Source organism: Cheilinus undulatus, linkage group 10 (assembly GCF_018320785.1).
Source record: "Cheilinus undulatus linkage group 10, ASM1832078v1, whole genome shotgun sequence".
NCBI classification, from domain to species: Eukaryota; Metazoa; Chordata; class Actinopteri; order Labriformes; family Labridae; genus Cheilinus; species Cheilinus undulatus.
In genome coordinates, this window is record NC_054874.1 from 19,910,904 (window position 1) to 19,982,992 (window position 72,089).

General features: G+C 39.1%; 2 protein-coding genes across 2 annotated transcripts; both read left to right on the forward strand.

Moving 5' to 3' along the window:
- The first annotated feature begins 1,232 nt into the window (after positions 1-1,232).
- On the forward strand, positions 1,233-25,381 carry neurl1b (neuralized E3 ubiquitin protein ligase 1B). Its single transcript, XM_041797933.1, has 6 exons — positions 1,233-1,578; positions 10,191-10,435; positions 11,522-11,855; positions 14,399-15,142; positions 18,217-18,342; positions 23,479-25,381. The coding sequence occupies exons 1-6, from the start codon at positions 1,548-1,550 to the stop codon at positions 23,724-23,726; spliced, it is 1,728 nt and encodes a 575-aa protein (XP_041653867.1). The 5' UTR covers positions 1,233-1,547; the 3' UTR covers positions 23,727-25,381.
- An 11,588-nt stretch (positions 25,382-36,969) lies between these two features.
- On the forward strand, positions 36,970-55,239 carry mtnr1c (melatonin receptor 1C). Its single transcript, XM_041797598.1, has 2 exons — positions 36,970-37,477; positions 52,864-55,239. The coding sequence occupies exons 1-2, from the start codon at positions 37,282-37,284 to the stop codon at positions 53,727-53,729; spliced, it is 1,062 nt and encodes a 353-aa protein (XP_041653532.1). The 5' UTR covers positions 36,970-37,281; the 3' UTR covers positions 53,730-55,239.
- Positions 55,240-72,089: the final 16,850 nt, after the last annotated feature.

Genomic DNA, 72,089 nt, shown 5'->3' on the forward strand with positions numbered 1-72,089 from the left:
AGAAAAGCATCTGTATTATCAGAATGTCTCCACAGTAAAACAAGAGCAGAGAGACACTGAAAGCTTCTCTTGGTGAAGAAGACGTTTTTGCTCTTCTCTAGCCTTGATATTTGTTTTAGCCTCATCATAGTCTTCTGTTCATATACTGTGTCCGCGTTTGCCTCTCAGATTGTTGCAGAGCAGCACAACCTCATTTTGTCTTGTCGCTCTGATCGGCCCTTAATGAATGTGACAGACACTTGTCCGTCCAATCACCTTCCCAGAATTTTGTGAACAGTCCTGCTCTTCCCAAACACTTTCTATTGGAGCTTTCCCATATAAATGTGAAATGCAACAGATATATTAAACAGTCTATCTGGCGTGCCAGGTCAGCAACTTGCAACAGCATGTAAGAGTTTGCTTGCAATTTCTGGTTGATTGTTGCATTCCCAGTGTTACTTCTCAGTACAATGTCTTGTTAAAATAACAAATATTGAACAATTTCAGTGAACAGCATCTTAATGAAAATATTAACAACCTTAGCTCTGTTGTCTTATTTGTCCTAATTGGAACTTGGCATGGAAATCAATACAACACTATGCACATGTGAACCTTGCTCTTTCTCTCCTAATAAGATTTTTCTTGATTGTTTGACAAACAGCCACTGTAGCGCTTAAGGCTGCTCTTTTTTCTCCACTATTGGAGATTCTCTGTCCTGACACTCCCTTCACTCGTGCTCTGAGTGCTTCAAACCCTGCAGGCCATGGCTCCTCAGAGAGCGCTGTGGTCCAGAAGACAGGAAACAGCTTGAGAGAAGCCCAGCAGTCAAGGCTGTGGGAGGGCAGAGGATAGGGTGGGAAAAAGGGGATTTCCTCATATTGGTTTTTATTGAAAGTTTGCAGTTCATTTATCTGTCTTTTAAACAAACCTGATTCAATAAAGGCTGGTGTTTCTAGGGGCTTAAAACTCTACCTGCAAGGATCAATATGCTCATTCCCCCTGTATTCAGACCAGTTTAACCCCTTCAAGATTACACACAAGACAGATGAATCTCTTAAACATACATGATCAATGATCTCTGTCTTGTTTTCAAAGTTTGCACCAAGCTGTCTCCACCAGCCTCTATATGCAAACATCCCTGCTTCAGATCCCACTTCCCCTCGTGTCATGCTGTTTGTCCTATAGGCTCCACTCTCATTAGCCTTCATCACAGGCTCGCGGTGAATAATTAACTGAATTATTCAGAGGCTCTGTGATGCTCGCGAGGGGGAATCTCTGCTTACTGTGTCTTTAAAGTCGTGCAAAGGGGAGCCTGTACTAAAGAAAGGAGGGGGCTGCTGTGCGCCAGTTGGAGGTGTCTGCCTGTCGCAGCCGCTCGAGGTTGACATTAAGAAGAGCGCGTGCATGCTTCAGAGAGGAGATCCAGCCACAAAATTGAAGGCAGTGATACTGAGATTGAACTGGTCCCAGGCAAGATAGTCGTCACAGCGAGGATCCATGGATGGACTCAGAGATACTGCAATCGGAATTAACTTGTCAGCCGGTGGTGCGAGGAATCAGTGGATATAATGGGGAATACGACACCGAAGCCTTTAATAGGTGAGACTCCTTATTACTAGCGTGTCATTATCGAAGCATTAGGTGAAGCAGTGTTTGTGTTAAGAGTGAAAAAGGTGTGTTCTAGTCACAGATACACATGGCTGGTGCTTGGTGCTGGGTCCTCCGATACTTGTGCTCGCGCTGCGTGCAGACGCGCTTCTCTCATCACGGGGGAGCTGAGCGTGATTCTCAGAGAGCGGCGCTCTTATAGAGACAGTCGTTACTTTTACACAGCATTTATAGAAATATAATCACGGAGAAAAGCATTGAGGATAAAAACAAAGCATGAAAATGAAGGCTGATAAATGACGACTGATGATGATCATAAAACCCAGAAGTTCATCATCACCAAAAGTCAGATTATTCCTCAGAAATGCATTTTTGCTACTATTTCCAAAGACACACTCAGCCTGAATCTGTGATAAGATAAATTCAGCATTAAATCACAACAGCAGACTTGTCTGAAACACTGTAAACAGTCAGGTAAGCCAACTATCACATCCTGTATCTGAACAGCAGAATTACTGTCATCTATTTTAGTTGTAATGGGAATTAAATGGCGTTTTTAGGGTCACTCCACTGTGATGCACATCCACTGCTTCCCGTCATTTGGCAAAACTTTCCATTTCATAAGAGCTTTTTTTTATTATTTTTTTCCATAGAGTGTTGCTTCTTAAATCCCTTATTAAAATTCCTGTGAGAAGTTTCACTCAAAACAGTAACACCAATATTCTACTTATCAATGAGCCACAGAGCTGAATGAGACCATCAGAATAAAGACTGTACTTCTTTGTAGTTATTTTTAAAACTTCCTCATATTAAGTGTCAGACAGAGTCAGTAAAAAGCAAACTTTTTTCTACCAGAGGTCCTTAAATTTTTGTTACCAGTAATGCATGTTTTTGTTAAATAAATATCTACGGTAAATGATAAAACGGCCAAAGATTTACAAGGAAGACCTACTTCTTTGACCACAGGGGGCGCCAAAACAGACTCAAACAAAAATATCTTCACGGTAGCTTTAAGTCTTACTCCTCATTTTCACAGACGTAGGCTATGTGACTGATGTCTGTATCTGTAAATATATGAACAATGCCCCCTAGGGTCCCATGCAAGGAACTGAAATTTTTTTTATGAATGGATAAAAAGCTGATAAACTACCTGGGGAGAGGATAGTAATGTCTGTTTTTTTTCACCATCAGGCAGCTTGGAATATTTGTTTACTGGAATAACTGAGATAAAACAGGGCCAGTGACGCACAACAAGAAATAATTGTAGAAGTTGACCAACCAGGAAAGACGCATATATGTGTTTAATCTAACAATACTTTCCAATTGTTCCCTTAAATGTTTAAATACATCTGATACTACCAAACCAGCACTTCATATCAACTGATAAATCCTGATAATATGACTGCATTTTATATCAAGCTGATAAATATGACTTGTTTTAGCCTCCTATCTTTGCAGCTTGGTCAGTTAGCATGCCATACGATCTCTTAGTTCAGTTTTTTCAACGTACTTGTGGCACAGAGGGGGAGGAGTTTCGCAGGACAGCACTGACCTTACCGTGTGAATGGACTTCCTGTTGACTTACCTCCGTAACCATACTTACACTACCGCTCAAAAGTTTAGGATCACTGTCAAATCACTTTGTTTTCCAAAGAAAAACATTTTCATGCAGTTCCCAAACAGTATATCAGCAACTGTTATTCCTCTGCATCAGTCTCCTAGTATGTCTGCTAATCCAAGTTAATCATGCTGCACAGCTAAAAAACATTTTACTAATAAGGGAGCAAAAAGACTGGACACTGGAAGACCGGATGAAGGTGTTGTGCATGGATGAGGTGGTAGAATAGGAGGTTTGTTCAGAGTGGAAGGGACCTCGGTTACGAAAAGCTATCACAAGATTTTGCAATGCCATGCCATACCGTGGACAGCACTTGCTTGGGACCAGTTTCTTCCTACAACAGGATAATGACCCAAAACACACACATCCAAAATGTCTATGAAATCTTTAAAGAATAAGCAGTCAGCCAGAATTCTGACTGTAATGGAGTGGCCAGCACAGTCTCCAGATCTGAGCCCTATTGAGCTGTTGTGGGAGCTGCTCAACCATACGAAGGAAGACTCCATCAAGCCAGTCCATATTGTGGGAGATGCTTCAGGATGCATGCGGTGAATTCTCATCAGATTACCTTGAAAAATTGACAGCCAGAATGCCTCAGGTCTGCATGGCTGTTATAGTTGCAAACAGTTTTTTTTCTATGAAGGCAAAGTTTAAAGAAGGTTTTTCATTAAAATAAATATTTCTAACTGACAGTGTCAGCATGTCCAGTTCATTTGCTGTATTTCCTGTCCAGACTAACTTCATGAGTTTTTCCATGGAAAACAAGAAAAAAATCGAAGCGATCCCAAACTTTTGAGCGGTAGTGTATGTGGAACCGAAGGGTTAAGCCTGGTATAAACTGCACGATTTTGGGCTCTCCCAGACAAAAGATTACCCATCATTGTGATATCTCTGGTTGAGGCTCTAAAGTGGTGGTCTTACATCGCACTGTGAGACAAGTTGACAGGTGGCTGTTGTCATAGTCTTGCGACCAAAGATAGCCTGAGATGAAATTCTGAAAGTGTCAGAAATTTAAGATGACCATCTCGCAATGTGACTGCTGCTACGACCTACATCGACTAACCAACCAATAGGAATGCAGGAAGAAATAATGTAACAGTAAACACTATACTGGCACCAACAATCTAACAAGTTAGCCTTAGAATTCAGACAATGTCAAAAAGCGGAAGTTTGGAGGAAAATCTTGATCTTGATGTTTTTCTAATCATATGAATGCTACAGTTACAGCAGCTTTTTTGCTGCTTTGCTTCATTATTTACCATGGCAATGGCAGCGTATATGAACGACACTGACAATGTTTATTTCGTGCATTTCTGCGTATGTCATAGCCTGAAATTTAGCGGTGTTTAGTGGTTGTCATCATACACTGTGCACACATCAAACTTGATGTCATATGAGAACCGTGTCGCACAGTTTAGCATGCCAGAAACTTTTGAGATTGCTTAAAACACACAGTCTGTAGAAGGCATTACACTTTAAAAACAACACGTCTTATATCAAGAGGATTGTCATGGACTTCCCCCTGTGTATTTCTGTATGAATTTTTCATTAAGAGCTCTCAGACACTTTACTTTCTGACACCTAAAGCACATTACATGATGATCAGTTCCCAATATCCTTTTGATTTCATGTTTGTCACATTCCCATGACCCCAACAGACCTACTCAATGGCTATGTGATGTGTCACCGAGCCTGCCGATGTGGGGTTTGGTCTAAGAACTGCTTTGGTGAAAACACAGCTGTAGCTGCAGAGAAGTAGCTTGTATTCCATTTCTCTCTCTCTTTGGTTTTGATTGAAATTGAACCAAATATCTGTTTTTACAAAGGCCTTAATTGGCATATGCTACAATGCAAGAGTAGTTTCTGATTGTGAATTTCAAAAGGTTTCCAGGCATACCCATGATCAAGAACTCCCAATATCATTTGTGGAGAGTATGACATACTGTTTTTCCAGAAAATTCAACCCCTGGAAACAAAAAGGTCCTTGAGCAGGTCCTTACATTCCCTTCGAATGCACAAAGATTCAAGTCTATCCCAGTGAATGGACTTCAGTAGCTCCACATATATAGCCTGGAGATAAGATTAAAGATGAATAAAGAGCATGATCATCTTGTGGCCGTTGATAACTCTGATTGACGCACATAATCAGTTTTACATTTAAACAGTTTCTGTGACATAGCAATGTGTCTTGTGGAGTCTCATGATTAAACTGTTTCACTCCAAAGGAAACTGAACCTTGTGTGTTGGAAAAAAAGATACAGACCTAGGATATTTATGGGCTGTCTGACGGAGCATGAAAATCAAAGATCTAATCAAGGGCACACAATTAAGGTGGGGAATGGTAATATCCCACTGTAAAAGACTGTAAAGCCAGTGATCAATCTGCGCCTCATGATGAGAAAATTTGAGCAGAAAATTAAGAAGTCATAGTAGCCAACAATGACCTCTCAAACATTTGATTTTTAGGGTTGAAAAAATATCCTGAGGGTATTTTGTGAAACCCTCGAGGTCAATAAACAACACCTACTGCTGGTCTGAAGACATTTTCAGAATTTGTTTAAAATGGTTTTTTAAAGTAGCATACAGTGCCTATAAAAAGTATTCACCCCTTGAATGTTTCACCCTTTTGGATTTTATTCAATCATGGTCAAAAAAAAAACACCTCATAAATGTCAAAGTGAAAACAGATTTTGACAAAGAAAGGTCAATTAAAAATATGTAATGTAAAATAAATGACTGCATAAATATTCACCCCCTTTAAAGTGACTGACCTAATTCAACAGAGGTCCAGCCAATCGGTGCTAGTAGCAGTGTTAATTTTGTTGAGTAATTATTTTCATTATAGTTTTCGTTAATAGCCTTTTTCCCCTGACGAAAACGAGACAGTAACTAATAAAAACAAGTGCACATGGACAAAAACTAAAAATAAATTAACTGACATTTTAGTCAACAAATAAAAATGAGACGAAAATGTTTGACAGAGACTTTATCCAATCAGACCTAATTTTGTCATGTAGAAAGTAGGGGCAAGTTAGGCATATATCCAATCGCAGCTACTTTGGCTGTGTGGAAAGTGGGAAGAGATATGGGGGAGATCCAATCACAACTGCCTTAGCTGTATGGTGGCGGGGTAAGTTGGGGAGAGATCCAATCAGTTGACTAAATTTACTGTAAATTTTGTCGACTAAAATGTTGGGAAGTTTCGTCAACTTAAACTAGACTAAAACTAAAACAATTTAGATGACTAAATAATGACTAACACTAAAAGATTTTTGGCAAAAGACAATAACTAAAACTAAATTTAAAAAGGCTGTCAAAATTAACACTGGCTAGTAGTCTCGCAGTTAGTGAAATGGGGATCGCTGAGTGCAGTGAATATGTCTCAAGTGATTTTCATATAAAGACACCTGTGTCTGGAAAGTCCAGTCACTGGTTAATCAGTATTCCTGGCTACAATTACACCATGGAGACAAAAGAATACTACAAGCGACCTCAAGAGAAAAAGGTTATGAAAGTATAAGTTAGGGGATGGATACAAAAAAATTCCAAGGCACTTAACATCCCCCAGAATTCAGTTAAATCCATCATTAAGAAATGAAGGAATAAGGCAAGAAGGGAACTAGTGAGAGAGACCACCAAGAAACCCATTACTACTCTGAGGGAGCTAGAAGCTTCATCGGCTGAGTTGGGAGAGACTCTGCATACAACAACTGTTGTTCAGGTTCTTCACCAGTCAAAGCTTTATGGAACAGTGGCAAAGAGAAAGCCACTGTTGAAGAAAACTCAACTAGAGTTTTTCCAAAAAAAAAAAAAAAAAAAAACATGTTGGAGGTTCTGGTCAAGTGGAAGAAAGGTCTTTGGCCTGATAAGATATTCCTTTATTAGTCCTGCAAGGGGAAATTCCAGATTACAGCAGCAAAAAGTACTAGAAAAAGCAGGCCAAAACAGGCCATTTAGCGACAGAAACACAGTAGAAATAGAGTACAAATGAAATAAGTATTGCAAGAGCACTAATAAATACAAGTACGGAATGTAAAAACGTCTTACAAAATATAAATAAAAGATAAAAGGATTAATTGAAATTTAGATTAAATTGTAATATGGCCTACTGCAATTTTCAAATCACAGAAGGTGCAATATTTCTTCAACCTGAATTGTGTGTCCTAAATACTTATATTTATTTATTTAATTTTTTTTTTTTTTTTTTTTTTTTTTAGGCAGTTGCAGCAGCAGGGATGTTATACTCTACAAATTGTGCTAACAATTAAGTGTCTTTTTTTTGGAAGAGTTTAAAAAATCCTACTTTCCTTATTTTAGCATGTTTTTCATATTTAAAATCAGATTGATGTAAACATGATAATACCCTGTATTAGTCAAAATAATGATTTTTTTCCCCCAAAATTGTTCAGCCCTCTTATTTCTGAGAAGTTCTTCATAATAAAAGTCCATGCTTGTTATGTTGCTTGAATGCTTTTATTTCAGAAATATCTCAGAAAATGCGATGTTTTCAGTAGTACCTTGTCACAACCGGAGAGAAATACAACTTAAAACCACCAGTTACAAGTTATAATATACGGGGAAATGAACAGAACGAGAATTAGGAAGGCATTTGTGATCTTGTGCACAGACAAGAGTAGAGTATGTCATCACAGGCTTGATTAGGGGAAGAGGGGGGTTGTAGTTTTTTAACACACATTTAAGTCCCTTTTTTAATTCTACCATAATCACACAAAAAAAAAAGTGATAGAAGTTTTTGGTCATATCATCCAGCTCTAGTTTGAGTCTGCATTTCAAATACAGTCACCATCATCATTTGGCTTCAAAACAATGCTTCAGAAACAAATAGATAACTTCACTGCGACTATGTCCATTTTTATGCAGATAATGATTTTACCTCTAGAGTTAAGAAATCAAGCCAATTGGAAACTGCAGGTCCTTGAATGACCACTTGAGTGTGGCTGAAAACGTGACTCAATTCGCAATGAGCCTAATTTTGAAATGTCAATTCCAGCAGAAATAAGTTCACAGTTGGTAAAGAGATTAAAGTAAGGAGATGCAGATGGCCTTGCACTTAGGTGGCTCTTTTCCCACACCATTCTCTTCCTGATTTCTGACTCTATCCACTGTCCTATCCAAACAGAGGCTGAAAGCCAAAAAATAAAAATCTTACAAAAGAAAAAAACTGAGTTGGACTGTATATTTAAATACAATTGATAGCCAAGATTTTGGTAGATCCTAGCTTGTCCCTGCAATCTTCCATTTGTTTCATTTGGCTCTTAAATGAAGAATGATCACAATGCTTTACCCAAGGCTTTAAATACCCCAAACGACACACTGGCTATGTTCACTTTTTTAACGGCTATGACGTGTGAGGAAACAAACTGCAGGGTCTGTCATAAATAAACTGATTCATACTACTTCCAGAGGCCAGAAACTCCACAGGGTATCTTTAGGCTTGGTTCATATTGTCCATACAAGCAAAGACATCATTTTTGGCTAGCATCTTTGTTTGGATTACAAAGCAGAGTTCAATTTTTTTGTCATTAAATACATAATTTTTTCCCTCAGATGGTTGCGAGAGTGTGTAGAGATTCTGTAAGTGCTGATAGATGACACCTTGATTTTTAAAGATCACCAGGTGTAGCTGTGTGACACAAATGCAATTTTTAGTAAATGAGAATTGCTAACTCTAAGCTGTCCCTTACTGCCTGACCTCTTGTGCTATGCCATTCATCTAATAATGGCCTATGTCTATAATGGTCTTCTTTGTATTTCCTTTTAACTGCAGAGACCCCGTACATCACTCTGTCAGCACGGCAGCTGAGGCACAGATTTATAGGCCAAACGCTCATATGTTTTGCTCTGACAGAAGCCTGTTTGGCGGGTGCCCCCTTCTTTGGGCACAAGCCCAAAGAAGGGGGCACCCACTGATCACTTGAGACGTTACAGATGTTCTTGCTGCCGCTTCATAGTTTAGAATATAATCAGTGATAATGTCTAATTTAGGAAATGTACTGTGGAACATTTCACTGAGTTATTGTCTTTACACCAGATCACAGTGAATTTTGAACAGAAATGTAAGCACTCTGTGGCCCTGAGCAGAGAAGAAACACCGCTCCCTTATGAATATTGGATTTCAGCCAGTTTATACCATAAACACTCATCTACTGTTCACTTTTATTTAATGTAAAACTCAAACAGTCCATATTAAGCCAAAGTTCAATGTGCCTTGTTTGATTTCTGACCATTGTTAATTCACTCACTGGGGGTGATAGAGTAACTCGGTTTAAAATGGGACACTGATTTCTGTGAAGATGAAAGATTAAACTTTGTCTTTCTGAGCTCTTTGTGATTCATTCTTGTGAAGATAAGAGTCGAGGAATGAAAGAGGCCATTCAGGGTTTGTTTATGCTGTAGGCCAAGGGTGTATGCATCCCATAAATAAGATGAGGTCTTATTGCGCCTGATGCCGACTTTCTGTGGATTATTTTAATGCCTTCTCTCTCCTGTGACTCTGCTAATATTAGCTCTGCTGCAATCTATGTTGATTTTACATAAACCAATTGTTTTCCACCGATACATGCACAGAGCTTTTGCCTAGACTTACCTTATTTTTCTCTGGGATATAAATACCCCATATGGATGTGGTGAGAAGACTGATTTGGGCCAGTCTTTTTATGCTGTAAATGTGGGTTATATGCTAAAAGAGACCATTTAATGTACTTATTGAGAGGCCTTTAAGTGTCAGTGTGGGAGAGGAAGCGTGTGAGACTGTGGGCTCCTTAACATAACCGGCCTCTGCCCTCTAAACAGACCACTTGCTAACAAGTTGTAGTATGCTGATATGTTTGTCTCTTTTCCAACAGCTGGTGTCTCTAACATGGCAGATCTGACCCTGGGCACACACAGGCATGCCTGCTGTTCCCATACCACACTGCTCTGATCCGGTTCAAACACTCATGGTTACTTTTCTCTGTGCCAACAGATGCCACTCTGCAACAACGCCCGGTGGCCAGCAGGCAATACTACACCCTGCCTAATAACGGGGCAGGCGTCGAGAGAAGAACGTCTGCTCCTCCGGTCAATGTCAGTGTGGAATCACCTCGCTTTCATCCTCACGCCAAAGGCAAGAACATCAGGCTGGACGGGCAGCTTCGCCGGGCAACACGCAAGAACAGCTTCTGCAACGGCATCACGTTCAGCCACAGGCCCGTCCACCTCTATGAGAAGGTTTGTGTAGCATTTTCTAACATCTTACTTTAATTACTGAAAAATTTGAGGTTGGGTAAACTCACATTTATATTCAGAATATCTAGCCAGTAGTGGTGTAAAGATAATCCAATGTGGATCATTTAACCGATCTTGATGTCAGCGGTCTGAGTGCATTGGATCGGAAAAAATTTGGCACGAACCGGTCTTTGGACCGATTTTAACGTTAAAGGTTGGTTCACTGAGGCTCTGCTGCTTGTTTTCATAGCCCATTTTGCCATTTTGTTGACCTTTTACCTTTAAATGAGAGTTCCATTCGCTAGGTGTTCGCAAGGTAGCTGGATGTGTTTAACCAGAAGTCGCCTAAACGTCTTTAAGTTCTGCACCTCATGAATCAAGTCATGTGTACTTTATATGAAGGAAGGATAACTTTCAAAAACGTCTGCCCATCTGTACGCTTTGGAGAAAAGTCATTAAGAACTACGGCAGCTCATAATTCTCACCTGTTGAGATGGCGGAGCTAACGTTTAGCTAAGATGCTAATGCTAAACGCGGCACAAACAGACCTGAGCATAAACACTTTTCTGAGTTAAAACTCAGAGAAGTCTTCAGTTATCACCGTAACAACACCCCCTTTATTCACGGGGTTTACAACTGTAACGTGTTGTTGGGAGTGATTTATTTGGTGAGATAATCAATACATCTGATCCCACTGATATGATATAAAACAGATGTGAGGCGATGCGTTCAGGTTGGCTGGGAAATTTTTGTGTTTAAAGAATGGGTGTAAATATCAATATATCAATTAAAATATCCTAGTAATTAAAACATTTATTTTTTATTAATATTTGTATTAATTGAAGACCTTTTGGAAGGAGGTTGCAGCATTATTGATAATTTAAATGTAATTTATTCAGCCTATTTATTTTACAACAATTTAATAAAGAAATATATATATATTTCAGGGTCCGACATTAACAGTTGCCCGAATGCCGGGGGCAACTTCAAAAAGCTGACGGGCAAGCAAAACTTGCCTGTCAGCTTGATTACTTTAGACATTTCAGATAAAAAATTCTACATTTTTAACCTTTTATGTCCTTGATTCAGGTGCGTCTTCGCCTAACTGGTGTACACACTGGCTGGAGTGGAGCGCTACGTTTTGGTTTCACTAGTTTGGACCCCAGTGAACTCCTCGCTACAGACATCCCAAAGTACGCTTGCCCAGACCTGGTGACCCGGCCAGGCTACTGGGCCAAAGCTCTGCCCGAGAGGCTGGCCCTGAAGGACAATGTGCTGTCTTTCTGGGCTGATCGGCATGGAAGAGTCTTTTACAGCATCAACGAAGGAGAGCCCATCCTCTTCCATTGTGGGCTCAGCATTGGCTGTCCCCTGTGGGCCATCATTGACATCTACGGCATCACGCAGGAGGTCACACTGCTCGGTAAGCTTACATTATGAAGTCTGTGAAAAGACTCAGAGAAAATGTTTTTGAAATAATACTGGCTGTGAAGGGTAGGCAGAAGCTGACTCATACTTGAAAAGGAAGTGAGAGGAACACATTTCGCAACCTGCCTGGTCAGGAGTCTGTCACAAGCCATCATTGCAATTTTTATTTGCATTAAGAGTTGAGTAATGGATATTTTTCAGCTGGACTGGACTTAAATAGTCTCCTACAGAGCCGTCTATTTTGACCATCAACCAAGAAACCTCAGGAACTTATTTTTATAGTGTCAACACATTCATAGCTAATTTAAGCAGCTTCACAGAGCAGCTGTGTAGTTCATCTCTTTAAAGCAGAGGTCACTAAAGTGGAGTAGGTAGAAGAGAGTGAAGCAGACCAGTGACTCAGTCATTCTCTGTTTGTGTGATTGTGAAGACAGCCAAACCAGTCTGAACCACAAAAGTCCACCACTTACTCCAAACCACTCTTCATTTACACTCCCTTACTATCCCTTTCCTGTACTTCATCATTTTCTCTCTTCCTTCATCCTCTTTCCCCTGTGGTTCCCGCTCATACTGCTGTGTGTTTATCTTCAGTTTGACAGGAGCGATGGCCATGTTTGGTCATTGCGGCGGATCCCAGGAGCTTTGGTGAGAGGCCAGAGCGCTCAACTGCTGCAGCATCACTAGAAATAGTAATAGAGGAATGTATCTGTAGACTACTGAAGCCAGAGTTGTTTATACAGTACTGTGCAGAACTTTAAGGCATGTTTGGGCCAAAAACCGAGGTTGAAATAGGATGGAAATGGGGCGAGTAAGACGCCTGAGGGCAACATCAGGCAAGAAGGGAGGATTGACACAACCCCTGTGGTGCTCTGGATGCCCTTACATAAAACAAGGGGCATGGGAAAATAATAAGTTCAAAAAAGTAACAGTCCACACTTAGGGTGGAGTCAGGGGTGGATGTGGCGACTAAACATGGCCTAGGGTACTGTCTGGGTGGGTAGTAGGGTTGCCACAAGCCCCTGGTCGTATGTGGATGTCTTCGGAAATATTACCTCCCCTCTGACCTGCGGTTGTGGCAAATTGAGCCCCATGATGAATCCTAAACCCCCTACATGTCCAAGTTGTACACAGCTGGGCTGTGAACTGGTCATCAATCTCAGCTGTTTGGCAGAGGTAAAAGGCCAAAATCAACACTAACCTTCTGGTTTTGGAGCACATTCCAATATGTATCTATTATAAAAAAAATTTTCCCAACCATGTATTCTGATTTGAGAGGAGGAATTTCCATGAATGTTGATGTAGAGTCCAACATCACCAGGTCTTTTTCACAATGTGTATCCTTTCTCCTAAGCCAGGTTTTCTGCTGGGGAAAAAAACAGTTGCACCACATGTGAAAATGCAAAAAGTCAGGATCGTACAAGCAAAGTATCACAAACCATGTTTTAGTGTCAAGCCTGGTCAGTTATTTTCTCCTGCAGATTTTAGTCGGGCAGTTGATGCCTTATTTTTCCCCAGTATGTGTTTAATATTGAAAGTGTAGCAGGATAGGATCTGGGCTTTTGATTCCTCCTCTGATTCTGACTCAGAAAACTCACATCCTTTTAAAGGCTCTATAATGCTGATTGTCCCATGCTGCGTTGCTGGCAAATTGGCCAAAATGTCATCTGCTCAGTCATCAAGTCCTGAGAAATGATGCACACATTAGACTTGGCTAAAAAGATTTTTAATATGTAAGATGTTTAAATCTTCTAACAAATTTGTATGCTACGTGACAGCCTCAGCTTTGGTATAAGAGGCTTTCTTGTGAGGTAAAGATAATGTAGGTCAGGCAGGTGAATACCAGTGACTGTCAAACAAACTGCTGGTTGACACAGCCTATTTCTACTCTAAACTAATGTTTGAATAACCCGTGACAAAAACTTCAACTGGAGCTGCTCCCAGCTTATTATAGCTCTGTTATTGGCTACTAGACATGTCCCTTAACCAGTATTATCCAATTTTTGGACAGAGGTTTAAACAAGGGTTTGAAATGTGTTTGATCTTGTGTTTCTCATCACTTTGTCAATTTGGGAAACGGTGTTAAAAAAGCTGTTTAAAAAATCATTATAGTGTCATAAGTTATAAATCCCACATGGGAATATTAGCAGTTAAACTTTACTTTTCATAAGAAGGAACTGAATATCTCTGAGTTAAAGTGATGATGAGATACAACAAAACATTTAAGGAAGTCACCCTTGGCTTCAGGGCATTATGATTTTTCACACTCATCCCATGATTTATGGCTTTAAGTCCATGAACTGAGAGAGTTATCAGCAGATCATCCATAATAATATTAGTTATTTCCTGCAGCACTATCATGTGCCCACATAAAAGCACACAGAATTGGAGGCATTACATAAACACATGCAGATACGAACTGTTCTTCAAACGTGACAGAAAAAAGATTAAGCGAAGGGAAGTGACCTTAATACATTTAGGACGCATTATTAGTTATAGAGTGCCATTAATATGTTTGTTTGTCCATTTTCTCCGCCACAGAGAGCACTTTTGCAGAGAGCGTGGGCTCCAGCTGCCTGAGCGCAGCCCGTCTGAGTGCCTATCTACCCCAGAGTAGCCATGACTCGGCCAATTACAGCAATAACCAGCTGGAGAATAACCAGGCCGCCGCTGCCAAGATGGCCAACCTCCAGCTCAGTAACTACACTCAGATCATCCCCTGCTGCTCCTCTAATTCTTCTTCCTCCTCTACTCCGTCCTCATCTGCTTCCACTGGATTCAGCGTGCCAAGGGTGGTCCGGGGTCTACCCTCCCCGCTGGACAATGACTTGCACTTTCACCTGGTCAGAGGCTCTGATGTTATCCTCTCTGCAGACCGCTCGGCCGCCTGTATCCACTTCCTGGACAGCAGTCGGACTCTAGTGTTCAGCGACCGGCCGCTGCATGTGGGAGAGACTTTGTATGTGGAAGTTGGCCACCTGGGCCTGCCGTACTTTGGGGCTCTATTGTTTGGGTTAACTTCCTGTGACCCAGCTAGTCTACATGCAGGGGACTTGCCAGCAGACCCTGAGGTGCTCCTGGACCGTAAAGAGTACTGGGTGGTGCACCGGGGCTTCCCCATGCCTTGCTCTGGAGACGTGCTCAGCTTTAGCCTGCTACCCAGTGGAGAAGTGCACCACGGGGTTAACGGAGTTGGACGAGGCAGGCTGCTGTGCGTGGACTCCTCTCAGGTCCTGTGGGCTTTTTTCACGCTTCATGGAGCCGTCAACAGACTCAGGATACTCGGTAAGATGAGTGTGGGGCCAGCAACAACTAGGATTAGAAAAATACTGGGTTATAGAATGAGAGAGTATAGAATAGTGGATAAAGTCTGAGTGATGTTAACCAGTGCTACTGAAGGCATCTTTTAAAGCTCTGCAGTGTTGGTCGCCATATTAATAACACCATCTCAAACTAAACACTTATTTCTGTTAAAAAAAAAAAAGTATTTTAACATGGGATGTGCATATGTATCCATTGCTTCTGCAGCCTTTAGTGGGCACTTTTGGAGCTATAGTTATTTGCACTACCACATTGGCTTCATTTTTCAGCACCAGTCTTTTGTAGCTGAGTGGTTAAATTTTATGTCCCATGTGAAGAGGCCATTGTCCTCAATGCAGCAGCCCTGGTTTGGAATCTGACCCTCTGCCCTTTGCACGTGTCACTCCCGTAAACTGTATGAAGCCTGAGTGATGTCAGCAGTTTGGTTACTAATGGGGGCTTTGATTCCCAGCCACCGTAGCCGCTATATTGAAAAGGCTATCTCAGACTTACTTGAGATCAGAGGTGTAAAAAGTACACATCTATTGTACTCAAGTAAAAGTACAGCTAGTGCAAGTACTGGTCTATAAATCTACTCAGTGACTTCAAAAGTTTAAGTACTGAGCAGCTTCTGATAAGCTGTACAATAAAATATGATTTTTCCTTATTGGCAAATCCAACAAGAGAACCAGGTTGTTCAGGTGAAGACACACCTCTACACATCAAAATTGATAGTGTTATTTAACTCATATAGAGCTAAATGTAACACTTTAAAAGTGTCTATATTGGTCCACACTGCATATAGTTTAACTACACCTTTAACAGTGTTAAATATTTTACAGTAGGACAAAGCTACAGTTACTCTGGCGAGAACAGAGCTGAAAGTCAACTCAAACACGTACCAAGGCAATTTATACTGATGAAGGAAATGCAGTATGCATCTTTTAGGAACACCTAAAGTCACAAGCAGGAACTCTAACTTAGTGGAAAACTTCACCTATGGTGGAAATTTGTCATGGTCAAAAGAATCCCAGCAAGGATCACTGTACAATAGGCAACATCTAAACACAACTAAGCAGGTATGAAACACATGTAAACACTCTGCCCCAAGGCATAGTGGGGAACTCTGCCAACCCATCTGCTCAGATTTTAAATCGCAGTTGACTCTTTCTTCTTTCTTGGTGGATCAGGACTATTAAATAACTCCACACTGCAGACTGTTTCCCTCAAATGGAATTAGATTTACACTTGGGGAGTTGAAATCGACTCTGAAACGTAGTAGTACCCCAAAACCTTTCTCAATTACAATACTTTGATTAAATGTCATTAGTTATTTTCCACCTCTGCTTTGGATCAACGGAGAAAAAGACAGATGTGGAGTTGAGCCAGGTCTTATGTCTCCTGACAAACTGCTAACGTGCTGGCTAACAATCATATCAGCCACACCTATGCATAACTTAATATCCTTATTCAAACCAAAACGGATGAGGTATAAAAACATTCAGCTCCCAAGGAGTGTGTGCCCAAAGATAAATAATTTAACCCTACCATACCTGATTTTCAAACCAGGCTGTTAACATGTTTATTTCTGATGTAAAAACTGGCATTTCAACAGGGGGTGCATATACGACAACCAGTGCCTCTGGAGCCTGCCTCAAGTAGACACTCAAGGATCTGCAGTTTTTGCATTTCCATATTGGTTTCATTTTTCAACTCAGGAAGTTTCCACTTGGTCACTCCTCAACTTCCTTTTCGTCTCTATCCACTGTTGTAGCTCTCTTTAAAGGCATTGCAAGTCCCAGAACAAACACAAAAATAAAACTAGTAATAACATTTAAATTTAACAGGTTGCATCTCTTTTTGATGGCAAGACTTTATTTTATTTTGCTGTAAACCCAATGAACAGAGAAGCAAAATTAAAATCCACAGCACTCAAAAATTAAGTTGCCTGCTTATCTATCATGGGTAAAATAGCAAACATGTTTAAGTCAATTGTGTCATTGCTGTGGAAAATGGAAAAAGAGGCTGCTCCTGCATTATGCTGTTGATTACTGCATCTGGGATGACACCTACCCTGCAAAAGCTGTTTCAGGAAGTATGAATAACTCTTAGAAACAGCAGTCTTGTCACTTAGAATCTTGTTTTCTTTTTTAGGCCACATAGAGATATCAATATTGGGTTGAGTTGTTTGATAACCATCTAAACCATGTCCCAGAGCTTTAAATATAAGGCTAAATTAAGCAGCTTGTTAGCCTAGGCGTGTATAAGAACTAAAAAAAGGGGGTTTGTTTGCCAGACTATTTCTCGGCTATGTACAGTTGCCACACAACCAGTGAAGACCACAGGAGGGCTCTGGGTCATGGACCAAAAAATAGTCTGGCACAAAGCCAGCCAAAGAACAATGGACTGTGATATAATGTGTTAAGTTGAGGTGCTGGTATGCAGGTTTTTTTCTCTTTGGACAGAGCCGGGGTTGATGTTTCACCTTGTTTTCCAGTGTTTGTGCTAACCTAAGCTAGCTTCATATTCAAAGGAGAAAAATCTGAGCTGTATCTTCTTGACTTATCAACAGTCAAGCAAACAAGCCTGTGTCCTAAAATCCAAACATTCGTATTCATATTTAAACACAAAATAACCCCAGAAAGGGACATAACTTTAATTATAATCAGTTTATTCCCATGCAGCCCCTCTGATTTATTTTTTCCCAGACTACAGGAATGCAGCAGGGTCATTTATATCTGCATGTGTCTGTTAGAGCAGTGACCTATCTGTCCCACTCCCACTACTCCTACATGAATTCCCATCAGCTTAGACCCCATTGTTAACAGCTCCTGATCCCACAATATTATCCACTAACAGGATCCCAAAATCCCCAATGAAGCGCCAAGCATAAATATGCGTATCTAATCTGAGTGGTCAGGGACGGCCATCATAAAGCTTCACACTCTAGTTGCTCAAGGACACAGTTTAATTTACTGCTAAATAATACAGCTTTCAAAGCCTCTGCATGAGTCTAATGATGTGCTGTTTGTTCATGTGCACTTATCTTTTTGACTCAGGAACACTGCAGTCCAGTCCTCCCTCCACGTCCCCCAGCACTTCTCAGAGCAGCAGTCCAGATGACAGTGACTCAGACCTAGCGTTCAGCGTCAACAGATCCTCCTCGGCCTCTGAATCCTCTCTGGGTATGTTTCCAAACGCTGACATCATGCATCAGCACCACAATGTATATGGAAACTATCACAAGGCCACTGCAGGAATTTCTGATTTTATTGTGTTTGACACGAGTCAAGAGTAATGGAAAAGACCTGACCTAAGAGGTAACAAATGATAGGCTATGTTGCTTTAATAACAGAATAAATATATAATTAGGTGAAGGAAATTTGTATTTTGAATGGCTTATAATTAAAAAAACAAACATTTGAACCATAGTCTTCCTACATCATAAAACTTATCAATCTTTATTTGTATAGCCTTAAAATTGAAACTAGATTCATTGTGTATTGCAAGTGGACACTTTACAGCTCACAATGTTATAAGACAATGGTTTTCAGCTGGTGGGTGGGGACCCAAAAGCAGGTCACGCAGCTATTTTCAGTGGGTAGCAAATATGTGCCTGAAAAAAAAAGTCAGAAAAGTCTAATGCACAGAAGCCCTAAGCAGACATACATCCATGTGTTTTTATTTTACTCCATTTTGCTGTTATAAAGATTTTCTGACTCTCAAGATCTTGGCCTAGTCATCCCATTATCTTTTAATAACAAAGCTGGTTTCACATGAATCTCAAAGAGTAGCAAAACTCTAAGACCTCTTGCCATCGATTAAAGACGTATGTATATCTAGCAGTACTGTTGATCAGTTAGGGTAAATACTTGACATGAAGTATTAAAATTTTACATTTTGTGTTTAAAGACATGTATAGTGACTGCCCTCTACAGGTTGAAACCAGCTGCTACTACTGAGTTCTTCTGATTGTGTTGATCTGGTGCCAAATGACATATGTGTTGCCCTCTGTCGTCACAGAGCTAAACTCTTACCACCCACTTTTTCCATGACTATTAACTTCCCTAGTTGGAAACAACAGCCTAAATTTGAGGCTCAACCAATCAGAGATGATGATGTGACACTCTAGGATTGTGGATAATGGAGTGCTGTTGCCCTGGATCGGGATCAGGTTTCTTTCTTTAAACAAGGTCGATAATACTCTTGTTTGTGTCATCTTCATGGTCATATATCATTGTTTCCTTATTTAATCATTCTTTTCTTAAAAAAAAACCCATTAAATTCACTATAAGCAGCAGAAATGGAGAGAATGTGGACATTTTCACTGACTTGATTGGTTATCAGAGTAACTTTGACTGTTGATTGGTCATCAGAGTAACTCTGTGACTGTTGATTGGTTATCAGAGAAACTTTGTGACTGTTGATTGGTCATCAGAGTAACTCTGTGACTGTTGATTGGTCATCAGAGTAACTGTCATCAGAGTAACTGTGACTATTGAGTGGTCCATCAGAGGTCGTGGTGGGTCCTGGACCAGTTCAGAGCTACAGAGCTAGTAACCTGGACAAGTCCGGCAATGGCACCAATTTGTAACAGATTACCATGCAGTCCAACAGAAACTGTATTTTGTGAACAGTGTTAGGTTTGAACCATAACCCCCCCAAAACAGAACTGATGCACATTTTCACATTTTTGCAGAGATCCCATAAGTCAGTGTTTCCAAAATAAATTTAGCTGATATCGATACCAATTATCAAATGTTGTTCAGACCTAAAACTTTCATCCTTAAGACACTCAGTTTAAAGTTTGCTGGTGAACAAAAACACACTTGTAAGTTTATAGGGAATGGTGATGAATAAAGAAAAAAGACTTCAACTGAAGTAGGTCTGTTGGTCTAGCATTAAACTCCGCAAACTTATTTGTTCGTATGGCCAATATTTCCACTTTTTTTTTTTTTTTTTTTTTTTAAGCTAAATTTTCAGATTGGAAATATTGGCAGAATTGTTCATACCTGCTACCGATAATTCATTTTTCAAGCTAATATCTGCCAATACCTATATTGTGCATCCCTAGGATTTACATTATTATTGGCTGTTGTTATAGACCTCCTAGTTCCACTGTACAGTACACTGATGACATTTGTGCCACTCTTATGAATACCACAGATACTGACAAAGAAGTGTATTTACTGGAGGATTTCAACATAGATTGGCTCTCCTCCTGTCATTTGAAGGACAGATTACTTGCAACTATGAGCATATGTAATTTAAAACAAGTAATTGATGTCCCAACTAGGGTTAATACTAATGGTTCTGGTGTTGCATCTTCCTCATGTATTGATCACATTTATACTAATGTTAGAGAAATGTGCTCTGAGACTGTGTCAGTGCCTGTTGGTTTCAGTGATCATAATGTAGTGGCTTTGGTAAGGAAAGCAAAAGTACCTAAGGCTGGGCGTAGGATTATTATGCAAAGATCCTAAAAAACATTCTGTGAAGAAAAATTCATTGATGATATTAATTGGGATAGAATCTATTCAGAAAGACATACTAACACAGCACTAAATCTGTTTCTAGACACGCTGTAAAAAAATTAACGGTTAAAACACCATCGCCCCATGGATTGATCATGAATTAAAAACTTGTATGGCTAACCGGGATATGAAAAAACGAGCTGCTATAAAATCAAATGACCCAGCTCTATGGAGTAATTACCGGAAACTCAGAAACACAGTAACTAAAATGAACAAGCAGAAGAAAAAAATCTTTTATCTAAAGAAAATCTATGAAGCAAGACATGATGGAAAGAAACTTTGGAAGACTTTCAACAATATACTGGGCAGGTCTAAGTATAATAATCCTACTTTCATAGAAGCAGAAGGTACATTTTTAACTAAACCTACTGATGTCGCTAATTTTTTCAATACATTTTTTTGTGAGAAGGTAAACAGCGTTCAACAGAATATGAATAACTCTAATTATGAACAATCTATAGAACTCATCAATTGACTGATAATGAACAACAGAAATTGTAGCTTCAACTTCGATCCAGTTACACAAGAGGACATTCATAAACTTCTTCTCTCATTTAAGAGCGATAAACAGTTTGGACTTGACTATCTTGATGGAAAATTAATCAGAACTATTGCGGAGTACATTTGTGAACCCGTATGCCATATTTTTAACCTCAGCTTGAAGGAATTTACCCCCAAGCATGGAAAGTTGCAAAAATAATACCGATATCAAAAGATAATAGAAAAACTTTACTGGTGAAAACAGCAGACCTATTAGTGTTCTTCCAGCTCTTAGTAAAATCATGGAAAAACTTGTATCCTCTCAGATTTCAAACTATTTCTCTGTTAATAAACTATGTTCAGAGTTTCAACATGCCTACAAAGCTGGACACTCAACTTGCACTGCACTAACACACATGGCCGATGACTGACTGTACCAAATAGACTACAGGAATGTTGTAGGTGCTGTACTGTTAGATTTCAGTGCAGCTTTTGATGTAATTGACCATGCACTTCTATTGAAAAAAATCACAGCTTATGGGTTCAAGGCGGAAGCGGTTAGGTGGATAGAAAGTTACTTAACTAATAGATCTCAATCTGTGTACTTTAACGGTGGTTTTTCTTGTACAATGAAGCTAGAATGTGGTGTCCCTGAAGGGAGCTGTCTTGGTCCTCTTCTGTTTTCCATTTTCACAAATGATTTACCTCTAGTGTTAAACAAATCATCAATTATAATGTACACTGACGATTCAACAATATATACAGCAGCTTACAACATAGACCAGTTAAATGACTCATTACAAAGAGATTTACACTGTGTATCAAACTGGGTGTCCAATAACAAGCTGTTTTTAAATATAGCTAAAACAAAGTGTATAACTTTTAGTTCTAATCATGCATTAAAAAACAAGCTGCCTTTGTCTCTGAATATAAAAGGTGTTGATTTGGGGCAAGTGCATGAAATTAAGCTTCTTGGTGTAACCATAGATGAACAGCTAAATTGGTCTCGTCATATTAACAGTATTTCAACTAAAATGAGAAGAGCTCTGTCCAGCATTATAAGGTGTGCATATTTTATGACAGATACTACAATGAGACAAGTTATTCAATCATTACTGTCATCTCATCTTGATTTTTGTTCTGTCATCTGGTCATGTGCATTTAGGAAAGACCTGCACAAACTCCAACTTATGCAAAGGAAGCTGCTCGTTTAGCACTTCACTGTTCTTTTAGGACGAGCACCGATAGTATGCATGAAGCACTGTCCAGGCTAAAAGTTGAGGATAGACTATACGTGAATCTCTTAGTCTTTTTTCATTGCATAATTACTACAACAAAACCAAAAACCTGTATAGCAAGATCTCACACATCAATAGCATACACAGCCATACTACAAGGCAGGTCACACATGGTCATGTTGTTGTGCCCATTTCAAGAACTTTTGCTATGCAGAAAACTTTTATATACAGGGCTTCCATTCAGTGGAATAAATTACCATGTGCTTTGAAAAGATCTAACACCAAAATGCACTTTAAAAATGAACTTAGAAATATATTTGTACAAAATGAACATGAGCTCTAAAAATAGGTGATTCTCCACTGAATGTTACTTGTCTGTTTCTATAGTTTTTTTTATGTCATAACCATTGTAATTAACTGACTGATGAATGGAAAGTATTACCAGTGAGACATTATTACATAGGAAAAGATCATATGTTCTTGTTTGCTCTGTTTTCCTTGTATTGAATCTACTGTAGTAGGTAATGTCGTGCAACTAATGGGGATCCTTTTAACAAATAAACAAATAAATTAAATAAACAGTTTACCTGTCAAATTTAATAGTCTGCATTTTATAGTACTTTATTCATCTCCAAAGAGGAAATCTGATAAACAGAAGTTATCACATGATTATTAACATTTTGATATGTATATTGATAGATTTGTATACAGAGATTCATAAAACATATATAATATGAAGAGAGACACAGAATAATCCACCAATGAGCAAGCACTCACAGATCCTAAATCTTTGTAAAGCAGACACTGACTTTACCTGATGGGCAAAAATGAGGGATATTGGAAGAGACAAAAATAAAGAGCTGGACTAAGACCAACAAATCAAGACCGCAACAAAAATAACAGATAATCATGAACTACAGTAGCAGTACAAATAGAATAAATATAATAATATAATAATGTCGTCTTATGTAAGTAATAGAAACTATGTAAAACTAATGTAAGTATGATTTACAAGAAGAAAACTAATGCTCATAGATCAATGTCTCATGTTTCCTCTCTTTTCTTCCAGTGACAGCTCCCAGCTCCCCTCTCAGTCCTCCTGTCTCTCCCATTCTCACCGCCTCAGAGCTGCCCCCTGCTGGCAAAAACGGAGAATGCACCATTTGCTTCGACCAGGAGGTGGACACAGTCATCTACACCTGCGGACACATGTGCCTGTGCAACGACTGCGGGCTGAAGCTGAAGAGACAGATCAACGCCTGCTGTCCGATCTGCAGGAGACCCATCAAAGATGTGATCAAAACATATCGGCCGTGATGGTGCTCACACGTTTAATAGAAAGGTGCTGAGACTTTACGCCTGTAAAGCCACCTGTGTCCTCCTCTCAGGCTCCATTGGAAATCCATCTTGGAAATTAGCCATCCCAGGACTTAACTGTGCCTATATTTCCATTTTATATGTGGGTTCATAGTTTTTGGAGAGACTCTCGAATCACGGGACTATGATGAAGCTCATGGCAACACAAAGACTGCGCACATGAGCACCTTTATTTTAGCTAAAAAAAAAAGAGAGAAATCATGCACTCCTGTTTTATATTTTCCATGTGACACATGTGATGTTACATGTGTGAACTGAGCAGAAAAATCTGCTGCAAACAATGTGTCCGTCCACTTATGTCCTAGATTTCTATGTGCTTCAGCAGACTGTAGTCTATGAATTCTAGTGCCTTAGATTTTTGTGTGTCCAAGTAATAATGCTAATAATCCTAGCCATATTTTCAATCATTGTACATTACTGAAAGCTGGTGGGAATAGGAGCACAAAGATGGAAACGTGAAGTAACAAGAGAAAAGTTGTGACTGTTTGGTAGGTGTGTTAAATGGCGTGATTTAAGAAAAGTACGTTTGGAAAGTGGAGCATTTGGTTTTGCATCGTAAGCAATCAATAAAGGTGGAATAAGTGTGATTGAAATGTGTGTATTTGTATTGATAAGGAAACATCCTCTTGAAGAAACATTTCTTTTCATCGCTTTTCCTCACAGATTGCGCCTAAATTTTTTGGTCAAGACCATTTAGACTGATAATCTTCCTTTTCTTTTAAAAGGATTTAGATGATAAAGCTGATATTCGTTTTGCAAGCAATAAAGAGAGTCACAGCAAGGTTTTGGGAGCATTATCAAGAATTGATTCACCAGTTCTGCCCCTATGTTATAAAATACAGACAGCATATTTTTCAATATTTTACTACGCCTGCTGCTTTTGTGTGTTGCCTCTTCTGTCTGTCTGCAGGTTTCTGGGGGGCCGTACTCATTTACACCTGGATGGGCCTGGCCAGTCTCTCAGATGTATAAGGTCCATCAGTCAATCTGCACACTCTCTCTGCTAAGCTCTGCTTGGCTGAGCTTTGCACCTTTACTCTCAGCCATTCGACATCTAGGCACACCTTCTGGCGACATGTTTTCATTTAGTTTGTACTGGTTGTTCCGTTTACAGTGCAATTTTATTTCTAAATATTTGTTTACTGTTTTTTGTGATAAAACTTTTCAACTTTTAGTTAATTGTACATCCCCCTTCCTTTTTGTTATGCCTTTAAAGTGAGGTCATGGCAATACTAAGCCTAGTCCCATTTATCCCCCATTTATTTTTTTAACTGGTTCTGTATGAAATGACCGAAATTACATCTAAATAATAAGATAATCATTAAAATAATCATGCAGATGATTCACAATCAGTACCACTCAGGCTCAGTCCTTATACATCCTTCCCCCAGCCACTCAGCCCTACTCCTTGAGTTCAGCATTAATTTTGTCAACTAAAACTGTGACTAAAATGTTCATTGTCTACCATTTTTTCCAAACAGGAAGTTGAATCTAAGACTAGCTTAAAACAGATCTTTAGAAATAAAAACTAACAAAAAGACTAAATTGTTAGTGCTGGACTGTTGTAGATTCAGAATCGAAGCTATTTCTACACTGTGCATGTAAGGAATGTCAGTATTCATCAGTATGTTCTAAATCAATAAATATATTGGTAGCGCATTAATATGAGTATTTTACATTTGTATTAGTTTTACAGTTTGACTGATTGAATTAACTCAAAGAAAAAAGATGCCTTGACTAAAAGTGAAAACTAAACTTAAGACTTTTTATTGACAGAAGCTGGACTAACATGTTTTTGAGTTTTCGTCTACTAAAACTTAACTGAAATTACTTATGTTTAAAATGACTCAAATGTGACTAAAATATTTTAATGTCAAGACTAAGATCTAATTTAAGATTTCTGCAAGTCCCTGAAAATTCCTGAATCCCTGTAATTTAAAAGAAAATAGAAAAAGATTCTTAGTAAAGCAAGAACTATACTGGTTTTTAGTTATAAGAAAAATTGCCCATCGAATAATGATCAAACTGTTTAAAGTACTTAAACCTCTTAGAGGTAATGGTGATTTTTTTGTTTTTTTGTTTTGTGTTTTTTTTTTTTTTTTTTACCAAAGTTTTCCAAGGAAGTGATACTCTTTTTTTCACATTTTGCATGGCAAGTACTGTTTATCTATTAAAGCAGTGGTTCTCATCTGTTCTGGCCTCAGGACCCACCAGTCTGTCTTATGACAGATTGCGACCCAGTTACCTCCCAAAATTTTCAACAACACATTTAGTTGATGATGTTGCAGTTTGGAGCATGACTGGACCAAAACACCTAGTATAAAAAAGAAAAGGGACAAAACTGACAAATTTGAGACCCTCTTTCCCCATCATTATGTGAGAACTTTTCCAGAGAACTTGTGAAATAAATTCATTATCATGGGAAAAGTAGCCATTTATTGCAAGAGGAGGAGATATATTAGTTGAAATATCAATCCAACATTTAAATTTACCCGATTTCACAGTAAAACAGAGTAAAATTAAAGTTATCGATGCATGACCAATAAGGACTTCAGGACTTTTGCTGTCATTTCTTTTTTCAGACACCTAGTCGCCACTGAAAACTGCTCCATGACCCACTTTTGGGTCCCAACTGGTCAGGCATCAAGACCCACCACCTCCTCCTTAAGAGAAATCACCATCCAAATTAGAAAAAAAACTTCATTTATGTAATGAATGTTGGTTAATCAGTACTCTTGGCTACCATTACACCATACAGACAAAAGAACACCCCAAAAAGTGTTGATATTTGGACCTCAAATAGAAAAACTTTTTGAACAAAACAAACATGTAAGAAAAGCACATCACTGCAGAAGGATTTGCATGCATACAACGTATTTTACTCCATTTCCCTGAGATAGCATGGAAGTTTGGTAATTTTCTAAGAATTTCCTTGTTATTTTTGGTAAACCAGATTTATTTCCCCACAAAAGGAGATGAATAGGTAGAAATCTTGAGAAAAATACAGAATGTTACTCAGAGTCATGGGAAAATCAAACAAAAATACATGTATGAAATTACTGTTTGTCCACTTAGGGCTTCTGTAGATTGAGTTTTTGTCACTTTTTCCCTGGCACATGTATGACCCACTAAAAAGAGCTCCGCCACCCACTTTTGGGTCCTGACCCACCAGTTGAAAACCACCTCTTTGAGCCCAGACAGTTCTAATATTGAAAGCCCTTCCTACTGTGTAAATGGAAAGCAGTCTGTACAGGAAAGACAGGGACAGTCGGGTAATGTTTGATTCAATTTCTGAAAAGCTGTGCACACTCTGTATAAATCCAGGATGTAAACGCTGGTAGACAGTGAACACCTGTGCAACCAAGGAAACCTCGAAAGCTGCAATCCTCTGCTGGATAAACCGTCCAAAAGCCACATTTGTGTTTCCCGTGGAGATTTGTGTCAGAATGCAGGGATCACATACAGAACTATGAGACAAGAGAAACAAGTTACTACTCACTAAAAGTCAAACAAATTTAACCCTAATAACTCATCAGTGATGTCTTAACATACACCTACATTTCCTCCAGGTAGAAAATTGTGTTGATTTATCCGAGCTTTACCTCAGGAGCAAGTAAACAAACAACTTGAGACTAATTCACACTGACTGACAGGTACACTTGTTTGTAATTACACTGATTAAACAGTGTGTTGTGTCAGGAGTGAATATAAATGTTACAATATGATGAATTGGCTGCAGTGTAATACCGCGTAGATTGGCATTATCATATTATTAATGAAGTGACATTGACATTTTTAAAAGTTTATTCTGGTTGTTGGAAATGGCAGAGTTAGTCTTAGAGAGTTTAAGATGTATCATCTGTGTCGTAACTCAAACACTTGGACAATAAAAGTGCTTGATTTTGAGCATTTTACTGCTTATAATAAATGAGAGATGATGGATCAAATTACCTGGATCTTTCATGGGAATAAAAATGTACCCAGCATGTCATGGAGCTTGTATTTTGCCATATACACATATATGATCTCGTACCTTCTGTGCCTTTTTGTATACTGGCACGAAACAAAGTAAAGGTTTCATGTGCTTCAATAATCCTTTATTTTGTTATAGTAAGAGATTAATGAATAAGTTACATGTTAGTGTTTTGCAGAATTACAACCATTGACACAGAGAGGCAGACTGCCCTTTTAAACCTGTGACACATGAATGAGGAAAAGCAACAACCTTGATAAGAAGTGACTTCCAAGATGACCTTGACATGTTGTCCCGAGTTCCCTGCATCGCTACGTTCCTTCTCATCACAGTGACACGTTTTGGGAGTTATCCCTAAATGCTGTCCTGTAATTCCACTGCCAGAACTGCACAGAACTGAAGCCCTGAACTTCCCATGCCAATGGGTCCTTCAAATTCAGAGGAGGAGGAAGAGACACCAAGGATGGTGAGGAGGCCTCTGTCCAAGCTGAGGTCTGGAAAACATTCTGCTCCTCGCCCACATACAGGCACTGGACGACAAATCTAATGATATAAGTGCTGGGACTGACTTTCAGACTATATCTGTGCTCGGTGTTGTGCACTGAGCTTTGACGTTGTCTGCTTGATAAATAATTAGTGTAATCCTCGAGCCCCCACTTGGTCTTAAACTGAAGGTAAATTATGCCCAACACAAGCATGTTATCTCTTCTAAATCTGGCAAAGAGCTGCAATATCTACAACTATACAGCTGCTTATATCCCTCCTAAAGTTAACTTTTTGGCAAAGCTAATTAAAAACAAGTCCTGCCTAAGACAGTTGGCCCATGCCCAACTGCAAATAATTGAGATGTTCTTACACTCTCAGAGAAGATCATAGTATTTTATTTTCTGTTTGAAAAATGGGTATATTAGACCATAAGGCTCTTCTGCTGCTACAAAGATACAGGTAGTGTTTTCAGGAACAGCCACAGCTTACTATAACCTGCAGACTGAACTTGAGCTTCAACTTACTACTATTTTGGTAATCAATTAAGATCTGTCAGTGTTTTATCAACTATCCAGTAGAGGGCGCTGACTCCTTTTGTCACATGTTCCATATTCACCTCCTTGTAGCAGAGTGAACTACAGCCCAGAGCAGCTTGGCTGAGAATCAGATTTGTTTTCCTCAACGGTAATTTTATAACTAGACTGTTAAATTAACAGTAACTCACAAGTTTCCTGTTTCAATTCAGTCCGCTTGTCTGAGTAACGGCATTGCTTGTGTCGGTCACACTATCTGTTTATGCTAGCAATCTAAAGTTAGGATAACCTAGATTAAAGTTGGCTATCTAAACTTTTGCATTTTTGTAATGATCCAGTGTCTCACAGTATTATCACACTCAGGCAGCTGATACTGTGTAATTTCTGGCAGACCCATTTCCTGGTTGAAACCAGACTCAAAAAACGTCAGAAACTCTCATTATTCTTTTTTTTTTTTCTCAGACATAAGAGTAAAAAACTGAAAAATTAGACATTTTCTTGTTTTGTTTTGGGAACAAAAATGACAACACAAATTACCTTTCGCAGTAGGTCACATGAGTTCCTTTTCCTTAAGTATTTCATCTAGATAAAGAAAACAAAGTAATAATTGAAAAAAAAAAAATCAGCACCTTTCTTAAAATGTTGTTTTTCTGTTTTTGTGACCAAAATGGAAAAACATCCCCCAGAGAAAATGGCTCCTTTTTCTGTTTTTTCTCCATTTCTGCCAAAAACGGAATAAGGAGAGTTTCTGATGATTTTTGAGTCTGGTTTCAACCAGGAAATGGATCTGCCAGAAAATACACTGACCCAGCAGCATGCCGGGCACATTTCTGGTCAGAATTGACTCTATTTTTTTTTTAAATTTTGTTTATTAAGTTTATTTGATAGGGACAATGCAAATTACATAGAGCAACTTCAGCCTGTTACAAACAAGCTAAAAGTAACTGATGTTTCACATGTAGAGATTATAGCTTTTGCTAGTTTCCATCTCCTGTCCCTAGTTAGGCTTTTAGAAAATGAAAGAAGGTAAAAGTAGAGGCATCAAGTTTGTATAGAAATTGCATAAAGACAGTTACAACTGATATGACTTCATGGTTCAGAAAGATAGTGGAGAGAAAATGTGAGTGCATGTTTATAGGGGTGCATTTACAGTCTACCAGTGACTTTTTTTTTATGTGCCTGTCTACTTGTCTGTTACCTACAGATAATGATAAATTCCTCATTTATGAATTTAGACACTGACCACTTCATTAGACACATCTATGACATGCAATGCGCACCAATTACATCTCTACCATGAATTTTTTTTCAATGTTTTACTTAGTAAAGAATGAACTATCTCTGACAGTGTCAACAGTTAGAGATTAGTGAGTGTTCCCTTTGTTGAAAGAGGTGTTCCTAATATTTTGACCTTCTGATGCATGTGAGTGGGATTGGCAAACTTATTTTTTTTAATTCCTTCATATCGGTATCGGCGTCCCAAAAATCCATATTGGTCAGACCGTAATTTAGAGTTAACACAGATAACCTCATCAAGACTGAGTTATGTGTCATCTCTCCAAATTGACTGAAGAGTAAATCATGTTGAGGCTCAGCTATGAGATTGTGAGTGCCTGAGAAAGACCAAGTTAGCCATGCATGGGCTCTCATTACGGACAACTAGGACTTTAACACACTGTTGTCTTTTTTTCATGATTGTGTAAAGTTAAAATTGTTAATGAAACTTGATTAATGTTTGTGTATGGCCAATGATACTGAAAAGAAGCTAAACCTGTAGCAGCAGCTCTAGATGTGAAAAGTTGTCCTTGCAAAAAACCAAGTCAGTTGCTTGCAGTAAGTTGTGCAATTTAGCTTATTTTAAGCAAAGAAGGTGCAGTTGGAAACAGTCAATCTATCATTGAAACTTACTTATATTTATGATATTAAATCTAAACATCTGCAGTTGTATTTGAAATAAGCATGTGAGAGTTCATGGTTAGTCATAGATTGCACATTTTTTAGTTAGATTTGCACAGAGGAGGAACACGTGTATGGGCAGGGTGGGGTAAGGGTTTGCCAGAGATGGGTCTTTTCACTGTGCACAGGAACTAAAATTTTCACAGATTGATTGTTTGATTGTTGGTATCTTCTGTGATCCAGTGGGACAGGTCTAGTCAGCTGTTTCAGTCATGTCACAGGTAAGGTAATAGCGTCTTTACTTAAGGGTAGGTTGTCTTTTTCCCAAGGGAAGTAGCGCGGGATTCTAAGCCTGTGGGACGACCAGATGCCAACTGTACTTGCCATATTCAAAGCAGCAAGATGGTTAGATAAAGACTTTACTGGCTGATGGAGTTTCTAGTCTAGTGTGTTTGGAGGACAGGCATTTCTTGGCATGACATGCCTCTGCTCTTGGGTTGTCTGATGATGAGTTGATGGTTGTGTAAAGTTTTTGGCTGCATTCCTGGAAGGGATGGATAGCCTGTGGGGTATGAACCTTAGTGCTTATATATTGCTGGGTTTCTGTGCTGGTCATCGAGTAGCCGTAGCTAACAGTGTTCAACTGTAGGGTAGTTTGCCATCATAGCTGGTAGATCACCTGAGTGAAAGATTAACAGATAACTTAGTGGTTGTGTACTGGTGTTTAGATGTATTCCTTGGACACTCAGGTGAAGGCTGGAGCAGAGCTGTCCACCTGTAGAAGGCTGACTTCCAGGGCACAGTGAAAGAAACATCTCAGACAGATTTGTGATCATCTGCCTCCTGGTTAGTTTTCATTTACATTCAGGGATTCGGTGAGAAAAGCATCTGCACTGATCATTAGCTGTCTGTCTGTGGGTTATCCTGAAGGGTCTTGTCACGTCCATTGTCCCTGTGCATGGTGCTTTACAGGGCCAATGAAGCTTGAGGTGTAGTCTTGAGTCTAGGCATATTATGACTGCAGAAAACTCCTTGGTGTCCTGACAGCCCAGAATTTCAAAACCATATCTTTGTGTACCTTTTACACAAACTCCTGAGCTCTCGGTGCATCAAAGTTCTGTGGTTGCTGTATGCTGAGACGCAGGACTCTCCCTTTAACCTCGCAGGCCTTGTGGACACCAGGCATGATGATTTGGGTTTGAAAGACTCCTCAGGACAACCTGTAGACTGATGACTGACTTAAAGTAAAAGTACTGGTTTCAAAAATACTTAAAAGTAGTTTAAAGTACAAAAATAAAGTACAAAAGTAAAAGTAATGTAAGGGGGAAAAATGCCATTAAGAACAAAAGCTTAGGCTGCACCACAGGCCACAGGGGCCTATAGTGCACTACCCCACCTCCCCAAAAAACTGTAAGCAGTGAGCATAGACTCAGGATCACTGCCCTGTCTATTGACATCTCACTGCCTGTACTGGCAGAGACGGCAAGTTGTTAGAGTAGAATCTTGTGCCCTTTTCATGCAGTATCAGTGGGTAGGGTCTGGTTGTCAGGAACTATCAGAAACAACAGGATTTAATTACTAATTTTGTTAAAAACGTTAGGCCCGTTTTGTTTTATCTTTATTTTCATGAACTCTTAGTTTTGTTTTTTTGTTTTGTTTTGTTTTGGGGTTTTTTTGGACAGGTTTTTTGTTGGTTGAAGGGCAAAATTTTGATGAAATCCAACTATGGCCCATCAAATTACAAAAGGTGCAATTTTCATTTAGCCCGAATGTGTGAAAATACAGTTTTAATACACAACAACATGCAAACATTCAAGTGTCAGTTTTTCTAGAATAATTTGCAAAAAATCTGTTTGTATGTCTTTTATATATATATATATATATATATATATATATATATATATATATATATAGACAGAAATCATATCAAATTTGCAGTAAGTCAAAATAGATATTTTAAGTTTATTTTTTCAGAATTTTTCGGCCCCAGTGTTATCTACTCAATATGGTATTTGTTATAATACAGGATTTATTGCTCCCTTTTTTATAAACACACAAGATGATGGATTTTAAAATTCCACATTAAATGGTTATGGAAATTTTAGAGTTAGAGTTTAATATACTGATAAATTTCCTTCTAATATCTTTTTTCCATTTTAGTCCTACTGCCTTGTTTCCTTGTCACAATTTCTTAATGGCATTGCCTCAATTGAACTTTCTCTTTTCATCTTTGATTTACTTTTTTTGTTGTTGAAGTTTTGATTTTTTTATATAAAGTGTCATTATAATGAACTTTAATTGACAACTGGAGAATCTATAGTCTGTAGCTTATTATTTCTCAGTCTGTCTCGTAAAATGCTGGTATTGACCAATAATCCTGAGTAGTTAATAACTGTAGTGTAAATCCTGCAGCCGTTATATGGGTGCAGGATTTACACTGTGGTGTCTCCTGTTGCCTGCTGACTGTGACAGCAGCGGAGATGGTTGGATTAAAAATGGCTGTAATGTAATAAATCTAATTTAAGTTAAAAATGATCTGCCTCTAGTAGCTTTACCAGCAGCTAACAGTTTTAAATCAACTATCTCTTAATACACGCGGTTTTAACTTAACTATGCTTGTAAGAACAGTAGATATGAGATTACCTTAGGAAACATCTTGGGATGCACGATATTGGACTTTTGCCGATATCTGATATGCTGATGTTTACAGATTGCATCCATATCACTTTCAGCTAGAATCAAATATTTAAATGTTTTACGAACTTAAAACTCCACTCATTTATTAGTTTATATGGGCAAAATTCACTGTCATTATATGCTGATATTCACAGCCAAAATATCGGCTGTAAATATCGTCAGAAACTAAAAAAGGCAAATACCGATGGATATCAAAATTTCTATCTGCTGATACTGATATCAGACTGATAATATGCATCTCAAGAAACCTCTACAGATCACTCATAAACAATTGGAAATAATTTTGCCAATTTTTCCTTTTAAAGCATGCAACTGTGGTCTGAAAAAAGCTTTGTGCTTTCACTTCATGACTTCTAGAGCAGCTCAGAAGTCGACCGATTCTCTATTATATCCTGTAACTGGTTGCAAACCTGCTTATGTTAGAATGGGTTAACACCACAGTAATGGCGGCTTGTATACGTCCTCGTCTTTCCCTTGTTCTGTCAGTGTTCAAGATTTCGACACTAATTTTTGACCTGTTTAAGATCAATGAAATCTTAACCTTGATAATCAATGTACTTTTGTAATAATTTTTAGTGTTTACTGATCAAATGTCATAATCTGTAGTCCTGGTGTCTAGTGTGTTCAAAATAACTAATTCTGACCAAAAATGTTTAAAATTAAATAAAAAAAACCTCTTGAATGGTTTAAAATTCTTCAAATGCATAGACTGCATGCATTACAACAGTTTTTCACTTTTAAATGGCAACATTTGTTTTCTCTACATTTTTAAAGTATCCTCTTCTGTTGACATGAAATAAAATAACTCGACTTAAAATTGTTTCCATGTTTGTCAAAAGTCTTGCATAGTGTGTGTTCCCTATGGCTGGTGTGTTTGTCTCATAAGTGTTGCAGATATTGCTAAGAACATATGGCTTCTGTTGTGATTGTTTGACAATGTTGCTTTAATAGTTGTTGTTTTTTTTTTTTTTTTACTGACAAGTAGATCTAACAGAAGCTTGTCCAGCTAGCCAAGGTTTGGGTGACTTTTTGAGGTCTTTGAAAATTAAATCCACATCAGTAAATCCCCAATGGAACATATTTTTTTTAACCCATTTTTAATCCATTTTCAATCTTACCTTTTAATTTCAAAATGAGCTGTTCCATTTAAATAAAGAACTAGTTAACACATCATTTTCTGGAAATTAGAAATTAAATGTCTCTTTCATGCCACATTGTGCAAATGAAGATGAATAATCGGTCTCCCCACACTCAACCTGTCTGCGCTAAACAACGGGGCCATCTCACACATCGCAACCACACTAGAACAGGACATTACACACCTACTCAACCAGTGTCTCACCCCACTGCCTTCGGGGCACAGGTACAGGACACTAAAGTGTAAAAGGGCTCGCCTTGGGAAAAGCCTGATCCCCACAGCCATTGCTGCTTTAAATAGCAGGCCGCACTGAGTGTATACATTTGTTTACCTGTGATTTGTGGTGTGATTCGTTGCCGTCTGTGTTTGTTGTCTGAATACGTACAGTGCTGTGAAAATGAATTTCCCCTTGGGGACAATAAAATCTAATCTAATCTAATCTAATCTAAAAATTTAAAATGTTGATTTAATCATTTTGAGTCAAAAAATGCACATTTTTCCTTTGTGTAAGGGAGCCTTTATGTTTTATTTATAAAATCTTGTTCATTTGTAGTGTACGTGGTTTTTATTATCGGTACTTACATTAATATAGATCACTAAATTATTCATTTGAATCAATTAATGTGATCGTTTGTGCTTTTTTTTCCGACAAGTCACCCCTCGTCTACTTGTATTACCTTATGTAGCGGACTTGCCTCTCCATGTCGATGTACAGCCAGCCAGTCAATGAGGCGTCTGTGTATGTTATGTCCATGTCAAGTGGCAACCTCCAGTCCTGAAAAATGATGCCAATGCAGAAGTTAAAAAAATTTCAATACCGTGAATGTCCACTTGAGGCTGGCTGCAGGAACACCGGAAGTCACATCTGGACACTTGTTAAACAGCCCTATTTTACACTAGAAATAAAGTGGTTTACAGCCTGGTTCAAGAAACCAAACGTTGGTTGAAGCTATGTTTCTGTGAACCAGAATGCTAGCTAGCTAGCTGACCGGAAGTCGCACTTAGTGGATGGGCCATCATGTTGATCCAAAGTTTAGTTGAGACTGTGATTTCAATATGGAAGCCACCGTGGATTGGCTTCAAGAGCTGTTTGAGTCTGCTTATTGTAAGCAGACAGCTGACGTTGCACAGGGTTCGTCCAATTTTTTCTACAGTCTATGGTCTATGTAGACAATGACGTCATTTAGCGACTTATAGGACGTCCAATAGCAACTTTCCTTACTGAGGAGTTTGCAGCTGTAATGTTTTAACAGCTGAGCTGGTTGGGGGCTAATGCTTAACAGACATGCAGTTAAGAGAAGCTTTCAGTGTAGCTCTGCTCTTGTTTAATAAAGAAATGTGGTTGAGGTCTGAGTAAACTGCTGCTTTCCCACAGCAACAGCCAAGCTAATCGCTACCCTGGTGGCAGCTGTTGTATAGCCTTCGCCCGCTTATAGTACGATAAAATCCCACTCATGACCATCGCTAACTGACAAAGCAGGTCAGCAGAAGAGCAAAAGTATCTTTTTTGTCATGAAAAGCTTTCGGTGGTGTTCTTTGCTCTTTTGTCATAAATCAATGTCTTTCAATTCTCATTCTGCTATATGCTAAAGCTACATCTGAGCTAACCGCTAGTCTGGCAGCAGCCATAATGGCTCACAATACAACTTTACCCTGTCCTCAGCTACCGCCGGCTTCTTTGGAGCTTCACCTAAAAACCTAAAAAAACTGAGGCCCCAATATACATTCAAATGCTGTCAGAATTATAAACGAATTTTCAAGACACTTTTTATATTTCAGGATTTCGTTGTGCCAAGTTTATTTTCTTTTACAGTTTGAAAACCAGTAATTAAAAAGAAATGGAAGATCAAGCTGATGTTCATGACAGAATGAGGTTCTCACCCAAACACCACTGTCATCACCTTATTGGAAAAAATACATTTATTTCTTTATTATAGTTTTTTTTTCTAAACCAGGGCTGCTCTTAAAATTTAATTTTGAATTAACGTAGTTGTCTTGGGGCTGTTTGTTTGCAAGAGTCACCTCTGGACACAGGAAGGCGCCATTTCCGTCCACTGAAAAGCTGAGAGGCTCTCTTGTTTTTTGTTTTGATGAAGATAAGTAAGAAACATGCCAAGCTTGTTCACGCTTTGGTTGGATTGAAACAGAAGCTTCAGTTCACAGCTCCTCACAGCTCCACTTCCAGGCTGATGTCTGAGCTGTTATTTATCAGACACAAAGGTGCAGATAAAGAGACACAACGTAAAGTTTGCAGATTATTTTTACTTTCCAGTGCTTCAATCTGCCTGTCTGCATCTAGAAACTAATTAGGACAAATATAGCGTTCGTTAAAGCCACCAAAAGCCAACGTGGGACTCTGCACCGCTATGTGCGCGAGCTTCGCGTACTCGCATTTCCATTACGCACAGCCAGCAGGGCGCTCACATGCCTCCTGGTCGAGCTCTACAGAGCGCAGGAAGCGCCACGGTGACTCACAGGGACCTTACGGAGGACGACACTTGAGCTCCTGGCATCTTTGTCACCGCTAAACTTAACCTTTTATATTTCCTGCGTGCGCTGAATCAATTAGGCTGTTCATTATCATGACATCCTTCGCGTCTTTCTCCCCCGGCGGAGAGAGAGAAGGAAAAGGAGGAGTGAGGTTTCATCTCTCAAAAAGTTCCAGACTCCATCCAGTGAAATCCGTCTGAATTTTGGGGATCTGGGTGTATTTTTTTTCCTAGCTGGGGACTGGAGTGTTTCCACCAATGAGCCGAGCACCCTGAGGGGGAGATGGATTTGGAGGTGAAGGATGTGAACGGGTCGAGCTGTTTATCCCAGAATGAGAGCGAGTGCGGACTGAGCGCGTCTTCAGCCGGAGTGTCCACAGCGCTGGCCAGCGTGCTGATCTTCACCATTGTGGTGGACATCCTGGGAAATGTCCTCGTCATCCTGTCTGTGTTTAGGAATAAAAAGCTCAGGAATGCAGGTGAGGGCTGAAACCACACACAGGTACACACACTTGGTTGGAAATAGAAGTTTTAATGGTTTAATATGCAAAGCTACATCCAAAAAAGACACTCAAACATAGAGCTATGACGTTATTTTTATAGTTAATGAAAATGTGTGGTCTTTCTGGTGAAAATCAAGCATAAAATCCTTTATGTGGATGACTTAGAGCATGTGGGGTACCCTGCTCTCCTCATTCATAACTAACATTATGTAATGCAATGTGTGTGTGACCTCTGACAATCAGGCTGTGCATCTCCAGCCTCAGTGTGGTGCCTGTTTGCCTTCACATCTCTTTGTAAATAATAACACCACTTCTTCCCGCCATCTGGCTCTCTCCTTGGTCTTCCATCCTCAGATTTATCACATCCCTTCTTCTCATATCCTCACCTGAGCCGCCAAGGTGACAGGCTCGCTTGTTGTATGGCTTCCATGTCCTTTTGGACAGCTTTAATGTTGAACTTGACCTCATTTTTTCCCCTTGTGTTACATCTAAAGGCATCAGTGTGAAGGTGAGGGAGACATTTATGGTGGTCACTTTAATGTCATATGTCTTTCTTAGCAAATGTGCCATCATCCATCAGTGCCCCCCCTTCACCTCCTGGTATTTGGTGTCCTACATGGCAACAGTTCCTGATATAAAAGGAATTTAAAAGTCAGCTAAAGTGGGTATTTCTGTAGAGTAGCTTTAAATGCATGAAACTGCTGCAGCAAATGTATCACACTTATATCATCCAGTGTATAAAACACCCTTTTAGTATCTATTTTTTCATCTAAATGTGGGCTGCATCTCAGGCTGGTATGTGCAGGGGCGTGCAACTTGACACAATTTAAATTTGCCCCCTATTTCTTGTGTTTTTTGAATAACTGCTTCACTGTTGGTCTACTTACAGTAGTGACACAGAACAGGCTCACAGTGTCACATTTTGTTGTCTCATTCCAGTCATCAGATCAAAATCCTGTGTCTAGAGAAAACACACATACTGTTCAGTAAATAAACTTTGTAGAGTGCTGGTATAATTGAAATTACTTCTCAGTTACACTTGACAATTTTAAGCCTGATTTTAGGACAGATTTGCCACCCCCCTAGACCCAATTTGAAAGCTTGTTTATTTTTTTTAAATTAGGCCACATTTGTAAGGAACATGCATTTGTGGGATGAGCAGCAGAGCTGAGTATGTGGGTAAAAAATTTGGCAAATCTTCTCCGCCAATCCCAGCTTATTCTACCATTGACTCTTGTTTGGTGAATTGGATAATTGAAGTCTGAAGACACAAGACATTGGCAATTTAATCATTTAACAAGCAGGAGCCTCGGTAGCATGTAGAAGAACCATATGCAGACTGGTCACCATCCTAGTCACACACTGCTGTGGGATGGCATCCCATTTTTCAACCAGCATTTCTGGCAGGTCAGCCAGTGTGGTTGTGTTGGTCACTCTGGCAGGAACGGCACATCCAAGCTGATCCAGCAAGTGTTCAAAGGGTCCAAAAAAATGAGAAAACCAGGCACTCCAAACACAAAAAAGTGCAAATGAGGGAGGAAATGCAGGAGACTCTGGAGGGGAACAATCCTCCATCTTAAAAGATAGCTCTGAGGCAGTGGTGCTGCAGGACTCTGTGTCACTTTCCATTTTTCTCTGGCCGGGGGACGTCACTGTCACTCCGGCCATCTCGCCTCGCCTCATCAAGAAAACCCCGTCCTTTTCCCTCCCTCCTCTAAGTACCTGACTGCCCATTTTGGGGCATCTTTCAAGCTCTGAAAGTGGGCGGAGTTAGCGCTGAGCTGGGGGTGCACTTTTTAATTTTCAGGACAAAACTCAAAATTCTCAACTTTGGGGGGCGCTGGTGGTCTAGTGGTCTAAGGGGTGCCCCACGTACGTGGACGGCCCGGGTCGAATCCAGCCTGAGGTCCTTTACCACATGTCTTTCCTCTGCTCTTGTCCCTGTTTCCGACTCTGTCCACTGTCCTCTATGAAATAAAGGCACAAAAATGCCTGAAAATAAATCTTAAAACTAAAAAAAAAAATCTCAACTTTGGAAAGTCAATAATTTATGAGAAAAAAATAATCTATTATGTTTTTTTACCAAAACTTTGAATTTTTGAGTTTACATAGTCAAAAATCCAAACATTATTTCCGTTCGGTTTCTTGCAAATTTTTGCCTTTGCAGTGTCGTAAATTGAAGATTTTGAAAATGTAACAGAATTTTAGACTTTATAAACTTGGACATTTAATTTTTTTCCTGTAAATGTACAACTATTTAAACTTAAAAATTCTGAGTTTTTTTTCTTGTAAATATACAGCTTTATAATCTCAAAAATGTCTGTTCATTTTTGCTCAAATATTACCAGATTCTCCAATTTATTTTTCTTTATGGGGGGTCCTAATATGCCTTTGTGCACAACATTTCTGATTCTAATTAACTTTCATTTTAAAAGAACATATGTACATCTTATTAAGACAAAGTCAGAGCAGACAGGGTCCTGCGCCTCCTCTTTAGTGCCCCCCTCAGTGGTCCTGGACCCCAGGTTTGGAACCACTGCTTTAAATGGCACCTTGTCAAGTTTTGCCCATTTAGAGGGCATTATGTCAGACTTTTCCAACCTTTTATTTTCCTGAACATTTGGGAAAAATGTTTAATGTTACAGAAGATATGCTATTTCACTTTTCCACACAGGCAGCGCTTATTTTGGAGTTTCTTTAAAAGCAATGTTTATTTCACAATTGTAATCGCATTTTTGTTCAGCTGGATTCATTCAGAACCGGGATATTCAACATTTGTGCATACAATCAAACACACTGTGATTCAAAGAGATACTAAGATGTAGGATGTTGTACTTTACAAAGTCCTGCAGACTGTTAAGTAAAATCATTTAGACGGTAATTTCATACAATCCCCTAACAAATGCTGTGATTAGTCTTTTCTTGTGCTGCAAATTGTGACTGTAGAAGTCCACTTCCTTCCAAAGAAGACTGATTTTATCTTGAACTGGCTTGTTTGTTGACCAGTAGTATAAGACATGGAGGATAGTTTGCTTGTTGTTTTCAAAGACTGAAAATCTCCAAAGAAAGTACTGGGCTTCCTCAGTTATTTTCACATAATCCTGAAGCAAATGCTATTCTTAATCTCATTTTAGTGAGTGTTGTCCATTTCCGTCTGTAAACACTGATTTTTATTTTCACATCAGCCTGTTTATTGTTCCTCTTGGGACAACTAGAGTATAGTGACAAAAAAAGACTAATCAAAGAACCAGTTATAGGATAGTTTAAGAGATAAAAGTAGCATTAGAACCCCTCAGGTTCGATGACATAACATCAGTTGTAAAACGAAAAACAAACATATATTTATTCTGCAGATGCATAAATCATGAAAAGGACATTCACTTTGTAAACTAAACGTAGCAGAACAATGAGATGTGCTGTATGATATGCTTAAAGAGATGGAAAAAACTGCAGAAGTAGTTCCAGAAATCGTAGATTTGATTTTATGCAGCCTTGAAGGTAAATGTGACAGGAAGATACAGCAGTGTGCATAATTTTACTCAGCATCTAAATAGTTAAAAATAAAGTCAAGGAAGCCTGCTGTGGAGGTAAAAGACAAAAAAACAGCAATCACAACATGACGCTAATGAGAACATGTGAATCAGGCAGCAGGATTAGGTCAGCAAGTGTTGGGAATAATGAGCTTTTAATTACACTTTTAAATACATTACATAACACGTATATTCCTGTGTGCAGCAGCCAAAAGCAGTTCGCCTGGAAGTTTAGAAGCCCACAGAATAATCTGATTAACCAGTTTGAATGAAAAAAATCCACAGTTGACTGGTCTCAAACAAGAGGACAGGAGTAAATGTCCTGTTCACACATCCTATCCATGGACTCTAATTGGAGACTCGCACAGGTCCCAGTCGCACGATAGTCCTCACCGGTGTCACTGAGTCCCTGCTGGTTTCAAACTGGAAACTCCTGCAGAAGCTTACTGCCTCTATTGCTGTGTTTTTTTCTTTTAAGTGTGTCCTTAAGTGACTGAAATTGTTCCTGCTGTTATCCACATGGAACTCCTCTGTGCTCCTAACAAGCTATTTATAGGTTTGGCTCACTTTGAATGAATGTTTAATTATACAGACAGTCTGAGAGGAAAGCACAGACTCGACTGAAGAACAGGTGTAGAAAATCTGTTCATTGTAAATATCTCCGTTTGGTATGGATGGCTCTTTTTAAGGCCCGTTAGCTGCAGGAAAACTCAATAAAATGCTTTGTGCCTGGAAAATGACTCATTAGTGATAAACTGAGAAATAATTTACAACACTTAGAGGTATATCTTCACAAAATCTGATGAAAAAAATCCCATCTCCAGTGCTCATCCTTGACCATAGACTCTATAAAAAGATGCATGACTTCACATTTCCCTAAATATGAAGTGAAGCATTCAGAGCTTCTCATACTGACTGGCTCTATTTGCTGCAATTCTTCCAATGATAACAAACGGAACATTGATGAAACTTTTAAACCAAATCACACATCAGATATTTTTATAAGCCTCCATGCAGTATCCGTGGCTGAAGGGATAATAGTTCTGGGTTTCTCATCCGTCCACCATCTGGGCCATCCTTGACATTCCAGACACGATGAAGGATTTTCATCAAACTTTGCATCTATATGTCCATTCTGTCTCAATCTTAAACTGGTTAGATTTTGGAAGTGGTAGGTTAAGGTCAGGGTCATTAGGCGGCATGCTTGTGAACACATAGGGCTCTTTTTTAAGGCTTGCTATCTGAAGCATGCAGCATACAGTGTTTTGGGGGCGTTTCCATTCACATTTTGCTTTCTACAACAATCACAGTGCAGGCTGTGAACCCTGGCAGAGGGCAAAAGAGATGGATTTGACTTTCATTGTGCAGTGCCTATTAGAAATATTCACTACTTGTATGTTTTACTCTTTTACTGGTTTAGTAAATCAGTCATGGTCAATATAATTTGGCTTTTTTGACAAAAGAGTTACTGTCAGGTTTGCAGGGAAAAACTCAAAAGGGAGGACCCAAATGCAGATAAAATAAATAATTGATTTAATGAACAAACAAACAAAAGAAATTACTACAAAATCAAAGTCCATGAAACAAACTAAATCCAAAAGAAGCACGAGGAATAATCACAGGGAGTGGCACGAGGAGTAACAGGCACGAGGAAGACATCAAATTGAACCGAAACAGGCACAGGGAGACACAGAGACTAAATACACTGGGAGTGATTGCTCTATGGGAGACAGGTGTGGATAACAAGACACGGGTGAAACTGGTGAGGATAATCAAAGTGGAGGGAACCTCAGGCAGGAAGCAAACCTGGAATCACACACAAGGGAAGGCAAACTACAAAGTAAAACAGGAAACATGGAACCTAACACAAGAAGCACACGAGGACTGAATGACAAAGCTAAACACTAGAAGCTGAACAAAGGAAACACAGGAGGATACAAAGAACTAAACACAAGGAGGGAAACTCAAACACAGGGAGAAAAACTGAACATGAAACACAGGGACTAAATCTAAAACATGGAATAACTAAACAAGAAGCACAGGGAAAAAACTACACATGAAACACAAGGAGTAAAACTAAACATAAAATAGGGAATAACTTTAACATGAAGCACAGAGAATAAACTATAAAGCACAGGGTTAAACTAAAGACTAGAATAAACAAACTAGGAGCCAAAATACAAAGTAAAACTAGAAACGTGGAAATAACAAAAGCACAAAATACACAGAAACACAAAGACTATAAAAAACACTAAATAGACTGAACTAAATACTAAAACTTGATATACAGTACAATATACATAGAAATGCAAGGGCTACAGATAACATCAGAGAAACTAAATAAACACACACAGAATCATGACAGTTACAAAAAACTCAAATATCAAAGTGAAAACAGATTTACACAAAGTAATGTCATTTACATGATCACAGCACTGAATGTGTGTAAATAGGTCTCAATCATGCTTTCACATCTGGACTACGGCTGAACGATTTGGGAAAATAATATAACTGAGATTTTCTTTTTTTTTAACCCAAAATTGCAATTCAATATGGTTATTTCTTAAGTTCCTCATCTCATGCATTTTACAACAAAACCAGGAATAATTCCTCCGTACTATAACTAACACAGGAGGCACGGTGGCGCAGGGGTTAGCACTGTTGCCTCACAGCAGGAAGGCCGCTGGTTCGCTTCCTGGTCTCCCCGTGCATGCGTGGGTTCTCTCCAGCTACTCTGGCTTCCTCACACCACCAAAAACATGTTCATTAGGGTTAATTGGTGACTCTAAATTTGCACTAGGTGTGAATGTGAGCATGCCTGGTTGTCTGTCTCCATATGTCAGCCCTGTGATTGACCAGCAACCAGCCCAGGTTGTACCCTGCCCCCCACCCCCGACCCCAACAGGATAAGCGGATACAACCGCCACAATATTAGATTAGACTAGGGCAGAACAATTTTTTAAATATATCTAATTGTGAATTTTTTTTTTTACTCATTTTGCAAATTTGATATGAACTGTTGTATTAAAGGGAATGATATTTTTGTATAATTCTCTAATTTAATAAGAAACACATACAAAAATGAAGAAAATATGATTTTTTGGTACACTATTTTGAAAATATGGCACTAGAATGATTGCATGATATGTAATGCATCACATCTCCACTGCAAAAAAAAAAAAAAAAAAAAAGTTCTAAACTGGTATTTTGACAGAAATTTCAGGCTTAGGAAATATTGCACCTTCTGTGATTTGAAAATTGCAGCAGGTCATATTGCGATTTAACCTAATTTGTTATAAAGCAAGTTATAAAGTTATAAAGCCATTGAGAGAAGACAGTAGTAATTTATACAATCTCAGGTCCAAATCAAATCCCTCTTTTTTAGATTTGGGTAGCTGTTGCTCATCATAAAGATGAAGAACCATTGCTTCTGAGTATAACTGCCGCTTTCTTTTATAACTTAATTTTAGCTGTGAAAATTTTAACTATGCAGACTCAGACAGCAAAAACAGAACTGGTACAATATGTCTGCACTCATTTAAGATGTTTTTTTTTGGCTTCAGTTTTGCACAGCTGAAGCAGGCAGGATACATCATCTGTTCTTATATGCAGCCATTGATTGAGAGCGGCATACAGCAGCAGGACCTTTCCTCTCTGCTTCACTTCACTCCACCACTCAAGCACCCCAAATAAAAGCGCACATGCTTGTGCACACGTTCGCTAGATGCTGGTACATCTTCTGAGCAGTACATTCTGTCTTACGTAATACATTTGAGGAGAATCGATGCAATATGTTCCCCTGTCACAGGTTTGCAGGTTCTCTCAAGTGTGCAAACGTAACAAGGTCTAAGAAGGGAATCTTCAAAGAGTAAAATGTGGCACTATAGGATTGCCAATGGTCTGTAAACAGGAGAGTTTCCCACTGGGGTTGACCAAACTAAAAATACACTCAGAAAATGCACTCATGGGGGAGTGAAGGAGGAGAGGGATGTGGAGGAGGAAATAAGAAACGATGAGTTTGACCGTGTGTTTGTGTCGGGAAGCTGCGGGCGGTAGGGAGAGTGTGCAAAGATGAGGATGGAATTGAATTTTTGTTAAATCATGCTCTGCATCCCGTCAGTCAGTCTGCAGTCATGAATAAAATGTAAAAACAGGAGTGTCCAGAGCGGGGTTAATTGAGTCAGTGGACTTAGTGAGTCAAACCAGAGGCCAATTTACATTGACAGCACAGATCCTCAGGGAATATCACTTAGCACACTACATTAAACATATCCTCTCTTCCCGACAACAAAACAACACAGGACATCTTGTATTCTCGTGAAGGTAGGATTATATCAGATTAGGATCATTCCATTTAACCACACAGATAGAATAAATGCACTGTTATGTTTACATTACATCCAATCTTTTCTCCCACTGTAGGAGGCTGTTACTTTAAACCTGCATTATTCAACATCATCCCTTCCCGGATTGTTTGAAAAAAAGTGGAGTGCTTGTCCTACCAGACGCTGCTTGTGCTGCTCTGGTTTAATTCCTCTCAGGGTGCAGTGAGTCTTATTTTCTCAGACATGCATAATACGATTTGACGATGGCGTTTGATGATGACAACGATGCTTTTTGCCCAGCTGCATCACCAGAAGGCAGTTTCTGTCAGTTTAAATGTTAAATTTTCAGAAAAAAGTCTGGACCCTTCAATATGATCCAGGCACTCTTAATGGGACATGCATTTAGACCATTTATTCACTTTGTTTTCTTGTGAAAAGTTTCCCCAAGAGCTCCATTATTTATCTCTCATCTCCAGAGTTACAAAAGCACAAAACAACAGAAAGCCTTCTTCATAAGTGTGGGCAGTAGCAGCATGGCATATCAAGAGCTGTGTCTCAATTCAGGGGCTGCAGCCTGTGGAGGGACGAATGAACTGCCTCGATGGACTGTAGAAAACATTGGACAAAGCCTGGGTGACGTCAGTTGGTTCGTTCCTATTATAGCGGCAATATCATACTGCATTATCATAATACTTTAACATATTATTTATTTATCATAATAAGCACCTCTCCCTCCTGCTTACAGGTTGTTAGAGTGTGATTAAAAACAAAGGCATTCTGCAGTATTATAGAAGAAAGTTGTGTAAAAGAATATTCATTATTAATGGGAAAAAAAGAGGAAAAAATTACAAATCTGAATCACTGAGGCCGAGGTAAAATTCACACAGTCAGGATTTCTTTTGTATAGTGAAAAATTCATTGATAGCCAAAACGAGAGTCATTTAAACCAAACCGCTCAAAGGCTATTATGAACAGTTTCAAAAGAAAAATGGTTAATACGGATATCAGGACCATTTAATTCCAACTGTGCTAAAATATTTTGAATTTCTAGATCAAACATGCAGATTTAAAGTTAATCACATTAAAGTTAAAGTCTGGATAATCAAAAATAAAGAAGACAACTTCTGCCATTTTAGCATTGGTATTGTAGGGGCAACGGTTCACAGAGTGCGTACGCCAGTTATGGGTCAATTTCACCTCTGTATGACTTTTATACACATATCATATAATCATATACATGGATACAAGGATGTGGTTATGTTCTTAGGGTTTCCTTTATTCAGAGAGGAAACTTGATCAGGGTTGTGCTTAAGTGAACATATCAGTATTGCCTCTAATTAAACATGCTATCTTTTTAGATCACGATGGGTCGTTCATGAACGAGCCGGCTCTTTTATGTGAATGATAAGAGCCGGATCCTGTTAGAGAGCCGATATATGTTTTTATAACTACTATTATCATTATTAATAGTGGTAGTATTATCATTTTTATATTGATTGAGTGTGTCTGTGTGTTTAATTGATTAGTAGGGATGGTGGCACACCAAGCATTAAGGACTCTGCCTGGTCTTGTCCTTCTGTTAGGTGTGTCATACATCCCAGCCAGTGAGCAGATTTCATCTGACCCACAAGGTGTTTTGGGGAGACTGTAGATTTTGAAAATTAAAATATATTTTCATCAGTTTTAAAAATTGAGCATAGTTGGGATAAAATACCTGCCGAAATATCAATCATATATTATAACATTCTAAAATTGGCAGATCAAATGAAGCCAAACTGGTACCTGAATGAAGAGCTATTTGGGAGGTGAAAGAGCTGACTCTTTATGCTGAGCCGAGCCAAATGAGCCGGATCACTGAAAAGAGCCAAAATTCCCATCACTATTTTTTAAATATTTAAGAAGGATTATCACAATTTGTGCAGGATGTTGGCAGGATTTGACACACCTGTTGCAGATATGAACGGGAGTGGATAGCACAGGCTATGGGAGCCGGAGGTAATGGCCAGAAATCTAGCGGGATGCGGGGCTGTAGTCTAAAATATAACTGGTGCTTTTTAAAGATGGAACATTTTCACGCAAGGACTTATTGTTTTGTTGGTGTTTCAAATTTAAATTTGTATTAAGGATTACTAGAAAGTAGTGCATATACAGTAATTGCCTGATGAGCAAACACTTATTGGAGAAGCAGACCCCTGGACCCTCCTAGAAAGTTTCACATCTCTACTAGTTAGCATTAACCTGCATCTGGTAAACCTCTCATACACAGCATTTGGGAAAGGGCAGGGGCTTTGTAAAAAACTCGGTGGGTAATTGGATGAAAGTTCTGTCCGTCACATCTTTACGGGCAAATTAGAGCAAGAAAACCTGTGACTAAGCCGCGACAGAGGAGTAAACTCCATAGAGAGCTGCATAAAGCGAACCATGGCAACTGTAGACATGTCAGTACATGACTTTTGTTGTTTTTGAAAAGAAAACAACTCAATGCTCTTCTTTGTTCTTCTTTTAACGAAGAAATGTCAATAAATTCTGATAAAACTGATGCTTAAGCAGCATCCACGATAACGTCTTCCGCCAAATCTGCACCGGTTTCTTGTTGCTGCTTACTTACGTCACGATTCCACCACACCTGAAAGCACTGCCCCTTGTCACTGATTGGTCCTGTCACTTCCTAACCAGGCCCAAACTGTGCCGATGGGTGCTTTGCAAGATGGATTCGCCAGTGAGAAACATGGAAACAGGCGTATCCATCTACTTTGTAAGGTTAAATTAGCATGCAAGCCGAGATAAAAACCAAGCGGTGCTGCTGCCAAGACGTGTGTCTCATACACCCAGTCTGAACCACGCTAATTCTATGTATGGATGCATGTCCACTTAGGAAATGCAAGTTCACAAAGTAGTCACTAATTCATCAGTATTAATGCCCTTGTTCATGGGGATTTTCTAGTGTATTAATGATAAGATAAATGAATGGATGGAATGTAATCTGACTTTGGGGCATACACTACTAATAAGCTCTGCTGACATTAAGCCAGATCCTAAAGAAGCCAGCCCTCCTACACGTTTTTATAAACTCATCCTTCCTTCAAAAAGGTGTATAAATATAGGCGGGTGAATCAAAGCATAGTATATCACATTTCCAGTGTGACTGATGGGATACAGATGGTGCATTTGACACAGGAACGTAAGCCCTTGAGACTCACTCATGCTCACAACCGTGCGAGTCGTCAGAGTGGAAATCCACTTGGCCTGCAGGCTTTTGTTTTGTCTCTTGCTTTTGTTTATCTCCCACACTCACATCTTCATTATGTTCCTATTCTTTCTCCAGCATAACTCCCTTTTTATTTTCGCATTGTTCTTTTTACGATTCTGATTTAGAGGAACTGGAATTAAGCGTGCTGCCATAAACATGCCCACATTGTGCAAAAAGCCTATTTTGATACTGAGGTATGTAGGTTTATACACAGGGAGGGGGTGTAGGAGGCAGTTTGTGTCCAATATTTTTCTGATAAGTTGCAGCCTGGTGGGTGCTGCGTGATGCTGGTGACAGATTTCATGTAAGGTTTGTGTTGTTTGGTTATATTTGCCAAAAATTCTGACAGAAATAATCCGCATGAGGTCCCTCAACTCTCAGAAGACACTTTAAAACAAGAATCAGTTGATTTGAGAGAGCATGTCATGTACTTGACAGTTTGTGGGACTTAAGGATCAGAGCCAGTGGTGTCAGAGACGCTAAAGGCTGGAAGTGAGTCGGCCCTGATGGCTCCGTCCAGCTCACACTTGTTTTAATAATAGCTCTGAAAGATATCACAGAGCATGCTTTTCTTGTAACCACCTTTGTTACCCCGCTGTTTGACACTAAAACATCTTTTGTGTGTTATTTGTGTGGATATGCAAGCTCGAGGGCCAGCCAAGTTGGTTAATCAAACAGCAGAGAGCTAATGGCTGCTCCAGTGTTTAAATAATGAATGCCAACAAAACAAAGACAGTCATCTGGCTTCTGCACAGCAAACCTCTCAGCAGTGTTTTAGCACTTACCTCATCCCCTCGACGATAAGAGGGGGAGAAAAGGTTCAGCCAGAAAGAGCTACGAGGCCGCACCGTCCAGCCGGCATGAGCTATAACACTGAGCTGCGTGTTGTCAGCGAGGAATCAAACCTCTGCACAATGACAAACGCACACAGAGAGCGCTGTGAGGGTCACAAATACAACCTGACAGATTTGCCCACTGAGCTGACTCGGGGATGGAGAACAAATGCTTTTATTTTTATCTCTGCATGCTTGACGGGGGACTCGTGCTGCTTTAGTAACTTGGGAAATGTTGGGGGAAAATGTAGAGCCCAATTTTAATTAAAAACATGAAAACCGTCAGAGGGAATCCATAAAATCATGTCATTTTAAAGGTTTTATCATGATTTATCTGCCATCCTTTGTAGTCTTATTTATTAGCATGTTTTGATGTATCAAGTTGCCAAGTGAATTAAAATTAGACCAGTTGCTGTAGCTCTGTTGTCTCAGGGGTGCATGGATTAAAACAAGCTTTGGATGCCAGGAATTGATGGCCGACTTGTGTTTTAAATCCACTTCCATCAAATCCGCCAATCAACCCTGTTGTTTCAGCTGTTGTCTGAGCGAGCCAGAGCCCTGTGTCTTCACATTTCAGCTCCATGAAAGTAGTTTATCATCCCCCAAATCACCGTATTGCTTGGCACAAAATGCGACTCATTATACATAATTGTAATCATGCTTAAGTACAAGTTTAGTTTTGTTCATGTAGTCTTTATCAGCTCTTAAAGAGTTTTATCTCTGCAAAGCTTGGTCAACTCCGTTCAGTGCTGCCAAACATTTGTTTTATTGAGACAAATCATTGCTTCATCATTTTGCAAAATCCGGATTCAATTTAACTGTGGCTGTACTTACTTGTGTTATCTATCTTCCTATCTCACAATTTATCACAGTTTAATTCAGTGTTTTTTCTGCCCCACCCTGCACATCTGCACTGTACCAAAATCAGACGTCATTTTCAATGTTTTTGGAGGAGATCCAGTCTCACTTTAACATTAGTTTGTATCGACAGGGGAACACAGACTTGTTTGGATGTAATAAAAATCTTCCATGCCCTTCCATGCTCTTAAAGTCAATTTTCTATTTCCAGCAATGGAAAAGCCTAACAGCAGCTGAGCCTTTTACTGAGTGGGACCAGTGGGATGTTAACCTATGAAAGAGTAGTGTAACACAGTGCCTATAAAAAGTGGTCACCCCTCTGGATATTTTACCCTTTTACTGATTTTATAGATTAAACACGGTCAATATAATTTGACTTGTGTTTTTTTTACCCCTTTAAAGTGGCTGACCTAATTCAACAAAGGTCCAATCTACTGGTGCTAGTACTCTCACAGTTAGTGAAATGGATAGACAACTTTTACCTTTCAGGCCAAACAAAGCTTTCCTTCAGCACACCACCCTCTTCATCGTTCTGACCGTTCTAATTTTGATACGTAGCCTAAACATGATGTCTTTAAAGCATTTCATACAAAGAGAATACAGAACTGAGAACAACAAACCCAGAGAGAGTTTGACTTAACTCTTTTTGCAGAAAGGCATTCATGTTTAGTTAGAAAATATTTAATTAGCCGTCCATGCTAAGGTTTGAAATATTGCGTGATACATCTCTAAGGGGACAGCTGCCTTTGGTCGGCAAATTGCTACGAAGCTTGACTCAGGACATTAGAACTCCATTCTCCCATGACCTTCTTCATGATGTTTCATTCTTTTGTCTTTGCGGGCCCTTTTAACATTGGGGCCTAGTAAACATTGCCATAACCTATCTCCACAAAGTCCAACAACTGTCTAGAGCAGGTGTTTCCAAACTATGGCCCAGGGGCCAAATGTGGCCCGCGGCCCATTTTTGATTGGCCATCAAAAAATTATTTAAATTAAATAAAATATGGCCCTAAATAGAGCATGACACCTGTGCTAGACTGTATTACTGTTCTTAATTTCAGCCCAAGGTAGTGCTGCCATGCTAATACTGTAAACAAACATTTTGACATGTTTTAATGCTGTATTTTAAGGACCACATTGAGGCACTACAATATTAAACATACTGGCAACCAAAATAGTAAAGATATATTGATTTATAATGCCCTAATGGATTACAGCAGCAAATAGCAGCACCAACGATGTTCCATGGGCGTAGCCAAAACCCTTAAAATGATTGACTATTTGCTTTAACAGCCATCAACTAGCCGTTTAAGCATACCCATTCACTGAGCATATCGTAACCTACATTAGATTGGTTTGCTTACTTTTATATCAATGTGAGGTATATGAAAGTGGCCCCACCATCCTAATATATTCCTGTTTGTGGCCCCCAATGGATAAAGTTTGGACACCCCTGGTCTATAGAATCTGTTCTGATATTCACATACAGTCAAATCAGCCTCACTGTGAACTCTGAATCACTGTACAGACATGAATGACAGCTTGTTCAAGTGTATGCAGTAACCAATGAAGAGAGGAGCCATTATACATATATGAGAAAGAAAAGAAACAAATCCCTGGGCGGTTCATTGTCTCTGCAAGTTACAATACGCAGTAGCGTCAAACAGACTTCTAATAATCATGCTATCAAATATTTGATTAATTTGGTCCAAATATAGCAGACTTTTGAGAAACATTACTGCCCCAGAAAAAACTACTGGAAGTGACAGCTGACAGTTATCCTCATTGCAGGGATAGCTAATGTCGACTAGTTAGAATTCACCTATGCGTTGACGATGAAGATTGTCATCTCCTTTCACAAACCAAATGGCAGGATTATGGATCCATGCATATCAAAACTATATAACGCTTTCTGTACTTTAGTAGACTTACATCCTGGAAGCATTCTCCTCTAAATATGTTGGTCTGTAAACATCACTAATGTTTTTTTCTGACATAGACTTTGCATTTTTAGCATTTTGAAGAATGTCCTAGGTGCTGCATAGGGTTGACAGGTTTGCATAACCGGCTTTGAAGAGATGGAACTTAAATAGCTCATGCTGTAGCTCCATGTTGTGGTCAACAGCAGTTGCAACTTTCCCAAGTTAATCTTTCCTAAAGCACTTGTTGCCCTCAAGGCCTCCATGTTGGTCATGTGACTTAGAGCTCTGACTTAGCAGATTGCTATTTAATAGTTGATATGTGTAGCTTTGGTCCCTGATAAGATGACAGACCACCATTACCATCCAGGGAGACACTATATTGACTGGGTTATGAGTTACAGTGGGTAATTGGGTTGAGACACAAAAAGAGCTTTGACAATGAAGTATTCGCCTGGATCCAATTCTGTAGTTGCAAGAATTTGGTAAAGCAGCTCTTTGATAATGTTAAGTTGAATGCAGACTTTCAGTGCTGCAGCTAATTTTAAGGAATTTAACCTTGGGCAGAAAGTAAAAGGGAATGTTGTTTACTCTATTTATACACCACTTTGCTTTGTCTGTTACTTAAAACTATGGTGTCTTTCCAGGCAACATCTTCGTGGTGAGCTTGTCAGTTGCAGACCTGGTAGTGGCCTTGTACCCGTACCCTCTGGTCCTGACCGCCATCTTCCACAATGACTGGACCATGGGGGACCTGCACTGCCAGGCCAGTGGTTTCATCATGGGCCTGAGTGTCATCGGCTCCATCTTCAACATCACAGCCATCGCCATCAACCGCTACTGCTACATCTGCCACAGCCTCCACTACGATCGCCTGTACAGCTTGAGGAACACCTGCTGCTACCTGGGCCTCACCTGGCTGCTCACGGCCATCGCTACTGTGCCAAACTTCTTCATCGGATCGCTGCAGTATGATCCACGCATCTACTCCTGCACGTTTGCACAGACAGTCAGCTCGTACTACACCATATCAGTGGTCGTTATTCATTTCTTGATCCCACTGACGGTGGTGTCTTACTGCTATTTGAGGATATGGGTGCTGGTGATACAAGTGAAACATCGTGTTAAACCAGAGCAAAGGACCAAACTGAAACCAAGTGATGTGAGAAACTTTCTAACGATGTTTATGGTGTTTGTGTTGTTTGCAGTATGCTGGGCCCCGCTAAATCTAATAGGCTTGGCTGTAGCTATAAACCCAGTAAAAGTAGCGCCTAACATACCCGAGTGGCTTTTTGTCACTAGCTACTTTATGGCGTACTTCAACAGCTGCTTAAACGCCATTATTTATGGACTTCTTAACCAAAACTTTCGTAAAGAATACAAGACAATTCTTCTTGCTCTTTGCATCCCACGTTTGCTCCTAATTGAGACTTCCAGGTGTGCCACAGAGGGACTGAAGAGCAAGCCCTCACCAGCTGTGACAAACAATAATGTAGCAGAGCTTAATGTATAAATTAATGGGGAACTATGATGAAGTTCTCTTGAGCCTCATTGTTGATGTTATGTGACATGTCGTCCATCCAGTGCCTTTTCACATATGTACCATTGTCCAGTTATAAAGATGTAAACATAACAACACTGAGGCGGCCATATTCCTCTCCTCCCTGTTGCATCAGGTAGAGAGAAAAAAAATGGGTGATATTACAGGTAAGAAAACAGATCAAACCCTTTGAATTTGAGATGGTCTTTGGTCCCAGCACCATGTCTTTTATGCTTCACTCAGCAAGACAGGAGACAGCCGTACAGGTGTCTTCTCTCACAGTCTTTACAGAATATTTACAAGGTGGTGGAGACAAAACTTTTGGTTATTTGTGAACCCTATATGATACCTGTAAGATAATATGCCTCAAAATACTATACACATGCTAACCACAGCTTCAGGGTAGTTTCACATCACCTCCACATATTCTGTGTCCACCGCATTGCAGTCGGGGCAAACCACGGCATGTATGATTGCCTAATCTGACATCAAACGAACACAATGTAAAGCCTGAGCTCAGTTTAAGACCTGCATTCATGCAACCAATGGAGGTGCTTTCTGCTGGCCATTTAAAGAATATCAGTTTATCACACTTGACTTTATTTCAGGTTTTTAAGTAAAGTCTGCTATCAATAGTGACCAGATGGATGACACACTCAACTACATCATGTGCTGGGGAATGCAAGACAGTCTGGCTGCAGACAGTTCATCTCTGACAGCCACTCTCACAGACCGATCATCTGGGATGCCGTAGATCTCAGAATGGAAATACATGATAAAAACTTTAGAAATAATATCAGATTAAGCTTCCATTTAGGGTTAGGGTCAAGGTTAAGGTAACGGTTAGGTTAAGGTTAAAGTCATAAGGTTAAAACCTGATTACAAAATGTTTAATAAAGCTGAGTAAGATGAGCAGAGCACTAAATGTGGGATAAAATGCAATGATTATCTACCCAAATTAAATAAAGTATATGATGAGAATTGTGTTAAATGAATTGTGTTCAAAAAAGCTTTTCTGGCAGGTGTTTCAACTAGCCTTAATGAAGTTATAATGCACCCTGCCTAAGGAGTTAGTTGTAACATTTCACTCTAGTCACTTTCAGCGCAATTTTCCAAAAGAGGTTAAACAAAAACAAAATTCCATTGCTAATGTGTAGCAAAGATGTGTATGTTGTTCATGTAACAATATGATTAATGTAATTGAAATACTTTTAAATTACTGAGTCAAATCCAAAAAGTGTAAGATTGTTTCTCGCTCTCCCTTCAACAGTCGGCTTACAGGAAAAAAGCTCATCCTACATGAAAACATTCTAACACAGCAAACACAGCTCCATTAGCTGCGTAAGCTACATAAATAACAGAGCTAATATAGCAATCATAGCTACATAGCTCAAGCTAAGATCACAATGCAGCTGTGTAAGCTATTAATCTTCATTATCTACATAGCTAAGTTGGCTTTAGCTACATTTGCTGAAGCTTACATCGCTAAAGCTAACCATAGCTATTGATAACATATGTATGTAGCTATGTACCTAACTTAGTAACATAACTAATGTAGCTAAAGCTCAGCTCACAAAGCAGAAAAATAAGCTATGCAGATAAGTTATCTACATGGCTATCTTAGCATTAGCTATGTTTGCTAAATCTCATTTTGTTAAAGCTAATTTAGCTACATTGGCTTTATGTGGTAACCTTACTTACTTAGGTAGCATATCTATGTTATGTAGCTATGCCTGATTAGACATCTGACCTTTTTCCTCCGTTTTATTTACAAAATGTTTTAAAGTCTGTAATGTTGGTCTTTGTTTGTGAATAAAGTTATATTTTATATAAAAAAGAATACATATACATATGCCTTTGCCTATATAGATAGGCATAGCTATGTAACATTGTTATGCTAGCTCTGCAAGTAAGGTTACTACATGTACAATGTAGCTAAGTTAGCTTTAACAAAGTGAGCTTAAGCAAACATAGCTCATGCTAGATGCTAAATTAGCCACGCAGATAACTTATCTGCATAGCTTATTTTGCTGCTTTGTGAGCTGAGCTTTAGCTACATTACTTACGTAACTAAGTTAGCTACATAGCTACGTAGATATATTATCTATAGCTAAGGTTAGCGAAGGTTTTTTTAAAACTGGAAATATGTTGTATGGGCCAATACAGCACCTCCTTTCTAAAATATATGGACCCTCAGATGAACGATCTGTAAGAGACCCTACCATCAGAGATGTTTGGTCTGCAGCGAGACCCCCCTTGAGGAATGACTAACTTCGTCTCAGACTGATTGTGTCAATAACATACAGAGGATTAAATAAATGTATTTTCTTTTATATCGCTGTGTGTCTGCTTTTAAATACATTGATAATGAAGGTTAAGTCTGGAGGCGGGGTGTTTTTCTTTAATCTGACTGAAGATTTTAACTTAAGCGAATATGAAAATGGTAAAGTGCTGTAGTTTCAGACCATAGTGTAAATGGATATTTCAGTGTTTTTCTCACTTGGTATGCAGACTGTTTTTATATTTCTGGTTCAGCCTCTGGCTTGTCTGCTGGGTAATGATTGTCATATGAAACATGACGTTATGGACGATTTTGCTCTGTTATATTTCAAGTTAAACGACGACAGATCCACAATAAGCTCCTTGTAATAATATTCAAACTAATTCAGTTACAGTTTAATTTTATTTGCCTGTTTAACAAATGTGTTAATTGTTGAAACCAGTTCATGATTTGGTTTCTCTGAACAGTTCAGAGCCCCAGGCATCCTTTGTCACTATCTGAAGATCTTAGGGTATTGAAAATGTGGGGACAAGGGGAAGAGCTGATGATAAAGAAGATAGCTTTCTTGTTTATTATAAGCCTCAGGGACATTATATGTATCAGGAGCCAGAGATGTAATTCCTGATAGTGCGAGTGTGTCTGAGCACATGTCACACGAGCTGAGATGAGCTCTGACAGCCTCCCAGCATAAGTTCCACCAGGCAAACAAACTACGAGCGGTTCACCTCACAGGGAGGCTCCAAGCTGTCAAGGTGACTCATTTTTGACATAAAACACAGTTTCTGGAATATTAACAAGATTTCACATTCCAGCTGTCTTTGTCGAAGCATTTATAAATAATCATGGCATATTAAACCTTTGCTTTTGGATCAATTCTCTGATTTTTTTCTTGAATGGTCTATAAATCCAGGGTCAGACTACATGATCTTTTTGTCTGCTACAGTGGTCACAGAGACAGATTAGGCTAATAGGGCAGTAAATTTGTGCTGTGACTTAATCATCAGACAAAACGCACTACATGGTGGTAATTGATCAATTATCAGCATGATTTAGTGAAAAGGAAGAGAGGCGTCTTTTTTTTATATAAACCTTTTTGTCTCACCTGGAATAATTGTCTTGAGAAGCTTGTAAAACACCAACCCTGGTGCACAAAAATGACCACCACTTGGGAACCAACAAGTGTAAAAAAAATTCCTTCTGTAACAAAAAATAATCTTAAAGATATCCACATATTTGCAAAGAATTCCTCTCCCTTCTTTGTGTTAGCTGTATTTATGCCATTTTTCAAATCAGTTCTTGTCTGCAATGACACAGGGGGACACATCACAGGCTCTCTTTCTCTCTTTCTCTCCATTATGTGCCCTTCAGACCATCTTCTGCGTAAGCTAAGTGTTAAGATGTGAAGTTTGACAGAGCATGACACAACAACGAACAGCCTGCCATTGGCTGTCACCATCACATCACGATGCATTGTGGGATACAAAATGAAGCTAGCATTAGCAGCTAGAAGCAGGAAAAAATCAAAAATGGATAAAAAAAATTTGAAACAAAGACGTTGATGTTGTAGTTATTGGTGTGGATTTAATCTTTAAGGACCACAGAAAGTCACCCAAATTCAAGGCTTACTTGAAAAGCCTCTTTGAGTGCTACAAAGGCATGGATAGTGTCATTAGAACAGCAAAACGCAGGGCTTCCAGAGGAAAAAAACATAAGTGGAAATGATGTATGGTTCAAGAATTGTAACACTTTTATAACGTTGTCTCCTCTTGTTGTATACAACAACATCAGTCTCAGGGGGTTAAAAAGAACCTGGGAATGAATATCCTGCGCTTTGCACAAGAACGTGTTCACTTTCAGACATTGATGGTGAATATGCTGATATGGCAAAACTGTTTTTAAATAAGCAAACACAATAGGAAGGTACAGACTGAGAGGGTTCCTGTTAAAACCTATAGAACCAGATCATTTCAGCCTCCAAAATAATGGTGCCAGAGACCGGGGACCCCTACTGTACCTAAGGGTGGTTGAAGTATAGTTGAACACAGCCTCACATTCAAGAACAGTCATGTGCAGACTTACATTATAGGATTTTTTTAAAAATATATTACTTTGATTTCAGCATAGATCTCTCCAAACCATGTTTGTATTTTGAATTTAACTAATAGGTTGCATATCTTTCTTTCTTTCTGGAAGGCATCTCATGACCCCCTCTCAGTGTCTTGCAATCCCTTCTGAATCCCAAGCTCTGCTTTAGTGAGGCGAATGCAAGGGAAAAGCAACCTAGTAGAGCAATTATGTTACGTACCAAATATGCTCCATTACATCAGTGTAGTCCATGTGTTTTATGTGTGCTAGTGTTGTATAACTATTTTCTTTATTCAGTCACATAAAACAGTAATTATTACTTGCATGGTTTAAACAAAGTCAGCAGTTTTGGATTAAGTAGTTACTTGGCAGAAGCAAACCTATTACAGAATTATAGAAACAGTGCTGGGGTGTATCAGTTTCATGGTTTCGTTCATTAAACAAAAATATGTGCATAATATTTCAGATTTATGGTTTGTGCCCTAAAAACCATCATGTAGTAAGTAAACAGTCACTGCAGTGGTTACTTGTGCAACAGCATGAGTCATATATGTCAGTAAAGGACTCCAGTCTAGCTTATGTGATCACAGGATAGTTGTAATGGAGCCTGAGCAGAGCACTATAATACACACTGTCAAATGATGTTCTCTACTTATACACATCCACTCTCAGTCTTTAAAATGTAAAAGAACAGTTATGTCTCCAACACATTCTGTGTCCATATCAAGAGGCTTTTAAAAAAACAGCTTCACTACTGCAGGAACTTTATGTGTCCCTAATGGGGCGATTCGCTGTGCAGAGATGGGAGTATAAAAACACAGTAGGCAAAAAAGCAAAACAAAACATGGGAGCTGTGGAAATAAATGTATTGGCACGAGAGGAAGATTCAGAAACTTCACAGAGACAAGTAGACTGGGGTTCTCTCAGATTTCTCTCAGATGAAGATCAGAACACATTTTATGTGCAATTTATGCAGAAATCCAAGAATTCCCAAAGGGTTCACATACTTTTTCTTGCAACTGTATAAACAAATAAAACTGGATTAGATCCAACAGATAAAAGAAAAAGCGAGCAATAAAAGAACGATAAAACAAATTTAACAGAGTCAACCTGGAATATGACGAGTTTTCTGATGCAGAGGAGGGTGCTGGCTTTTCTTGGTCATTGCATCACGATTAAAAGTCCGTTTGTTTTCGATTATAGTTCTAAGTACTTACAGGACTCCACAATTTCAATCCTCTGTTTTCTGACAAGCAGATGAGGCTGGACAGCGTTGAAGGCTGAGGAAAAATCAACAAACAGTCATCTAGCATGAGTGCTAGAGCCTTCAAGATGACGACAGATGTAATTTAGCAATGTTAGTGTAGCATCTTGGACACCGCTCTTGGTTCTGTCAGCAAATTGCAAAGAATCAAGCAGATGTTGAATCCTATGCAAGAATTTATTCAGCTTTTCAAATGGTTTTATTGCTAAAGAAGTCAGTGCTATAGGTCTGAAATCATTCAGGGTCATTGGAAAAGATGTTTTGGCAACAGGGACTATAGAGGCCTGTCTCCACTTTGCTAGAGACTGCAGAAAAGGCGAAAAGGGTAAAATAGGGCCCAACTGCTCTGAACAATGGATGAGCATACGCCTTCCAATATTATCAGGGCCGGCGCTTGTTTTAGTTTTATAATGTTGAAAAGAAGCTGGCGAGTCTTGTAGCTCAGCTGCTCTTGCTACTGAATCCAGACTGCAAAGTCCACATACTCCGCCTGCACTGCGTTCTCGGTGTGCAGCACTTTGCTTCTACTGATGGCGAGCTACCTTGAATACTGAAATTGTTCGTTGAGTGCTGTGCAGCACACCCCTGTGCAGCTCAAGAAGAGACGGCACAAGATTATGGGGGAACTACAAACTCAGTAAACAACAGATTATTTTGCCTTTCTGGGGTTAATTTGTCATACATTTTGATATTATTCCATATTTTTTTGCCTCTGCCATGGGTGAGTACATAAGGAAATTACAGGATTATGTTTGCCACAAACAATGTGTGGTTTCATGTAAAACTCTGATGTTTTCTACCTCAAAAGTAAACTTTTCTACACATCTGTGACTTTTTCCTGTTCAGAATGCTCTCTGCATTCATTGGTCAACCACACTAACGCTACTGAACACCTTAAAGGAAGCAGAAAGAAAAATCAAACATGCTAGACTCTCTTTTGGGAGGCATCCTAGACGTGGCCTTGGTTTATGTTCAGTAAGAGACACTAGACAAGATAAAACAATCAAACCTGATGACTGTAATCCTTTTAACACATCTTCTGACTTCAACTTTAATGGATGTTTTGAATCCATGACGGATCTGGGTTTAGCACAGAGAGAAACAAGCTATTTAATACAGCTGAGTACCATCAGGTCATAAAGCATTAAAATCATCCAAAAGTCTTCAATTCTGCTCACAACCCTGCAAGACAGCATCTCTGATGTGGAAGAAAGCAGCAGCCCACATGCCACTCCAAGGATGAGTGGCTAAAGGGGCTCGAGGGAAGATGACAGTGTTGGCTGTATCACCAAAGAGTCACAGACTAATAGCAGGGTCATCACTCTTCCTCCTCCTGTCACTCTTTGTTCCCTCCATCTCTGCTCCCTTTTACCTGTTGTTATTTATCTCACTCACTGCTACCTGGGGAATAGTTAGACGCCTTGGTAAATACACTTTGAAGGGTTTCTTGCCAAGAGTAAGGTACATTTCTGTTTGTTCAGTGTAGTGCTATGTACAGAGAGGATTAGCTACAGCTTAGCTTAGCCCTGATAAGATAGAGAAATCACTAGCTAGTTGTGATGAAAGACTAACTTAAACTCTGCCTACCAAAACTTGCCCATTAACTGGTTTTACCTTGCTTGTTTAATCTTTAAAAAATGAAGCAAAGTCCCATAAATTGTCTGGTATACTGCTTACTGTCATAAACAGTTTAAAGAATTCTTTGTACATTCATTACCTCGATCTGTTTCTATTTTCACAGACAGTTACTTAGCCTCATCCATTATACCCTCTACAGTTACAAGCCTTCCTGCTGAGAAGCATCCCCACAGCATGATGCTGCCACCACCATGCTTCACAGTGGGGATGGTGTGTTTGTGGTGATGTGCAGTGTTTGGTGTCCGTCAAACATAGCATCCTGTCTGATGGTGGGAAAAAAGCCCCATTTTGGTCTCATCAGACCAAAGGACTTCGCCCACTTGACCATGGAGTCTCCCAAATGCCTTTTGATGAACTAAAGTCCAGATTTCATATGAGTTTTCAACAGTGGGTTTCTCTTTGCCACTCTCCCCACTCTCCCAGTTGTTGTATGCAGAGTCTCCCATCTCAGCTGCTGAAGCTCGAACTCCTTCAGAGTAGTTGTAGGTGTTTTGCTTGCCTCTCTCACTGGTCTCGTTCTTGCATGAGCACTCTGATCTATAGACAGATTAACACATGTGCCATGCTCCTTTAATTTCCTAATGATGGATTTAACTGGACTCCAGCTAATTTTCAGTACCTTGGAATTTTTTCTGTATCTATCCCCTGACTAATATTTTCAATAACCTTTTCTTCTGAGTTGCTTGGAGTGTTCTTTTGTCTTCATGGTGTAATGGTAGCTAGGAATACTGACTTATTAGTGACTGGACCTTCCAGACACACTAGTCTTTATACAACCATCACTTGGGACACATTCACTGCCCTCAGGTGTTCCCCATTTCACTAATTGTGCTACTAGCACCAATTGGCTGGACCCGTGTTTAAAGTGGGTGAATATTCATACAGCCACATATTTCTGTTTTCACTTAAAGAGGGATTTTTCTGATCTTTTGTCGTCAAAAAAGCCTAATTATATTGGCCATGATTGATTTATGAAATCAACAAAAGGGTAAAACATCCAAGGGGGGAATCATTTTCATTGGCACTCTATATGCTCATGGACTACTGGGCCAACACCCAGAATGGGAACTGTGGATCCGTCTGGGTCTGTTTGAGCTGTACGTATATAAGCAAGAGTAAATTGTTCCCAAACTGCATTATTACCTCAGTGTGTTTATCTGAATTTGAGAAATTTGATTCAGTAATTTCATGAGTCTTACATGTGTGCATTTATGTTGAAGCCTAGTCTTTAAGTCAGTCTAACACAATAAATCAACAGTTCCAGCATCATGTCCTTCAAGTGACTCAGCCTAAATCATGACAAAAATACTGTGATTTTTTTAAAGGTTGCATTCACATCTGTCACTAAAAGCCTGCTCAGGTTCTGGTCCATTGTGAGCTGTCAGGCCATGACTTCAGTTCCTCATTCCAGCCATCCTTTCCCTCTAACATTCCTTATAACCAGGCCCCATGTCCACTTACTTAGCTGGGGTTCATGCGTCATTTTTTAAGATCTGTTACTGTAGAGCATTATTCTCATGCACTACACTGTGTCCGCTGGTTTTATTCACTGCCCCGCCCTTTCAGAAGAAAAACAGCAGCTCCTGCGTCTTTTCTCCCAGATGGAGGAACTCTTTGGAAGCATTGATCGCGGCTGATTCATCTGCCCCACTGTCGCCAAAAAAAAAAATATTTTTCACTAAATGTTCATGACACTTAAATGTCAGTTTTCTCACAGACCAATCAGAAGTAATTCACATTGTTGGTGCAACTAAAAGGTCAGCGCTGCCAGCATTGCTTTGTCTTAATTAGTGAAGTGAGAGTTGCTGTATGCATAAAACCATGAACAGAGAGTTAAAACAGAAGGAAAGATACCATTTAATATCTGCTTCTCAAGCAAATAATTTATTACAGGAATGCATTTTCTTTTGCTGCATTTGTGGTGCAGAAATCAATACAATACAACATGTTCTAAAAAAATCTTGTTTTTATGGCTCGAACTTAATCATTTTATTCATACAGCTTATTCTTTCTATAGTAATACTAAACTGCCTACCTCCGCTTTAGTAATACGGCTGTTTTCTGTGAGTGTTGTCCCTCTCTTACCAAGGAGAAAGTATTTTATATCATTAGCATGGCTTGTAGGCTAATTTGACATATTATTGTTACACTATTATGAATGGGCTTAAAAGCTGCTGGAATGTCTTTAATATTTTTAAAATATCTGATGGGCCTTTGACTTTATTTTGAAAGGACAGCTGAAGAGAGACAGAGAATATGGGGGGAGAGGAAGATATGCACCAAACATGAGCCAGGATCCAGATTCCAACCTGGGACCAGTATGTCAGTATGTCACTGTGGCATGTGTACCTTATTTTTATTTTTTAAACATATTTTGAAAGATCAAAATTAAGTATTTGTTTCTATATTTCCAGTCATAAATGCTAACCCTGACAGAGTAAACTGACATGTGTACTGTATTGCTATAGGCTGTAAAAATTACAAGATTTATCATGTGATGATGCCAAATGTAAAACATTTATTTTGTGCACACAAGTTATATACACTCTTATATACAGTATATAATCTTGCATTCACAAGTAATTTTACTTTTACACAATGTATTAATTTACATGAAAAGTTACATTTATGTACTCATAAGATAAAGACATGTGTGCACAAGTTATTATCTTGTGTTAAGTATTCATCCTGTATACACAAGATTATTACTTGTGTGAACAATACATTTACCGTGTGGGAACAAGTTATCTGGTGTGCACAAGTTAGACCAAGGGTTCTCAACCTTTTAAGCCTGTGACCCCCAAAATAAAGGTGCTAGAGACCAGGGACCCCCACAGTACCTGAAGTACACACACCTGAACACAGTCATGCACATTCTAGAATAGCTGACAGGGCTGCCTGTAAGGGGAGATACAGTGGGATAGCATGTTGGGGCCCAGCCTCTATGGGGCCCATAGAGATCAGAAAACCATGTTCCACTGTAAAGTTAAGCTGTGATAACCATGTTTTATTTTGTTATTATTTCAACCTGAATAAAAACCACTCTTATCGAAGCAAAAAGTATCATTTTTTATTCATTTGTGCTGAAGCTTATAGCCATCTTCAAAAAATGTAAATCCCTTAAAAAAAAAAAAAACAGTATTACAGTGGCAAGAATGGGTGGCAAAAACTGGCATATCAAGCGGTAAAAGGGGAATGAAAGGGTCAGAAATGGGTTAAAAGTGGCAAAAATGTGTGGAAATTGTGGTGAAATGGGATTTAAAAATGGGAAAAGTGGTTTAAAGAGGAAAAATTGGTTAAGTGAGGCAGAAAAATGGTCAGAAATTGGCAAAAAAAATTAGTATGAAAAGGGGTTAATAGTGACAATAATGGGTCAATAGATGCATCAATAGGCAGAAAGTGGAAAGAATTGGTTTAGAAGTGGCATAAACAGCCAGGAAATGTGGTGGAAAGGGTTTAAAAGTGACAAAAATATCTTAAAAGTGGAAGGAATTGGCAGAATACATGGGTAAATTTGTAGTAAAAGTGGCAGAAAACATATTGAAAGTGCCAAATATGGTGAGAAAAGGTGATGGGAACTGGTTAAAATGTGGCAAAATTGCCGTAAAGTGGCAGAAATTGGTCAAAAGTGGCAAACATGGGCAAAAGCAATGCAAAATTGATGAAAAGTGGAGAATAATTGTGGCAAAGTTGGGTGGGTAAAGTGATTAAAATTGGCACAAATAAATACTTTTAACATTGGATCCCAATAATAGTTTGACCCAAATTTCAGCTCATAGATGAGAAAATTATTCAGGCTACTAGCACCAAAGCTATAGATAAAATGCACATGCAGTGATGTCATCAATAAATCACAGCTGGGGAGGGCCCACTCTGGATTTCTCAGGGTCCCTGACAATTCTGTGTGCAGACTTACTTTTTACAGCTTTTTTGATTACTTGATTTCAGCATAAGTCTCACTAAATGACCATGTTTTCATTTTACCTTTAACTATTTTTTTCCTAAAAAAGGTAAAATTTACAATTTGAATTTATTTTAAAAACTATTCTTAGTTTTTTCAAGGCATCTGGCGACCCCTTCTCAGTGTCTCGCGGCCACCAATGGCGTCCCGACCCCAACGCTGAGAACACTTGATTAAGACAATTACTTCTACACACAAGAAAAAGCATGCATACTGTATGTTAATAACTTGTGCACCAGAGGTTGTGGGTTTATAAACAAGACACTTAACCCCAAATTACTCTCACTGCTGTGTCATTGGCAGTTAAATGTGTGTTAGACTATCCAATACTGACTCCACTCTACATAACAGCTTTTGCCATCAGTGTGTGAGTGTGTAAAAAGTGCTCTGAGTCATCAGAAAACTCAAAAAGCACAATGTTTAAGTGTGTTTAGCATTCTTTGGCCCAAGTTTTATCTTGTGTGCCCAAGGTAGATGATTGTTCTGCACACAACTTGTGCACACAGTGAAATCATTTGTGCACATACATCATCATTTTTTTCATGCAGGATCATTTGTGTGCACAAGATCATAACTTGTGTGCACATTGTATTGGTTTGTCCACAAACACTGATTATGTAATGAGGAACTTGTTTGAGTTTTTATCTTGTGCAAAGTTATATCTTTTTAGCACAAGACAAGAACTTGTGCTCACAAGATAGATATATATTGTGTGCATTTTTTCACATTTTGGAAGCTCTGGGTCTCAGTATTATCCCCTTTGGCATGATCAAAATATATTGCAAAAGAAACTTGTTATAAACCAGATAAGATCTGGGATAAATAAATGATTGCATAAAAGTTGTTTTGATATAAATTGTCACATATTATTATAAAGACAAGCACCAGTTATATAGAAAAGACTGTGATGGCAGTCCTCACAGTGGGTCAATCACAGATAAGCCAGAATCCTGGCTGAAGGCTGATATGATTAGTCTGTCCGCCCACACTATCTGTCATTTAGCCTGTGATTTAATATGAAGGTCAATCACTTGCGGAGATATTTTTCTTATGGCATATGTTCAAGGCTATAAGATCCATCATGCCTTTATTTTGCCAGTTTCCAATATGGAGGCTTCGTATCTCCGTGTGACATAAGAATGATGTTTACGCTGCGGCTGGTTTCTCTGCAACATCGGCTCCTTATGAGTTTGCTCTGCCTGCTTCTTCTTTGTTCAGCCAAGTCACATCATAAATCCCTGTTTGCTGTCAGAATTTAGGATCATAAGTTTTATTTTTCTCTTTCCATTTATCAGATACAAGACAGATACCCTTGCTTTAGTTTGTTTGGAAATTTATCATGGAGATCTGCAGTGTTCTCTGCAGATTTGAGCATTCATTTCCCAAACCGGACACAATAAAAAAAAAACTTGAATTTGTCTTAACTCGACAATCTTTCTTTCATGTTTTACCTCCTTACTCTCTCTCCTTGATGCTGTGCAAACAGGCCTTAAGATACAAATTCTCATTTGTAGGAGATAAAGATTATTTCCACAATGGCAGCCAGAGCCCTGCCTCTAATCTGGTTAACAGAATGGATGAGGAGTGAGGAATTACATGAGCAGACGCTAACATGACATGATGGTTTTTTGCCCAGATGAAGTCAGACGTAGCTCCCATCCTCACACAGAGGAATTTCTACAGCTCTTGCACATCATTGCATTTTACAGCAGGGGGGTCTCACAGCGGGCCCACAGCCCCGATAGCAAGTCTCCTAATGGGTTTGTGCATTGGGTACAGCTTTGCCTGTCTTCTCATGCATATGATGTGTTCTTACATTTCCGAATGGGCTGTGGGTTTAACAAGAGGTTTTGGGTATGGGCTCCAAGGAAGATGAGGAGGCCAAAATTGACTGGATGTGGTCTTGTTGGTGGGACTTCTTGACCTTTCCTTCCACTTACAGAAGTGGGGTTGTGCAAAACATCCTGCATTAATACGACAAAGACCAAATACAAAATAAACTAGAAAAGCACAGAGCGCAGACCTCCACCATTAGCCCTATCTCTCAATAGTAAAGAATCCTTTGAAAAAATTCCTGGATCCAGACGGTGATCCGGATCACTCCCAAAATCTAATCAGTTCTTCCTTATGCCATTTCTGACATTTCCTGAAAAATTTATCAAAATCTGTCCATAACTTCTTGAGTTATGTTGCTAACAAACTAACAAACAAACTAACAAACCCTGCTGATCACATAACCTCATTGGCGGAGGTAAAAAAATAACTTCTGCAGGAGTTATACAGGAACATCACCAGCTTTGTACTTGTACTTTAAAGCTCCAGTGAGGTTCTTTTGGTTTGGGTTGATTTTGGTGCTTCCTGTAGTCATAGACGCACATCTTGGCTCTTTTCTTATCTTGTCCTGTACTCCTCAGAAGTGTTATCTGACTAAATACTTGTAATATCTTACTGTGTTAGTCAGGGATCTCGTCTTATATGGTTGACGGTGTTTTATGCCCTCAACTTTGCCTTAAAGGCAGCAGCTGCCTGGAGGGCACATCCCATCCTCCAACAGCCTTCCAATCTGGTGAGGTCATGAGCTTAACCTCTCATCCAATCAGCAGTCACCATTGTTTCAAGTGAGTGAGCTTGCCGCTTCCCCAGACAGCGATGCTAGCTTACTTGCTAGTTTCATTTATTAGCCATAAGTTTGTAAATATTAGCTACCTTAAGTGAAATATGAATAATGCCTTAGCTTAAAACAAACAAGCAAACAAAGTCAACCTAGCTAAATCTCCTTAGCAAGTTCAGAGAAGCTTATTAGGCAGATGCCTTCTATCTTACAGAGCCTAGCTGACTTGAATGCAGCTAAAGATGTTGTAGGGATATGTTAATGTCTTTCAGAGTGCTTATATACTGGCTACCTGCCAAGCAGCTCATTGGTTGTGGATAACTGTAAGACAGCTATATATATATATATATATATATATATATATATATATATATATATATATGCATTTCAACAAATTAGAATATCATGAAAAAGTTCAATATTTTTTGTCACTCTTTTCTGAAAGTGAAACCCATATATTATATAGACTTGTTACATTTAGAGTGAATATTTCAAGCCTTTATTTCTTGAAATGATGATTTTGGCTTACAGATAAGAAAACCCAAAGTTCAGTTTCTCAGAAAATTAGAATATTACATAAGATCAATAAAAAATGGATGTTTTAAACAGAAATGTCAGGCTTCTGAAAAGCATGTTCATTTCTATGCCTTCAATACTTGGTTGGGCCTCCTTTTGCATGAATTACTGCATCAGTGAGGTGTGGCATGGAGGCGATCAACTTGTGACACTGTTTAAGTGTAATGGAAGCCCAGGTTGCTTTGATAGCGGCCTTCAGGTCATCTGCATTGTTGGGTCTGGTGTCTCTCATCTTCCTCTTGACAATATCCCATAGATTCTCTTTGGGATTCAGGTCAGGCCAGTTTGCTGGCCAATCAAGCACAGTAACACCATGGTCACTGAACCACATTTTGGTACCTTTGGCAGGTGCCAGGTCTTCTGGACAAGTTGTGCCCTGCACATTCACCACGCTATGAAATAATCATGGAAAATTACGAGACAGAGTTGTTTAAAAGGCAAATGCAAAGCTGGAACTACAAAGTAACTACGGCACTGCCAAAGGTGTGCACTGTGTCATTCCGCCCAGCGGTTTACTCGGAAAGTAGTTCCGAGTATTTGCTTCATGTGTCATAATGTTATATAATTATACGTTATCATTTCATAGTGTGGTGAATGTGCAGGTCTCATCTTGTCCATGAGAGTGTTTTGGAGTTGTTGGACTGTGTATTTGATGAGTTTGATGAGGGAATTACCATAAGACTCCATAGAGCTGGCAGAGCAGCTGGCATCTCAGCCCCACCGATCTAAAAACAGCTTGCACCGACAACTAAAGGTAATGAACCTATTACAAAGACTATAGGAATTATGGCAATGGGCGAATTTGTCAAAATGTTGAAGTATCCCTTTAAGGAACAGATACAAAAAAAAGCCAATATAATGAGCATCCCCCAGAGTTCAGTCAAATCCATCATCAAGAAATGAAGGAACATGGCGCATGTGCAAATAAGGAAGATCAGGCTGTCCTATAAAACTGAGAGACCGTGCAAGAAGGAGACTAGTGAGAGAGGCCATCAGACACTTATGACTACTCTGTAGGAGTTATAAGCTTCAGCAGCTGAGATTTAAGGGACTCTGCAAGCAATAACTGTTGCCTGGATTCTTCACCAGTTGAAGCTTTATGGGAGAGTGGCAAAGAGAAAGCCACTGTTGAACAAAACTTATATCTAATCTCAAGTAGAGTTCACCAAAAGGCATATGGAAGACTCTAAGGTTAAGTGTAAGAAAGTTCATTGGTCTTATGAGACCAAAATGGGGCTTTTTTGGCCATCAGACAAGACGCTTTGTTTGGCAGAGACCATACACTGTACATCACCACAGACTGTGAAGCAGTGGTGGCAGTATCATGCTGTGGGGATGCTTCTCAGCGTCTGGCTCTGGAAGTCTTAGAAAGGTAGAGGGTAAATGAATGTGGCAAAATATAGGAAAATTTTAGAGGACAATTTGGGTCTTCAGTTGTAATTAAAAATCTATTTTTAATAAATAAAATGAAAAGTGTAGATTCATTAGCCACAAAAAATAACTAATAAACTACCAAAGACTATACTAAAAATGAAAAATACATTTTAAGAATTTATACATTTAAGAAAAAGGTTTGATGTCAGGACACAGAAAATTTATGCTCTTTTGCCAAAAGGTTCATAGCAAACATCCATCAACTTATCACACCTTTCAATTTTGCTTAATTAGATGTTTTTGCAAAAGGTTTAGTCTCCATCCCAGATTTGTCAGATTTGTTAAATTTATAGTTTTCTTAAAGTCAATGAAGTATTTTTCAAATGATAATAATGTGATGTCATAATGTATTACCTTGTGTTACACTATCTCATCTCAAAAATAATCTAACAGTTCTCTATGTAAAACCTAGCCTCAGGCCAGATGGATTTGTTTCACACATCCATCTGGAAAACCTTCCATAGACGGCGTTTGGAAAAGGGCAGAGGCTTAAAAAAAAACTCCGTGGGTGATTGGACGAACGCTCTGTCTGTCACATCTTTACGGGCCAATCAGAGCAACAAAACATGTGACGTAGCTGCTAAAGAGGTTCGCCACTAAGGAGGACTAAACTCCATAGAGAGGTGCATAATGCGAACCATGGTGACTATAGACATGTCAGTACACGACTTTTGATGTTTTTGAAAAGAAAACTCACTGCTGTTCTTTGTTCTTATTTTGATGAAGAAATGTTGTCAAGTTCTGATAAAACTGGCGCTTTAGCAGCATCCATGATAATGTCTTCCACTGTAATTGCACCGGCCTCTACTGGCTGCTTGCATACGTCACGACTCTGCCGCGCCTGAATGTACTGCGCCTCAACGCTGATTGGTCCTGTCACTTTCTAACCGGGCCCAGACTGTTAAGATGGGAGCTTTGCAAGTGGGATTTGCCAGTGAGAAACACGGAAAGAGGCGAATCCATTTGCTTTGCAAGTTTATGTAAAACCTTGCTCTTTAAAGACTCTATTGCAGCTAAACAAGCTGTGAGGAGTTTATGACTGGATATGAAGCTGACTGACATCAATACTGCTTCCTCTTTATGACCCACAAAAGCAAACAGCGTTGTTGATTTTTACGTGAACAGCATGAACTGGAACAATCTTTGTTCATGTTTGCTCCTGAAAAAATGCAGTGAATATACATTCACAGTTAAACACAGAAGGAGGTTATGTAACGTACAGAATACACATGAACAGGACAGTACTAGCGTACGGTTTCTTCTTCGTAAAATCAAATATCCTCACACTGGCTTAAAATAATGCTCTGGAGATCAGTCTGATGTTTTTCATCATAAGAATAAAATAGCATGAAATAGACGTGCTCAAATCAAGAACACAAAGATCTCTACTCAAGACTAAGACATGAATAAATTGATTTGGAAATCATTTATTCATTTAAATACATGAAAAACATCCATTCATTACACTGCTGACACTAACAACAGCTGATCATTAAAACTCAACAACATCTGCAGGCCCTGCCAAGTCAGCAGAAGGCAAAGCTAAAAATAGGAAAGATCTGTTTTCAAGTGCCCAATTCTTACTCCTATGTCAAATGGCTACTTTCTTGATAATGACAGTCGTGACACTAAGTATTTCCTGAAGGACAGTGTGTGGCTCAGTCAAAACAACAGGTGTTTGTGTCAGTACATGGGGGGGCTTCATATTTGACATTGAGCGCTGGTGACATGAGGAATGCTACAGGCATGGCTCAGGGAGTCCAAACAGAGAGAGCCATGGGAAATACTCTCAGAAGTTTTGAGGTCAGGATCCATGAGAAAAAAGAATTTATAATTGAACTTTCGTGAAGACCTCCTGAACAGAGTAACAAACTGTTGCTCCTCAGAGGACACTCATTTTTGTCAAACTCCAAATTTAGAGGCTGTTGTTTTATTAAAATTTATGATCCCATTATAACAGGCTGAACTTGTCCATCCTCTGTGGTTGTTCGTCTATTCCCAAAGCTTATGGCAATAAACTTCTTTAATTATTTCCTAGTTTTGCATCTGTTTCCAGTGTAAATAAAACTAAACTGTATGGGCAGGATGTAATTTTGATCTGAGATAAATACTGATGGCCTGTTTATAATGAGAGGTCACTGTTTATTTTATATTTATCGTGAGCTCCAGTAATTACCCAGATTGCAGTTTAGAAAAAAAAACAGATGTGATGTGGTCAAAGCAACAACATGCAACTTTTAACCTCTAAGTAGCAAAAGTACAATCATTTTCAAAATGGAGAGTGGTGCCTATCCTGCTTCCACAGAGTGCCCCTGTTGTCTGCTTTTAGCACTAAGTAACCATGGTAGCAGCACATGGTTCTCTCATTAGAAGAGCATACAGCTGTAAGACGCTGGTTCAACACCAGCCTTAGGCTAAAAAGAAGATATACTGTGTCACAGTATGCCATGACACAGTAAAGTTCAGACAATATACAGTATAAT

Coding starts and splice junctions, on each gene's coding strand:
- neurl1b (XM_041797933.1), top strand. CDS start 1,548: ATGGGGAATACGACACCGAAGCCTTTAATAG. Junction 10,436..11,521: donor CCGTCCACCTCTATGAGAAG/GTTTGTGTAGCA, acceptor TCCTTGATTCAG/GTGCGTCTTCGCCTAACTGG. Junction 11,856..14,398: donor GCAGGAGGTCACACTGCTCG/GTAAGCTTACAT, acceptor TCTCCGCCACAG/AGAGCACTTTTGCAGAGAGC.
- mtnr1c (XM_041797598.1), top strand. CDS start 37,282: ATGGATTTGGAGGTGAAGGATGTGAACGGGTCGAGCTGTTTATCCCAG. Junction 37,478..52,863: donor TAAAAAGCTCAGGAATGCAG/GTGAGGGCTGAA, acceptor GTGTCTTTCCAG/GCAACATCTTCGTGGTGAGC.